The 67,725-nt window shown below is 44.1% G+C and overlaps 3 protein-coding genes across 10 annotated transcripts; 2 read left to right on the top strand and 1 right to left on the bottom strand.

Moving 5' to 3' along the window:
• Nucleotides 1–20,175: 20,175 nt before the first annotated feature.
• cry2 (cryptochrome circadian regulator 2) lies at nt 20,176–34,092 on the top strand. The gene is made up of 13 exons (XM_069724353.1): nt 20,176–20,423; nt 23,969–24,077; nt 25,887–26,029; nt 29,898–30,082; nt 30,448–30,536; nt 31,085–31,225; nt 31,552–31,677; nt 31,775–31,960; nt 32,048–32,199; nt 32,310–32,512; nt 32,609–32,689; nt 33,389–33,783; nt 33,930–34,092. Exons 1-12 carry the CDS (start codon nt 20,266–20,268, stop codon nt 33,775–33,777), a joined length of 1,962 nt encoding a protein of 653 aa, XP_069580454.1. The 5' UTR covers nt 20,176–20,265; the 3' UTR covers nt 33,778–33,783; nt 33,930–34,092.
• Nucleotides 34,093–38,261: 4,169 nt separating this feature from the next.
• Nucleotides 38,262–54,635, top strand: LOC138636377 (C-Jun-amino-terminal kinase-interacting protein 1-like). Of its 5 annotated transcripts, none has more exons than XM_069724366.1 (13): nt 38,263–38,668; nt 44,771–44,846; nt 45,969–46,110; nt 46,156–46,643; nt 46,993–47,544; nt 48,242–48,499; nt 49,204–49,279; nt 49,421–49,587; nt 49,672–49,775; nt 50,110–50,220; nt 50,456–50,526; nt 50,603–50,701; nt 50,782–54,635. In XM_069724366.1, the coding sequence occupies exons 1-13, from the start codon at nt 38,597–38,599 to the stop codon at nt 50,852–50,854; spliced, it is 2,289 nt and encodes a 762-aa protein (XP_069580467.1). In that variant the 5' UTR covers nt 38,263–38,596; the 3' UTR covers nt 50,855–54,635. The 5 variants fall into 5 exon arrangements, with proteins under 5 accessions (XP_069580466.1, XP_069580467.1, XP_069580468.1 ...); XM_069724367.1 differs by having other exon boundaries at nt 45,969–46,101; nt 46,147–46,643; XM_069724368.1 differs by having other exon boundaries at nt 45,969–46,101.
• Nucleotides 54,636–56,250: 1,615 nt separating this feature from the next.
• On the bottom strand, nt 56,251–60,238 carry cstpp1 (centriolar satellite-associated tubulin polyglutamylase complex regulator 1). 4 transcript variants are annotated; one of them, XM_069724361.1, is made up of 9 exons: nt 60,026–60,237; nt 59,808–59,910; nt 59,042–59,172; nt 58,486–58,570; nt 58,280–58,365; nt 57,475–57,682; nt 57,200–57,309; nt 56,985–57,048; nt 56,251–56,774 (listed from the first exon to the last, which is right to left on the bottom strand). In XM_069724361.1, the coding sequence occupies exons 1-9, from the start codon at nt 60,066–60,068 to the stop codon at nt 56,606–56,608; spliced, it is 999 nt and encodes a 332-aa protein (XP_069580462.1). In that variant the 5' UTR covers nt 60,069–60,237; the 3' UTR covers nt 56,251–56,605. The 4 variants fall into 4 exon arrangements, with proteins under 4 accessions (XP_069580462.1, XP_069580464.1, XP_069580465.1 ...); XM_069724363.1 differs by lacking the exon at nt 59,808–59,910 and having other exon boundaries at nt 59,974–60,235; XM_069724362.1 differs by lacking the exon at nt 56,251–56,774 and having other exon boundaries at nt 56,981–57,048; nt 60,026–60,238.
• Between the last annotated feature and the right edge of the window lie 7,487 nt (nt 60,239–67,725).

Genomic DNA, 67,725 nt, shown 5'->3' on the forward strand with positions numbered 1-67,725 from the left:
GGATTGAATGCCGGCCACGGTATTTATGTCACTTCTCGTCTTGTCAATCCCATAACAGGCATGGCAACGGCGTGGGGATCTCCCATGGTGACGGGACTTTGCCTCATTCAGACGGAGCGGAGAGAAAAGAGCCAAGCCTCATTTAATTCACGTTTAATTCTCACTCAAACCGTTTTAAGGGCTGATGTTATTTGCATAACAGGGGAAAAAAAGGACTCTGCCTTTTCAGCGTCTCTGTGAGTGAGTGTGTGTGAGAGAGGGAGAACAGGAACAGTGTTGTAATTGAAAGTGTATAGTAGGCTTATATATGCATACGCTGAGGGACAAGCGTTCTCACACGGATCAGCACACAGAGAGATTCTGTTGCAGGACACTCATGCGTACCGCGGTTTATCTTCATGTGATGGCATTTCTACGCAGCGGGCTGCAGTTACATCTCCAAGAAACACAAACTCTCACCAGAGACTCTTTCAATCAATAATTCAGGCTTTAAAAGGTGGAATCTGTTTTGAACCTCAGACAAGAAGAATCTCTTACAGGTTGCAAAATAGCATCAAACTGAAATATAACTAACAAATAGAGTTGACGACAATATCGAGGCCGAGTTTGACGTAAAACGTTAAAACGATTCAGATAAATGTGAAAAATCACAGTAAAAATAGATATAAAATGCATGTTGTATGTAAAACAATCAGCAGAAATATTTTGAATCTCTGACCAGAGAAATAATCTTCAGAGAAACATTGACCAAGACCCTGAAACTCCCGCTGGGGGGTTGGGGGATTAGGCCGGGGAGGGTTGGGGTTCAAATCTCCAACAGAGACGAAATCAAAGACTCCGAAAGAAGTAACCTTAAAAAAACTCCCAGCAGAAAAGTCTCAGAGAAACTCAGTCGCCGGTAAACAGAAGCACCAAAAAAACAAAATCAGAAATGCCACAAAATCAAACAGATGTTTCTTTGATTGATTCTTTGATTTGGTGTATTAATGCAAAAAACTAATAAGGTGCATTATTCGAGTTAGAAAAATGTACAAACAAAGTAAAATAAATCAATTTACAGACCAATTTCATCAACACAAACTGTAATTTAATTGTTTATTTACACTGAAAAATATTCAACTTTGGATCAACTTTTCGCAACAATCTGTTAGTTTTTCTCATCGACACACATCATTTTTGATTTAGTGAAATGTTTATATTTAATTCATATTCAACATTTTTGATTTTCCACAATGAAAAGATTCAATTTATTTCACTGCTTTCTGACTTTTTAATAGTTTAACATGGTAAAACTAAAAGTGTTAAGTTACACTTAAGATTTTCACTTTGGATTCAATTACTCAGATCTTTTATCACCAATTTATTTATTCCCTGTCACTCACATTCAATGTCATTTCAGATTTTCATCAAACTTTGTATTTTATTCATTGTTAACATTTTGTTTTCCACATTAAAATATTTACTCACACAAAACCAAAAAGACAGTTTATTTTAAAGTCAGCGGTTAAACTTAAAAAAAAAAAAAAAAAAAAAAAAAAGGTAATTGGTAATAAAATATATGAATCTATTCTAAAAACTTTGTGATACTTTAGGGAAAATAAATCTGTGACATTCAAGGATATTTTTTACAAAACAAAAGAAAGATCTCTAAAATTAGTTGCAGGTAATTGCATTTTTCTTTTTTGTAAAAATATGACTCAATAGGAATTTAATAAAATTTTCCAGTTGAACCTTTATCAGTGTTTTTATCCAAATAAATAACAAAACCAAAATTCTATTCATATAGGTCGATCAAATTTACTTTACTGTTTTTGAACAACTTAATTTTTTAGCAATAGAAAAAGGCAACATTAATTATTATATTAAAGTCATGTTTTAGCTTTGAATTAAACAAATAAAATGAGTTTAACTTTATAAATAAATATAAGCGAGGTATTGGTGGCAGTTCTTATATAGACCAGTCTACTGTTAGCATTTAGCTAACTACATTCAAGGGAATTGTAGAGAAGCTACCGTTCGCTGAACTTCAGGACGGTGAGGCAGTTAACGAGTCGTACGTTTCACCAAAGCAGCAAATTCAATTTCAACACTGACGTGTTTTCTGTTTTAACATGAAAAATATTGTTTTAAAAAGCTTCTGTTGAAACATAAATCCCACCCGTGTGCGTAAAGTCTAACAACGGATGTTTTAGGAAAATATTTCAATGATAGCATCTAACGGAAGCACTGCATACAATTTAGTGGCATCTAGTGGTGAGATGGCAGATTGCAACCAACCGTACTCCCCTCACAACACACAGACGATTATTTGACTAAAAACTCACATGATTTTTTTATTATTTTCATTATTACGACAACATTTATTAAAAACTGCACTGTGCCTTAAAAACAATCATCAAACACGTAAAACCCAATTTATAGAGAAGCTTCAAAAAGATTTCTGTGAACCTGTTCAACAAACAAACTCATTTTCTGTCTAATTAAGAGTTTTTCTCTTCGTCCTACGAAGAAACTCACTTTCCAAATACGTAACTTCCTGGTTTATTAATTTAATTGATGTTCGACTTTCATGGAAATTTACAGCTGATTATTTGTAGAAAACGATGAGGAAAATTTCTGGGAAATTAGCTGGAAATCCTGTGAAAATAAGGACTCGGTGTGGAGCAGAAATCAGACAATCTAATCTGAGCATTGAAAATCATCGCCTCCCTTTAAACCTGAACCAGCCCCCCCACGCCTCCGTCCCTCAGGACTAATCCTGAGCTCCAACCTTTGATTTCAACTTCATCTTTCTCTCTTGATCCCGCCGTCTGCGGCGCAGAGCGAGCGAGGGGATAAAGTGACTAGTCAGCTTCCTGCTGCTTCTCCCTCCTTGTTCTTTGTTGGCTTTCGGCCCTTCAGCCTGCCTCTTTGCTCCCTGCACACATGCACATGCCACGATATGCACATGGATACGCGTGTGTGGTTTGATCTGGTTTCCCCGGTGCAGTCCATTGTGTCTGGGCAGGAAACGGCTAATCCGGCGAGCTCGGACCCCGTCGGGGATCTGCTGCTCGTAATAGAGCGAGAGGCCGGAGCTCTGCGATGGGAAATAAAACGATCACGACGGCTTCGTCTGCGTTCAAACCGGACGGTGGGCCTTTCGTTCTCCTGACTGGAGGTCAGGTGAGTAAAGCCGAGTCAAACGCTGTTACAGCCAACGTTCAGGAGGTGACTGAAGGTTACGGATTAGCAGTTACGCTTTTAAAACCTGAAGTATGTCACTGTTCCAATTAGTCACGTTTTCATTACTTTTCTGATAAATGTTTAATAAATAAACCTGAACAGTCCTCAAAGATCAATTTAAATAAATCAGTGTAAACCTGCAGGATGAGCAGCAACTGTCGAGCTAAATTATGTCATGAATACACAAAAATGACATGATGGGGGCGGAGCAAGCAGCAACCAGCCGTGACATCACCCGTTGGTTTGCGAACGGATGTTCTGACGCCTCAAATTCCGATTTTTGGCCTTCACCATCTCGATTTTTTTGGAGCCAGAAGTTACCATATATGGACGAGCTGAGGAGGAGCGAGGGGTGGACCTGACACGATGCCCCGCCCACCTATAATCACAAACCCTACGGCACCCCAGGCCTGTCAATCAACCAGCCCCTCCCCCAAACATATCAGTGTTAGAGTCCTAATATGTAATGAATGAATTATTTCCAGAAGGAAACACTGATCAGAAGGAGGAAGTTAATCTAACAACACCATCATGGAAATATTTACTGACTTTTTAATGGGAGTCTATGGAGACAGCTCCTAGTGGTCCTCAGTGGTACTACAGATGGAGCCTATGGAGACAGCTCCTAGTGGTCCTCAGTGGTACTACAGATGGAGCCTATGGAGACAGCTCCTAGTGGTCCTCAGTGGTACTACAGATGGAGCCTATGGAGACAGCTCCTAGTGGTCCTCAGTGGTACTACAGATGGAGTCTATGGAGACAGCCCCTAGTGGTCCTCAGTGGTACTACAGATGGAGTACTACAGGTGGAGTCTATGGAGACAGCTCCTAGTGGTCCTCAGTGGTACTACAGATGGAGTCTATGGAGACAGCTCCTAGTGGTCCTCAGTGGTACTACAGATGGAGTCTATGGAGACAGCTCCTAGTGGTCCTCAGTGGTACTACAGATGGAGTCTATGGAGACAGCTCCTAGTGGTCCTCAGTGGTACTACAGATGGAGCCTATGGAGACAGCTCCTAGTGGTCCTCAGTGGTACTACAGGTGGAGTCTATGGAGACAGCTCCTAGTGGTCCTCAGTGGTACTACAGATGGAGTCTATGGAGACAGCTCCTAGTGGTCCTCAGCGGTACTACAGGTGGAGTCTATGGAGACAGCTCCTAGTGGTCCTCAGTGGTACTACAGGTGGAGTCTATGGAGACAGCTCCTAGTGGTCCTCAGTGGTACTACAGGTGGAGTCTATGGAGACAGCCCCTAGTGGTCCTCAGTGTTACTACAGATGGAGTCTATGGAGACAGCCCCTAGTGGTCCTCAGTGGTATTACACTTTCAGGTACTTCTGCATTGGCTTCACTTTTCAAACTATGTCCACTTTGATTTGAAGTTTATGATCCAGCAGTAACATTTTTGTAACGATAATTGTTTGTATGGAGTCTGGATGTTTCATTGAGGTTGGTTTTCTTTCCACTTTATTATTCAAAACAGTTTATTTTTAATTTGTTTTTTCCTTCCATGAATATATGTTACATTCAGATTGTTCAGAAACTAATTCCTGTTTTATTGTCATTTTTATTACAAACACTGTTATTGTAGTTCTGGTCTTCATCAGTGAGCCGAAGAACACGATGTGGCTATAAACACATCATTCATTAGTACAACAGTATTCAGATAAAGCAGTGGGCGTGGCCTCTGCAGTGTGTCATGTTGTGTGCAGGACAAAAAGTGTGAAAACATTCAAACGACTCATTTAAATTTGCCTTTCTGAGAAAAAACAAACACTTTTCATATTACAAGCAGAAAATCTCCTTTAACGGAACGAGTCGAGCGTCGCGTCCATTATCACAGAGGAGACGCTCAAAAGGCCGAATTCAAATAAATAAAAAAAAAAAAACATTTTCATTTCCTGTTTGAAAAGTGTCGAGCAGCCGTCCGCTCTCAAACAGCGAGCGAGCACGCAGACGGCAGATTATGGTCACGGTGCCCAGCGGGGGGCCCATTCAGGCTACTTCCTATTTCTGTATTGGCCGATAATTTCACATGAACTAAAGTCAGCAGCGCAGCACGCACACACACACACACACACACACACACACACACACACACACACACACACACACACACACACACACACACACACACACACACACACACACACACACACACACACACACACACACACACACACACACACACACACACACACACACACACACACACACACACACACACACACACACACACACACACACACACACACACACACACACACACACACACACACACACACACACACACACACACACACACACACACACACACACACACACACACACACACATACACACGGCTGAATAAAGGAGCAGTCAGGAGGATATCCCCATTTCTTCCATATCAGGACTCCTTTGAAAGCTTCAACTTGGAGCTGAATGAGAGGTTCCACTGAAGCCATTCACCTCAATGATCTGCTCTGATCTACTCACAATCAACCATATCTGTCATACATGGCTAGGTCCGAGACCCGGGAGAGGAGGATGGAGGGGTTGGAGGGCGTGGAGGGGGTGGAGGAGGTGGAGGGGGGCAAACAGGAGAGCAAACAGGGTGCAGGGTGCCGAAGACATTAAAGATTAAATATAAAAGAAAGAAGATTAGAAATAAAGTCGACTACATCTGCACTGGGATTTGAACCCTCAACCAAAGGACTGAGACAAAAGGAAACGTTAACACCCAGACTTAAGAACAAATTGGAGGTATTTGTAAAACCCCATTTCTGAAAAAAGACGCTTTGAAAAATGAATTTTTTTTTAGCATCTTGAACCAAAAAATACGACAAAGGAAACCCTGAACTGTTGAGCAGCTGAAATTCTGTATCAGGCAAGAATGGGACCACATTTCACTTTCAAAACTCCAGAAACAGGTCTTCTCTTCTTTTAGGTTTTTCTTTGTCACTTTGCATGGTTAATTATTTCTATTTTTTCTTATTTTTTTAAGGGATTTGTTTCTCTTTGCTGTAAAAATACATTAATAAAATTTTAAGTATAAAAAAAAAAAAGAAATTGGTCTCCTCAGTCCCCAAACTTTTACAGTGTTGTTAAAAGAAGAGGTGATGCAACACGGTGGTAAACAAGTCTGACTCTGGGGGACTAATTCACGGTGACACAAAGAAAACCCACCTGGTGTCTCCTGACCTGACACCTTCTTCGGTCTTGGACGGTGAAGCTCCGCCCCTCTTGAAACGTGATGTCATGAGAACACATCGCCCGGCTGGTCGCTACATCGCCGTAGACTTTCTGAAGACTTTCAAGGGTCTCTGTTGACTGTTTACAGAATTTGACCAACAACAAAAAAGGAGCCCTGATTCTGTAGTGGAAATCATTGCATGGGCTCAGAAACACCCCAAAAATTTGATACAAAACCTGATGTTTCTGCTCCAGTTTCAGGTCCACGGTGAACAAAAACATGTGGAACGACACTCTGAATACTTCCTTGTGAACGTTGTTGCTTCTCTGTGTGCTGAACTCCGTTTGCACTAAACGAGAGACGTCTCTGAACTTTTTGATCCACCCTCGTAAAAATGTTCGCCAGAGAGCACATCGTCCAAAAATATGTCGTAGGATGTGTCAAACTCTGCAGGTAAAGAATCACAAAATTCTGAAAATGCTCGACTTTTCGTCATGCGGCGTCCCAGATGGCGAGTATTTCACATTTCTGTGTCCTTTATTTGTCACAAACCGTTCGAAGTCATTTACAGTCACAGAGATCATTTACTTTTAATATTAATACTTTAAGTATGTTTTGTTAATTTTACTTTTAACAAATATTTCTACTGCAGGTCTTTTACTTGTAATGCAGCAGTTTTATTGCAGTACAGGAGACACACACACACACACACACACACACACACACACACACACACACACACACACACACACACACACACACACACACACACACACACACACACACACACACACACACACACACACACACACACAGCTGTTCTGTTAGAAAGTGGTGGGACACAGGATGGTCTTTAGTTCTGCCTTTTCACAACCAGACAGTAATGGTATCAATTTACCATGGGCATTACCAGCCTGAACGACTGAACACACACACACACACACACACACACACACACACACACACACACACACACACACACACACACACACACACACACACACACACACACACACACACACACACACACACAGTAAGTGATCCCTCAGTTAAAGGGTGATTTCATGGGGGTCTGTCCGGAGAAAGGAGGAGAGCTGATGTGTAAATCCTTGCCTCCGTCCCGGGTCCAGGTGCTTCTCGCTCTGCTGCTCGTCAAAGTCAAACTTTCATTTTGTTTCTGTGCTTCCACCTGACGGTCTGTTTATGATGTTTCATGTTTCCTGCTTAACTCGAATAGGAGATAAACTAAATAATTGACACGTGAAGCTCGCGCAGCAAACGATGTATCAGGAGAACAGTTCAAAATCGATGAGGTGAATAAAAAGCAACTTCTCTCAGTCAGAGCCGGCAGCTCGTACTCACAGATTGTTTCTAAAAGACTTCGTAGCTTCAGCTCTGTAAAATTGTTCTGATCCAGAAGTGTCTTCAGCTGCAATACCAGCGAGTGCCACTAGAGGTCGGCTCCAAAAAGCCTCCGTCTCCATAGACTCCCATTCAACTTCTCTCATCAAATCCAAAGTGAATAAAATGTGTCCATCAGTTATCTCGGTGTTGTTAGCTAAAGTCACTCCTTCTTCTTAGTTTTCTGGAGGTCCATCTGAAAATAATCCCTCATTCATTAGAAAAGAAGATTCAAGAAGACCTGTTTTTGGGGGCGTGTCTGTTTGATTGACAGGCCTGTGGTGCAGTCAGGTTACAGCTATCGGTGGGCGGGACGTAGTATCGTCAGGTTTCCGATCAGATCGGTCAGATCCACCGCTGGCTCCTCCCCCAGCTCGTCCAAATATGGTCACTTCCTGCTCCGAACCGCTCCGAACTAGCAAAGATGGTGGCGGACAGAATCTGAACTGGAGGATTCATAACGTTCACAAACAAACGATGACATCACTGATGGTTGATGACATCACTGATGGTCGTATCTGCCTGCAGCAGAACCTCCAGACCTTCACCGAGGTCCAGTTCACCTGCCTCATGGTCTGAACTCAGATGGTCCAGAACATCCAGGATCGATCCAAACACCAACTAGAAGAGCTTCGACACTGGTCACGATCCCAGAAACACTTCAAGAAATTAATACAAATGTTCAAATAAAACTTCTTAGTAATGGAAAGATTTATGAAAGAATATTATTAGGTGAACACCAGAATCTTTGTGAAAACTGCAGAAGTGGGTTTTAAGAAGAAATTTCTTCTTCGGTTGGTGAATGAAGCTCAATGTTTCTTATTTTGTCCGATAACTTCAGCATGAAGACCACGAGGAACGATGACCATCTCACCAAGCTGCTGAGAACGAAGAGTGTGTGTGTGTGTGTGTGTGTGTGTGTGTTTGAGAGTGTGTGTGTGTGTGTGTGTGTGTGTGTGTGTGTGTGTGTGTGTGTGTGTGTGTGTGTGTGTGTGTGTTTGAGAGTGTGTGTGTGTGTGTGTGTGTGTGTGTGTGTGTGTGTGTGTGTGTGTGTGTCCCTCCCCACATCTCTAATCCCTGTAATAGAGTGAAGATCATGAAAAGCCCTCCAGCCTGCTCCACTCGGCCATATGTCCCATAGAGCTGCTTTCTCCTCAAATTATCATTCACATCATTTACTTAACGACCACCTCCACCTCCCCCACCCCCCGCCTCCATCCACCCATTCACCCGACCTTTCATCACTTCACGTCTTTTTGTGTTGTGATAATTGCTGCTTTTCTCATGAAGAAGACGGAGAGCGATGGAGGGCAATCCGACGTGACCAATTACATTCTGACATCCTCATCTCCATTTCAGAGTCGCAGCACGTGAAGTGAGTTTTGTTAAATGTCTGATCACGTTCGGGCGGTTTGATCGGCCTCCTTCTTTAGCCGAGGTGACGGATCGCGGAGGCTTCACACATCTTCAACCAGACAGAACATCTATACAATCACTCAAGATCAGTGTCAGTGTTGTTAGCCCATATTTCATGTTCTTGAGTTATGATCACCTGTTTTGTGAGGTCACAGTGACCTTTGACCACCAAATCCAATCAGTCATCTTTGAGTTGAAGTGAATGTTTGTGCCAAATTTGGAGAAATTCCCTCCAGTTGTTCCTGAGTTACAACCTCCAGAGGAACGGACGGACGAGCTGGAAACATAAATGCTTCAGTCATCAGGGAGGCAAAATAAACGCTGAGCTGTCGTTAATTAATTTGTGTAAAACTGATTTAAACTGCAGATTGTGTTTTCAGTTTTGTCGATATCAAAATCTCATTAAATTTTCAGCTCGGTGAAGTTTTGGAAACTGTAAATTAAAGGTCTGAAATTCAATCATTTCAATAAAATAAATCAGATACCTGAATATTTTCACACTAACTTCAAACAACCGGTATGAAAAAAGTTGGTAATTCAAAAAACAATACCTGTGTAAAACAACAATTACGGACTCCTCCAACCAGTTGTATTCGTTCTCTCAGTCTGTCCAGATTCGTATTACATATGTAGTGAGGACTTGTGTGTGTTCACATGTTTGGCCAATAAAACCTCTGACCACCAAAATCTAACCAGTTCATCATTTTGACCAAATGAACGTTGGTGCCAAGTTTGAAGAAATTCCTTCATTCCGTTCCTGAGATGCGACGGGACGGATGGACAGACGCTCAACACCAAAACATCCCGCCTCTGGCATCGCAGTCAATCAGTGTCTGAAAAAATAGAATATTTTTGGGGGAAAATACAAAATAATTTGCTGTGAATTAAAACCAGTAATTAGCTATACAAATGAATAAAACATAAAGTACAGCTCTATCATTCATAGTTGTTTTTGCTTGACTGATGTGAAGTTTCAGGTGACGTCGACAGATGTTTCTGAGTGACTTCTCTGGTTTCGCAGGTCGTCTGAAGCAGCAGGTGAAATGTCTCCGATGAGCTGAAGACTTCTTCTTCTGCTGTAACCTGAGAACGAATCAGACTCAACACAACTACAGTGGAAAATATTTTGGTCCAAAATAAAGTGTATATTTCCACATTAACAGCTGTTTTAACTGCAATACTAAACAGTTCAGATGTGTTTGAGAGATTTTTGAGAAGGTATCGTTGAGATAAGCAGAATTATTCAAACTCAAATCAATATTTGGTTCAGCACTTTTTGACCTCCAGTAAATGGTTCTGGTCTCGTGTTGGTTTCTGTGCTGCTGCTTTCTTTAAATCTCTAGGGTTTGAATCCAGGACTGGGATTCTTGAGATGACAGTTTTCCAGGAAGTCTAATAATCACCGAGCTTCAGTTTAGATTTCAGTTTACTGACGATGTCTCATTCTGCTTCAGCGTATGTCTGGTGTTTCAGAGGATTCAACATGTCAGTCAGATGGTCCGGTTTGTTCCTGCAGCTGCTAAAACCACCTCCCGACATCTGAGGCCACCTGCTGGACAGGTGGAGAAGGTGACAGGTATCGATCACTGCAAGGTAGGAAACCAAAATCCTGACACCATTTCTTCTTTGATCCGTATTAAACTTTTCTAATTGATACGTTGTGAAATACAAAATGTCCCCGTTGTTTTGGAGGGTGCTGTAGTTTCCTTTTTCTCCTGGTCCCACTTTCCCATAATAATCAGCACCAAACTGTGAAGGAGTTTCTTGGAAATATCCAGCAAATGTTTGGGAAACTATAACAAAACCTTTGAGGGAATACGAGACTTGTCAAATAAAGCAGTGCTGTTACATCTGAATTAAATCTTAAATTGATCAAATTCTAATTTATTAGTGCTGTAAAGGAGAAATAAGTTTACCAGGTAAGTAAGACATTTCAAAAACAAGATTTCAACAGAATAAAGTTGGAGGATTTTTTTTTATGTCGAACACTAAAACCCAGATCTTAATTTGTTTCTCTCTTTCTGTTCAATGGAGGTTTTCATATGAAGCCGGCTGATTATTCCCCTGAAGGGCCGCCGCACTTTGAAGTCTCACATTCATCCACTTCTTTCTCCTCCATCAGCGTCCCTCACGATGAACACCGTGATGATGTGAAGAGGCCGAGGAGGAGGAGGAGGAGGAAGAGGGGTGGGGGGTCTGAATTAGAGCGCCGGCTTTCTACCTCTTTGTATTTAATGGCTCTTATTGTGAGTGCAGTCAGGACACAAGGGAGCTGTGAAGGAGGGACGGAGCCAAATCCTGCTGCCCCTCCGCAGAGGAGATGAAGGCCCGAGTGGCCGAGGAGGAGGAGGAGGAGGAGCGCGGCCGAGAGAGGCCGAAGACCAAAGCAGATAGATGTGAGAGGAGGCGACTCTCCACTTTTAATTAAAACGGACTTCTGAACAAGCCTCTTCTCTCTTTTCTCCAAGCTGAACACAACCTGAGACGAAGAGTCGAAGACGAGGAGAGAAACGAGAGGCTGTTTACACATAAAGCCGTTACCATTTCTCGTTAATCAATTAGCTCATTCAGGGATAATGAAAGGACTAATTAACTCCTGGTTAAAAGGCCATGGGAGCCTCGAGGCAGAGAGGAGGCTGCAGGCCGGGAGGAGGGAGACTCCGAAAAGTTTCGTTTTCTGTGTTTCTTGAGTGGAAACGAGATGTTTTATCTGATTATCTAATTAACGAGTGACACAGTGACGTCCAAAGAGAGCCAGTTCATTATTTAAATTCTTATAGACTTCATGGTTTTTGATGCAAACACAGAAAACACCCTGAAAGAGGCTCGATCAGCGTTTGGTACAATACTCACCTTCTGTTCACTACAGAGGAAAACTAAAGACAGAAAAACACAAAGGGACTGAAACGAAATATAAAAGTAGAGAGCCGTCTCCGCTCACAATCACTGACGGGAGCTGAGATGATTGACAGGTAATCGAGGAGGAGATGATTGTGGGAATAAAACAATTTAAAGTGTCGACACTGAAAGCAAAGAAGACGAACACGAACAAGTCCTGACGACGTTTACGGAGGTTAATTCTCATCAGAGATGAAGTCAAGTCACCCTGAATCAGTTCTACTCAACCATCAACCATCAGTGATGTCATCAACCATCAGTGATGTCATCAACCATCAGTGACATCATCGTTGGTTTGTGAACGTTATGAATCCTCCAGTTCAGATTCTGTCCGTCACCATCTTTGCTAGTTCGGAGCAGTTTGGAGCAGGAAGTGACCATATTTGGACGAGCTGGGGGAGGAGCCAGCGGTGGATCTGACCGATCTGATTGGAAACCTGACGATACTACGTCCCGCCCACCGATTTTATATTCTGAAGAGAAGCTGAAACTGTAGATTTTAGATCAGCAGCATCTCTGTTGAAAACCAACGTTTGGTGAGTGGAGACGACATTAATTTATAAAGATTATAACGATCATCAAACTTAGAAACCAATTAAAGAAAATCGTAGCTGAACATGTGTCGAGCCTCCTGATGCTTCCTGACCTGTTGTTCTGTTGAACACTTTAAATTATAAGATAAAGTCTCTAAATCTTTTCTGTTCCACCTGAGAACAATTTGATCTTCATCATGTCTCTGTTTCACTCCACAAACACTGATTTATTCATCTTCTGTGGTTTTTATTTGTTTTTCTTTCAGCTGTAGTTTCATTTCACTCTTTTCTCCTCTGTGGTGGTTTTGCTGCTCACTTCCTCGGAAAAAACACGGCGAGGGGAAGTTAGTGGGAGTTAGTGGCAGTCGGGTTTAAATATCTCGGCTCCTTTCAGTCACAAACAGAGAGTCTATAAAAGAGGCAGTGAGGCATACGGGAGGGCAGGGAGGGATCTTCTACCTGAGAGGAAACACACACACACACACACACACACACACACACACACACACACACACACACACACACACACACACACACACACACACACACACACACACACACACACACACACACACACACACACACACACACACACACACACACACACACACACACACACACACACACACACACACACACACACACACACACACACACACACACACACACAGACACACACACACACACACACACACACACACACACACACACACACACACACACACACACACACACACACACACACACACACACACACACACACACACACACACACACACACACACACACACACACACACACACACACACACACACACACACACACACACACACACACACACACACACACACACACACACACACACACACACACACACACACACACACACACACACACACACACACACACACACACACACACACACACACACACACACACACACACACACACACACACACACACACACACACACACACACACACACACACACACACACACACACACACACACACACACACACACACACACACACACACACACACACACACACACACACACACACACACACACACACACACACACACACACACACACACACACACACACACACACACACACACACACACACACACACACACACACACACACACACACACACACACACACACACACACACACACACACACACACACACACACACACACACACACACACACACACACACACACACACACACACACACACACACACACACACACACACACACACACACACACACACACACACACACACACACACACACACACACACACACACACACACACACACACACACACACACACACTCACACTCACACACACACACACACACACACACACACACACACACACACACACACACACACACACACACACACACACACACACACACACACACACACACACACACACACACACACACACACACACACACACACACACACACACACACACACTCACACAGACACACACACTCACACACACACACACACACACACACACACACACACACACACACACACACACACACACACACACACACACACACACACACACACACTCACACACACACATACACACACACTCACACAGACACAGACACACACACACACTCACACACTCACACAGACATACTCACACACACACACACACACACACACACACTAGCATCATACCAATGGGCTGTCAAGTGCAGCTGAGGGGCTGAGAGAGGGGCTCCAACAATGGGCCCCCGGGGCTGCAGGCTGACCCCGAGGAGTCGATGATTCAGAGAGGGTTAGTCCATCATTCACACCCTCTCTGAACAGACTCACAGGGACAAGACAGGCAGTTCATTATCAGCAGGGGGGGAGGGGAGGGGAGGAGGGGGGGGAGGAGCGGGGGAGGAGAAGGTGTAAACAGACTTCCAGAGAATTAGAAGAGGAGCAGAGGGCAGGTCGGAGGGCACCGCCGGTCCGGAGCTTCGGCACCGAACTCTTACCTGCATGTTCCCCTGAAGACGTCCGGTCCTGTTTCCTTGTATTGTTCTTCTAAACGTTGTCAAACGGCTTCTTTTTCGTCCGTTGTGTGTTTCCTACTTCGTGCTGCAGCCGACAGACGCAGTTAAAACAGCTGCTGAGTTTCAGTCATTAAAAACAGGAATCTTCCTGTTTACTGTGGACACACGGTGTCTGCAGCAGGAGGAGGACGTATTTATTTTACAATATAAAAGACCGCGAGGGTCGACGGCGATGTGACGTTTTTTTACGCACATCTGTGTTTTATTTTGTAAATGTACCAATTTTGTTTTATCGACCAACTTCCTGCTGATCCGATCTGCTCTGTTCGAGATTACCGCGGTCTCACTGCCTATCTTTAGATGGAACTGGCGGAAAACAGCTGAGGTTGACTCCTCAGACCGTGACACCGGTTCTACAAACCGACCACCGGGGGCAGCGCTGGACGCGAGGACGTGTCGGTGTTACGGCAACTTCCACCATCATCATGTTACGCTTTCTGGCCCAGAAAGCATTTTTCTAGTCTTCACAATCATCACAATCTTTCTGTTATGTTGCCATAAAAAAAAGTAAGTGGAGGCAGCATCTGGTGGCTGCTGGTGGTATTGCACTTTAAACCACTGCAGCTTTGGCTTCAACACTCAAGCCGTTACTGAGCTGCTGATGGATGCAAACCCGACTCCCAATGAATGTTTGTGTCGCTCAAAGACTTTAGAAGGAAGATATGGAGGTAGTTCTGCCCCCTGGTGGACAAAACAGTTCAGGCTGATATCTTTAAGGATATTAAAACAGTGGAAAGGTTCAAATGCAGAGTTGGTCATGATAGTTTCAACCCTCAGTGTGTGTGTGTGTATGTGTGTGTGAGCGTGTGTGTGTGCGTGCCTGTGTGTGTATGTGTGTGTGTGTTAGTGTGTGTGTGTGTGTGCGTGCCTGTGTGAGCGTGTGTGTGTGTGTGCGTGCGAGTGTGTGTATGCGTGTGTGTGTGTGTGTGTGCGTGTGAGCGTGTGTGCGTGCCTGTGTGTGTATGTGTGTGCGTGCCTGTGTGTGTATGTGTGTGTGTGTGTGTGTGTGTGTGCCTGTGTGTGTGCCTGTGAGTGTGTGTGTGTGTGTGTGTGTGTGTGTGTGTGTGTGTGTGTATGTGTGTGTGTGCGTGCCTGTGTGTGTGTGTGTGTGTGTGTGTGTGTGTGTGTGTGTGTGTGTGTGCGTGCCTGTGTGTGCGTGCCTGTGTGCGTGCGTGCCTGTGTGTGTGTGTGTGTGTGTGTGTGTGTGTGTGTGTGTGTGTGTGTGTGTGTGTGTGTGTGTGTGTGTGTGTGTGTGTGTGTGTGTTGTAAGATGCCACACAGAGCTGTGACGAAAGGAGCAAAATACAGACATTTCACACACACAGACATTCACTCACTCAGGCAGCAGTTTCTCAGCTCATTAAACAGAGGGTAGCGTGTCTGATCAGGTTTGTATGGATGGTGCAGGGTCATTATGATCTAATTTACCTTTAGTGGTTATTCAGCTGGGCAGAAAGGGAGGGAAGAAGAGGAAGAGGAGGAGGAGGGAGGAAGGTCCACATCTGAGTGCAACTTCTGCTGCTTGTTCCTGAGAAAACATCATGTCTGTGCAACATAGAAAAACGTATCTAACCTGTGTTCATCTGTGATTGATGTCTTCTTATTGAGGCTCATTTATCGCAGCAGGTTTCATCTGCAGGAGAGACTACATGTCCCAGGGTGCACTGCATGCAAAGTTCTGACCATAGAGTGCAAATAAATACGTTTGAAGTTTCTGTGTCTGAGAAGTGAAGCCAAAACAGAAGTGCTGAAGTGTAAAACCACCGAAGGCCACTAGAGGTCGACTCTAAAAAAACTCCCATTCAAAAAGCATCAACTTCACAGTGTCTTCAGGTTCTTAGGGACCATCAACCATCTGTGATGTCATCAACCATCAGTGATGTCATTACCCATCAGTGATGTCATCATCTATCAGTGATGTCATCGTTGGTTTGTGAACGTTATGAAGCCTCCAGTTCAGATTCTGTCCGTCACCATCTTTGCTGGTTGTTAATTGAATGGTTTCATTTTTTACTGGCGGAGTTGTGAAGGTTAAACAGACGTAAACTATGTGATGTTTCAGTATGACGAGGTAAATATCGGTTATTTCAGTGGACAACATGAATTAAATCCCATATCTGTCTCTTTAAAAAGGAGCAATGCGTTTACAGGGAGGCAGGCGGCTCTGACTCCGGACCCCAGGACCTGGTTGAAGCCCTCTGCTCCGTGGTGCATGTGTACATGGGGGTCCGCTGCCTTTGTTGGAGTGTGTTGAACGGGTTAAAGATGGTGTCCTGGTCAGCGTGCAGAGATAAAGGCCTCCATATGGTACTGGTCAGTCGGCAACAGCTCCCGTGGAGGAGGGCCGACCTCCTGCCAATCAAACACAGAGCCCGCAACAATAGTGAGGAGGCAGCCTCAGCCTGCCCACACACACACACACACACACACACACACACACACACACACACACACACACACACACACACACACTCACACACACACACACACACACTCACACACACACACACACAGACACAGACACACAGATACACATGTACACACATATATTTACACACACATATACACATGAACATATATATACACACGTCTGTACAGATCACAGAGTGAATATAACAAAATTTCAGGAGTGTAAAACCACTGAGGACCACTAGGGGCTGGCAAAGGAAGAAGTCAGGGGTCCGGTAGAGGTGGGCGGGGCATAGTGTCCTCGCTGTCACTCTGGGCAACACGAAGGAATCAGTAAATACAATATTTTGTTTCAGGAGAGGCGGGGCTCTTGTTGTCAAGGAAACGCTGACAGGAAGTGAGTTGATGACTCTTCTTTCTCATTATGTTCCGCGTTCGGTCCGGTCGTGTTTCCAGGGGGAGGAGTCTGATGATGAAAACTTTGATGAAGAAAATAGCAGGCGACCCCCACAAGTTCACCTCTGGCCCCCCCTCCCCACCCTCAGCTCCACCCCTGTGTTGGCCTCCATTTGCTCCATTTGCTCCATTTCCAAGCACTTGCATTAATCTTTTGTAAAAACACTGGAGCTCTCCGGCTCATCGACGCTCGCTGGGATTGTGTTTGTCTTTTCAAACGCTCCGAGAAGTCGTTGAAGACTGCGGCTCCTCCAACAATCAAAGCCTCTTAATGACTCCTTTCTTCGGCGTCTCGGCCGTTCGAGGTCCATTTGATTAGGAGATTAGAAAAAACTGAAAATTGGTGGAACAGAAATTAGAAAAGCGGCTTTGCGGGGTGTTTAGAGGGCAGGGTGTGTGGTCGAGGTCTTCAAGTGCTACTTCACAAACGCACTCGCATGTTGGGCGGATTGCAGCTCTGATCCGCTGCCTCGACTCAAAGCTTTTCTATGGAGCTGCAGACGAACCTGCTTTGAGGTGTGAATCTGCATTACGTCACCTGAAAGGAACACGGAGCTGCAGGGCGACGACACGACACGACACGACACAACACGACACGACACGACACGACACGACACGACACAACACGACACGACACGACACGACACGACACGACACGACACGACACGACACGACACGACACGACACGACACGACACGACACGAGGTCCGCCCGGTTCTTCCCATGACCCGGCTGCGCTGTGTCCTGACCTGCTGTGTGGTCCACTCAGCTGACCTCAATTTACACTTCAGATTCAAAGCAACAAAAACAGGCCTTCAGAGTTGGTGATCAAACGAGTGGCTTCACTCTGGAACCAGGACGTCCTGCAGAGGTGATCCCAATGAGGACGTTTGTGTGGGACACGGTACCGACACTCAGAGGTCGTCTGATGTTTTGCATAATTCCTAATTCAGATTTTTCTGGAAAAGCAATCATGAACAGAAACTCTGTTGAAAGTATTACGACCTCAGACTGTTTCTAAAAGAGTTTGTAGCTTCAGGTCTGTAAAATGGTTCTGATGCAGAAGTGTCTTCAGCTGCAATACCAGCGAGTGCCACTAGAGGTCGGCTCCAAAAAGCCTCCGGCTCCATAGACTCCCATTCAACTTCTCTCATCAAATCCAAAGTGAATAAAATGTGTCCATCAGTTATCTCGGTGTTGTTAGCTAAAGTCACTCCTTCTTCTTAGTTTTCTGGAGGTCCATCTGAAAATAATCCCTCATTCATTAGAAAAGAAGATTCAAGAAGACCTGTTTTTGGGGGCGTGTCTGTTTGATTGACAGGCCTGTGGTGCAGTCAGGTTACAGCTATCGGTGGGCGGGACGTAGTATCGTCAGGTTTCCAACCAGGGGACCGGTCAGTACGCGGTTCAAGGAAGCAGCTCTGACGGGGTTAGGGTCGACAACGAGCCGGTCTTCAGCGACGTGTCCGATCTGGACCCGGTCTACTCCTTCGGCTCTCGTTCTCGCTACCAGCGAGGAAATGCCAGGTTTTACCAAACCCGCTACACCCCAACTGAGGTTCTGTTCCAACCGGTGCCAGTGTTCCAGCACACCAGCAAGACCTCCATGCGAAGGTCCTGAAGGTCCTAATCCAGAGGTTTCACTGCTGCTTTTATCTGTCTGTGAATCAATAAACAACCTTCATGACAAACTTTTGTTTAATTCTCGATTGCATTTACCAAATAAATATCTTCAGTATTGAAATAGCTTTTGAGCTCTTTGCATAAATTGACTCATTAGACAATCTTGACTGACTGTTCAAAAGAAACCCATAATCTCTGTTTTCCCGTTTGGTTCTGGTACCCTGAGGTTTTTCGTAGTTCATGCTGAATCCACTTCAACCTCTGGACAGTTACTTGGTCAATACTTTAGCACAAAGCGGAAGCATAGAATTTTCCCGCTCTGCATTTCCAACCTCGGTTGAGCCCGGTCCATCTTGGTATTAGACTCCAGTTGGCCTGAAGACCAGGATCCTGCTGAGATGTGGTCTCGACCCTCGATTTGTGAGTACTGAAGCTAAAATTCAACTTGAGGAACATTTGCTGGGAAATGCAAACTGTTTGATCTGAGGCTAAAAGCTGCTCCTGGGTTGACCTGAATTTATCACTGAACTTCAGAAAGGCTTTTACCGTCTGGTTCAATGTGCCGAGATATCTTGTAGCAACTTTTTTTTTTTTATCATAAAATGGTCAAAAGTATGTTGACTATATCTGTCTGGAGGATCAACATTGTTCTTCCATCAATAGTCGATGGTAAAGTTTGTTTTTTTTCTTCGTCTTTATTTTGCAGCTTCTTTTTCCAGGACCTCAGTCTTCGTCATCATAAACCAAAGACTCGTATCTGCACCGCTGACCTGCACCAGGTGAAACGTGACACGGCTCTCCACCACTGCTCCCTGCCGTTCACCAAATCAACCAATCACAGCTCTCCTGTTTTGTAATTCACGTTGACGTGCTCCCCTTCTGACCAATCAGCAAACAGATGCCGCTATCCTGACGTTTAGCCGCGACCACGTGCACTCGGCCACGCCCCCCGACTGAAGTCGGACCGGTTCTCAGAACCAGCTGCGCTTCGTCCCTCCGGTCGGTTCTTCGCTCTCTGATGGAACAAGAACCATCATGGTGGTGAATTCAGTGCACTGGTTCCGCAAAGGTCTGCGGCTCCACGACAACGCGGCGCTGCAGGAGGCCGCGGACGGAGCCGACACGCTGCGCTGCGTCTATATCCTCGACCCCTGGTTTGCCGGCGCCGCTAACGTCGGGATCAACCGATGGAGGTTTGTGACTTCACGCTTTTTGATCCTTTAGACGTCACATGATGCGAAGAACACGTTCAGGTGTCCGTTTGATGGACAGGTTGTCACCGTTTGATGGACAGGTTGTCACGAACCGTTCAGGCTGCGGCCTCCGCGGCAGGTCAGCTAACGCTAGCTCAAAATGGAGCGCTGCATGCCGAGGACCGTCGGCGAAACCCGCAAATTGATCTTCTCTTTATGGATCAGCGAAAAAAATCCCACCTAGAAAAAGACAGCCGTCATGTCGGAGTCTGGACTGTCCACTGGATTATTCGGCATACGTGTAAACTGTTCAGCAGCTGTTCAACGGAGTTAAAATACATTTAGCTAACATTTGAGTTAGCATAACAGCTTTCCTTGTTCAGTTTTTGGTGGAAGACAGTGAGAAGACAGAGAGAAGACAGAGAGAAGACAGAGAGAAGACTGTGAGAAGACAGTGAGAAGACTGTGAGAAGACTGTGAGAAGACAGAGAGAAGACAGTGAGAAGACAGTGAGAAGACAGAGAGAAGACAGTGAGAAGACAGAGAGAAGACAGTGAGAAGACAGTGAGAAGACAGAGAGAAGACAGTGAGAAGACAGTGAGAAGACAGAGAGAAGACAGAGAGAAGACAGAGAGAAGACTGTGAGAAGACAGAGAGAAGACAGAGAGAAGACAGTGAGAAGACAGTGAGAAGTGAGAAGACTGTGAGAAGACAGTGAGAAGACTGTGAGAAGTGAGAAGACAGAGAGAAGACAGTGAGAAGATAGTGAGAAGACTGTGAGAAGACAGTGAGAAGACAGTGAGAAGTGAGAAGACTGTGAGAAGACAGTGAGAAGACAGTGAGAAGTGAGAAGACAGAGAGAAGACAGTGAGAAGATAGTGAGAAGACTGTGAGAAGACAGAGAGAAGACTGTGAGAAGACAGAGAGAAGACAGTGAGAAGACTGTGAGAAGACAGTGAGAAGACAGTGAGAAGACTGAGAAGACAGTGAGAAGACAGTGAGAAGACAGAGAGAAGACTGTGAGAAGACTGTGAGAAGACAGTGAGAAGACAGTGAGAAGACAGAGAGAAGACAGAGAGAAGACTGTGAGAAGACAGTGAGAAGACAGTGAGAAGACAGTGAGAAGACTGAGAAGACAGTGAGAAGTGAGAAGACTGTGAGAAGACAGAGAGAAGACTGTGAGAAGACAGTGAGAAGACAGTGAGAAGACTGAGAAGACAGTGAGAAGTGAGAAGACAGTGAGAAGACAGTGAGAAGACTGAGAAGACAGTGAGAAGTGAGAAGACAGTGAGAAGATAGTGAGAAGACTGTGAGAAGACAGAGAGAAGACTGTGAGAAGACAGAGAGAAGACAGTGAGAAGACTGTGAGAAGACAGTGAGAAGACAGTGAGAAGACTGAGAAGACAGTGAGAAGACAGTGAGAAGACAGTGAGAAGACAGAGAGAAGACTGTGAGAAGACTGTGAGAAGACAGTGAGAAGACTGTGAGAAGACAGTGAGAAGACAGTGAGAAGACTGAGAAGACAGTGAGAAGACAGTGAGAAGACAGAGAGAAGACTGTGAGAAGACAGTGAGAAGACAGTGAGAAGACTGAGAAGACAGTGAGAAGTGAGAAGACTGTGAGAAGACAGAGAGAAGACTGTGAGAAGACAGTGAGAAGACAGTGAGAAGACTGAGAAGACAGTGAGAAGTGAGAAGACAGTGAGAAGACAGTGAGAAGACTGAGAAGACAGTGAGAAGTGAGAAGACAGTGAGAAGTGAGAAGACAGTGAGAAGACGGTGAGAAGTGAGAAGACAGTGAGAAGTGAGAAGACAGTGAGAAGTGAGAAGACAGTGAGAAGACGGTGAGAAGTGAGAAGACAGTGAGAAACACTGAAATCAGAGCTTTTCATTTTATTCATAAGTTCTTATTGCTGGTTCCCGCATAATAAATGTGATGACGCTGTTTCCGGTTTGGTGACAGCTCACTTCTGTAAACACGGAATAACAACAAGTAGTTCAATACAAACAAGGTACTTGTACTTTACTACATTATTTTATTTTCATTCAACTAAACAGCAGAAAATATTTTACTACTTTTTACAAAATTCAGATTTTTCTTTTGCACATTAATTTAAAGAGATTTTAATCAAAATACCCAACAGCAGATACAAAGATAGCTGAAAAATCGCAATAGTCAATGCAGCAGTTAATTGATAAACATATCAATGATTGGAAAATGTCATTTTTCAAGCAAAAATGTCCCAAATTTCAGGATATTCCAGCTTTTCCTTTTTAAATGCATAAATATTTTAAATTTATTGGTGATATATTTAAGGTCTTTGACTTGTTTGGTTGATGATGTGATCACTGGTACGTGGACATCTGTGATGTCACCGCGGACCTGAAACAGGAGCAGAGAAACAGCAGGTTTTGGGTCAAACTCTGTAACTGGTCAACAGAGACCGTTGAGATGCTTCAAAAAGTCAACGGCAATGAAGCGATGAGGTGGGAGACATGTTCAAAAGGGACAGAACAACTCTGAGGGTCTCTGGAGGACGGAGCGGGTCTCTGAGGGTCTCTGGAGGACGGAGCGGGTCTCTGGAGGATGGAGCGGGTCTCTGAGGGTTTCTGGAGGACGGAGCGGGTCTCTGGAGGACGGAGCGGGTCTCTGGAGGATGGAGCGGGTCTCTGAGGGTTTCTGGAGGACGGAGCGGGTCTCTGGAGGACGGAGCGGGTCTCTGGAGGATGGAGCGGGTCTCTGAGGGTCTCTGGAGGACAGCGGTTCTCTGAGGGTCTCTGGAGGATGGAGTGGGTCTCTGAGGGTCTTTGGAGGACAGAGCGGGTCTCTGAGGGTCTCTGGAGGACGGAGTGGGTCTCTGAGGGTCTTTGGAGGACAGAGCGGGTCTCTGAGGGTCTCTGGAGGACGGAGCGGGTCTCTGAGGGTCTCAGCGATCAAAGCTTTGTTGTATTGATCTCCTGGCGGTCTGATTTTAGAGCTCCAGGCTCCGCCCCCTTCAGAAACCTGCAGTCCTCGATGTGATGCTGAGAAACAATCTGACACCATCGCAGAGCTGCTAACGGGATCAATGCAGCTGATCTGCTGCAGTTTGATTGATGATGGACACAGAACCTGAAATAGGTTTTCTGTCAGAATTTTAGAAACATCTCAGATTATTTCCAGGTTTACATGAAATTAAGCTCTCGTGTGTTTGGACCTCACAGAATCTACAGGAAGTCGTGATGCAGCTCTTTCTTCAGAGAAAAGTGTCACAGAGGATTTTAAATCAACCACCTGCAGACTGTTCATGTCAAACTAACAACGTAAAACACTCCATTTACAACAATGTAGCTCAGAACCAGCAGAAAACGAATCAGGAACTAAAACTCGAGATGTTCGTCTCAACTTCTGAATCTTCTGGGCTTTAAAAGCAGTCTTGAAGACACTGTTTGGATGATTTGTAGTCCAGCTGCTCAGTTTTAAAATGGCAGGGTGGGGAAGTAACGACGGCTGCAGGTACAGCTCCCTTCACACCTTGTTTTCTGACTGACCTCGTGTCTCTGCAGGTTTCTGCTGGAGGCTCTGGAGGACCTGGACAGCAGCCTGAAGAAGCTCAACTCCCGGGTGTTCGTGGTGCGAGGGCAGCCCACCGACGTCCTCCCCCGGCTGTTTAAGGTCTGTCCTCCTGCATGGGTGTCCCCTGTCCTCTGTTACTGCGGTTCCACCGGGAACGTTCTGGTTCCAGATCCAGTTCTGGAGCTGATAGAACCAGACACATCTCCACCAATTAAACTTTTTTAGTGGAACCGTTGCTTCACCATAAAACAGATTTAAGTTTAACAGTTTTTCAGGGAAGAAATAAGCAAGATGGCGGATAGTTCGGGTTCTGCAGCGTTCATCACCTGGTTGTAAATATTTATTTCAGTCCAACAGACTCACAGGAGACATTTCTGGATATTTATGGATTTGAGATGTAGAAGGTGCAACACAAATGGTTTAAATATGGTCTAATTCAGGTGAACTTCAGGTCCACGTCACTGTGACATCATCATGTTTCAGTTGCATCATTCAGCTCCGTCACTGAGGGAGAAATTCTGATCCAAATCTAAACTCTGCTGATTGTCGAGATCTTCTGTGTGTGAAGCATCTTTTATAATCTGGAGCTTCTCTGTAGCAACATCCAGATTTGAAGCATCGTCTGTTGTCATGGCAACGACCCTGTGTTCCATCAGAATCGGATGTATTGGCCTTGCAGAACAAGACGGATCAGTTTTATTTATATGTCTCTAACAACCACGAGGTGCTAATTCTAGTTTTCTACTTGGTGTTGTTGTCCAGTCTGCGCTGCCTTCGCTGCCGACAGAAAAACATGGCCCAACAGGGTTTTATAGATTTGAGACCAACATGTGGGTTCTATTGAAGTCCTAAAGGAGGTGAATACTCAAGACAGCTGTCCAACGACCACATCACTGTGGATTGAAACACATCTGCCATGTTAATGGATTTTTTCATTAAAAAAAATAAGTTTATTTCCAGTAGATCATCTTCACATCACACAGATGGAAAACATGGTTCACCATCCAAAAGCAACTCTCCACCTCTACTGCTCAAACAAAGACAAACACATGCAAACAAATACTAACACGGAGAAATAATTACATCAAACCTAAACACGCAAATTCAAGCATATAAATCCAAATGACCAACAAAATGGATCCTCTGTTACACATAAAGATGATATACGATCTGCTCGCTTCTTTAGATCTGCAAACACAAACATTAGTTTGATGAAAACATGAACAGATTTCCTTTCATCTGGAGTATTTCCAACAGGGATGAACGTTTTAAGCAAAACTACCGTTCGAGATTAGCTGCAACTGTTTGATGAAAAGGCTTCTTCTCTATGTTGTTTAATGTTAGCTGGCAGACAGCTTTCAGGTTCATTACCGCCACCTTCTGACGGGAGTAACACATTACAACCAGTTGAAAGTAAAGATGGGAAATGAGGAAAAACGATAGTTGCTTATCACGGATATTTTTATTTGAATGACTGATCAGATTTCTTTTGTACGTCAGTGCTGTTTATTGTGGTTTATCTTTTACTTGATCTTACTATTTGACTCATTCATTTATTACCCTCAGCTAGCTTTAACCATTTCATGAACTTTACCATTTATTATTATTTTGTATTTGTTTGAACCATTTCTCCTCTGTAGTTGCTGATGCACTCTGACTCTCCAAACTTACAGCTGACTCAGCTCTTTTTTTTTGGATTCAATCATAAATTCTGTTTTTTGGAATTAGTTGCAGTAATCTTTGGAAACAGAGAATCATTGAAGATATTCTGGAATAATTTGACTTCATGTTCTCTGTTCACGGTTTATCAACATCGGTGTGAACAGAGACAGAGTCCAAACACCTGAACCGTACCGAGATGAGATGTTCTTGTTGTTCACTTCCTGTTTTTATCGGGCCTCGCTGCAGGAGTGGAACGTGACCCGGCTGACGTTCGAGTTCGACTCGGAGCCGTACGGGAAGGAGCGGGACGGCGCCATCATCAAGATGGCCCAAGAGTTCGGAGTGGAGACCGTCGTCAGAAACTCGCACACCCTCTACAACCTGGACAGGTGAGCGCTACCTCACTCATGATGACCTCATCAGTCGCTAACTCTCCGAACTCTGAGCGGTTTCTGATCGTCTTTGTTCACTGGGTTGAATTTCTTTGATCATTTATTTTACGGAAAGAAAAAAAAAAGATGGAATCTGTACATACAAAATTTTTCGAAGTGTTGCCAGTATTGAAAAATAAAAGTGGGCGGGGCTCCTGCTGCAGTCCATATGGAAGTACAGTGACCCCTCGCTATAACGCGGTTCACCTTTCACGGTCTCGCTGCTTCACGGATTTGCATCGTGCATTGTGTTCTGCATTCTGATTGGCTAAACAGTCTCTCCGCTTCTTCTCTACCTGTTTGTCAATAACGTTGCGGTTTAATATGTACACGTACGTAAAACAGCTTGCCAAATTAAAAATAATCGATGGTGGCATGTCGGTTTATAAGAATCTTTTTGCCCAGAAGAAAAAAGAGCGACAACAACTACCGATAACTATGTTCTTCTCTCGAAAAACCACACCTGCACCGCCGGCTTTAGAAGAAAGAACCGCTGCAGAGCGGAGTCAGGATGCAGCGGCTCAGTCAGAAGAGCAGTGAAATACACGAGTCACTATTTGTCCTACTGTACTTTGTATTTGTTTTCATAATCATTTTTCATTTCCTCCCGTTCTAATCCAATGACTCGGGTCGCAGTGGGCCGGTGCCGATCTCAGCAATTTGAAGCCTTCAGTTCGTATTGATGATTAAAATTATTATTTTACAGTACAGTAGTTATTTGTAAAAAAAAACATTTATACAGTACTTTTATTTGTTAAACAAATGCTTGGGCCTGTAAAAAGGTTTTGTTCTTTGGTTTCAATGTATTATGGAGTATTTCATTGTATAATAATTGTAAAAAAAATAAAGGTTACTACTTCACGGATTTCGCCTATCACGGTTTCTATTTGGAACGTAACCCCCGCGGAAAACGAGGGTTCACTGTACTTCCATGTTTCCCACCTCTAAAAACCTCTCTTACCATCAAATATCACTATTTTAAGATCAGATTTCATGACTTTTTTCCTGACAGAAGCATTCGGTGCACGTGATTAATTCAAGGGCCGTCGGAAAAAATCTGATGATAATATCTATTTTCACAGTTTCTGCCTCTGATAAATGGTGTAACTTTCAACCCCTCTGACAGGCTGTTGGGTTCAGAGGGTTAAACAGAACATAGGATGTAGGTCATGGGTCATAGAATCGGTTTTTCAGTGCAGAAGGAGACGTAGATGTTAATTTAGCGATTTTTAACGAGACAATAGAAAATTTTTAATTACGGTTCAAAGAAGAATAATTACAAATATCGTCAAAAGTTTGGAGATGATTTTTAAGACGAAGAACTGTTGATGTAATTGTTTCCCGTCCATTCATTATATTTCTTTTGATCCATTTATTAGTTATTCTCGTGCAGAAATCCTTCCTCGGTTTAACTTCACTTTGGCTCTCTTGGTGTTGTCCTGTGGTTGTCTTGGTGTTGTCCTGTGGTTGTCTTGGTGTTGTCCTGTGGTTGTCTTGGTGTTGTCCTGTGGTTGTCTTGGTGTTGTCTTGTGGTTGTCCTGTGGTTGTCTTGGTGTTGTCCTGTGGTTGTCTTGGTGTTGTCTTGCTGTTGTCCTGTGGTTGTCCTGTGGTTGTCTTGGTGTTGTCTTGCTGTTGTCCTGTGGTTGTCCTGTGGTTGTCTTGGTGTTGTCTTGCTGTTGTCTTGTGGTTGTCCTGGTGTTGTCCTGTGGTTGTCTTGGTGTTGTCTTGTGGTTGTCCTGTGGTTGTCTTGGTGTTGTCTTGCTGTTGTCTTGGTGTTGTCCTGTGGTTGTCTTGGTGTTGTCTTGGTGTTGTCCTGTGGTTGTCTTGGTGTTGTCTTGTGGTTGTCCTGTGGTTGTCTTGGTGTTGTCCTGTGGTTGTCCTGTGGTTGTCTTGGTGTTGTCTTGTGGTTGTCCTGTGGTTGTCTTGGTGTTGTTTTGCTGTTGTCTTGGTGTTGTCCTGTGGTTGTCTTGGTGTTGTCTTGGCATCCTGTGGTTGTCCTGGTGCTCTTCTTGTGGGGGCTTGTGGTTGTTTTCCATTGGTTGAGTCTCTGGGATTGTCTCGTGTTGCTTTGTGGTTGTTTTCTGGGTCTTTTTGTAGTCGTCTTCCGTCCTTTTTGTGGTTGTTTTGTGCCGGTTTGACTTCACTTTGTGCCTTTAGTGGTTATTTTGGCTTGTTTTTGTGGTCTTTGAGGTTTTCCTGATTGTATTGCATCAGTTGAGTCTGTTTCAGATTTCCTTTTGTCTCTTTGTGGCCGTCTTGTGTGGCTGTGCGTTCTTTTGTGGTTGTTTTTCTCTGTTGGTTTTGTTTGTAGTCTAAACTGAAATGAAACAGTCACGGTTCAGGGGCCCCTCGGCCCCTCGGCCTGTACCCTGAAGGTGTCATCAGTAGATCATTGTGGATCTTTTCTGTGTTTTCATGTTCTTTGACTGTATTAAACTGCACTCTGCGTTGTATGAAACAGATGGAAGGTTGAATTCAGTGAACCGAATAGCGATCCTGCATGAGGAGGACGGGTGTCATGTTTCCTGTAAATTCAGTGGAAATAGTCAGCTCATTTTAAAAATGACCAGCACTGAACAGCGTCCAGGAAAACCCCTCCTACAGCATGATGTGCAGCGGAGCCCCCCGGTGGCCTCCCCCTGTCACTGCAGGTCACACCCCTGCCCATGTGCTGCTTTAATGAGTGAGAGCTGGGCTTTCTCCACATCCTGGCCTCTCTGTGTCTTCCTCTCTCCACAGAGAGCGTTCAGTCCAGCGTTGCCTTACATAATGATGGAATATCAGCGGCTGTGTGAGCAGACGAGGCAGCAGCGGCTTAGCTTTGTGTGAGCGCGCTCAGCTGCAGGCTTTAAACTGCTCGCTGTGGACATGTGCGCGGCTTAGTGCGCTCCTTCGTAGTGGTCACGGCGACTCGGCCAATCGGAAGCCGTCCCTGCTGCAAATCAGCCAACCAGTGACGGAGAGCGTCTCCGATATAGACGGGTTGTATAAGAAACTATAAATATAAATACAGCTGCATCGATTCAACAACCTGAAAGCAGCTGCTCAAGTTCACAAACAAACAAACGTGCCTGAACATTTCCATCAGATCCATCTGAAGGTTCATGAGCACCTGAACGTCAGTGTGTTCATATGAAGCTTTCACCAACACCGTCGGCTGTTTACAGACTGATTCTATATTATTGACTTGTTGTGGAATAAAAAATAGGATTGCAGCTGCAACAGTTAGTTGATCAGTTAAGTCGTCCAACAGGAAATTAATTAGCAACTATTTTGATAATTTAATAATAATTTCAGGCATTTTCCAGATTCTCATTTGAAATGCTCAAATCTGACAAAAATGTAATTTTCCACAATTTTTGCTTTGAAAATCTGAAGTTTTTTTTTTGCTATGATCTATTAATTGATTAATCACTGAAGCTTCATATAAAATTATGTTCTCCAAATGCAGGACCTCATGCAAACTGTTATAACAAATTTACAATGATATTAATGCATTTCTTTTACAAGTATTATATTACATATGTGCATATGGTATGTTATTTGTTTACTTTAGATTAAATGTTAATATTTTAGATGTAAATATTTTAACTAAAGACTCCCTAAAGAACACAATGAAGCCATTGAAATTTCTGAACCTTTGGGAACCATGAAAGCATGTGAAAAAATATTGGTTTCAAGTTCCCATTTCGTCTTAATCTGGTTGGCTAAAGGTCTTCTTGTGTTTAATAGTGTGGAAGTGGAAGCATCACATTGAAGGTGAAGTCAGCTGACGAGCTGTTACTGATTTCTTTCTTCCGTCCGTTGCTCAACTCTTCTGTCGTAGGATCATCGAGATGAACAACAACAGTCCTCCTCTGACCTTTAAGCGCTTTCAGACCATTGTGAGCCGGCTGGAGTTGCCACGGCGACCTCTGCCTCCCATCACCCAGCAACAGATGGACAAATGTCACACTAAGATATCCGACAACCACGATCAGCTGTACAGTATACCTTCACTGGAAGAACTCGGTGTGTTACTGTTCTGAATTGTAATAAAAAGAAAGGGGGCCTAAAGTTGAAGCCTGTGGAACGCTTTAGTTATTTCTAACTTCAACAATGTGATCTCTATTTTATAAATGGGTGTGAAAGCAACACAATGTGAGCCTCTGTATCAAGTTTTCTCTTCTGTATGTTGATAACTTCAAGCTAGATTTCATTTAAAAGTACCTTATTTATCTGTAAATAAGAACAGAACTGCTAAAACCTAATTGTCAGTTACAGTAAATACAGCACATTTTTAAATGGACTTTGGCTTCGTATTTCCTCCATCCAGTGTGTTTAAGGAAACATCTGCCTTGTGTTTGAGCTCATTTCCATGTAAACGTGTGTTTTAGGTTTCAGGACGCAAGGCTTACCTACAGCTGTGTGGCGGGGGGGCGAGTCAGAGGCCTTGAAAAGACTCAACCAACATCTGGACAAAAAGGTAAACCACAAACCGGCGTTTCAGTTCTTTACTGTGAAGTTTATAATGGCAGCCCATCACCCTGATGTCCCTGATTACTGCAGTAAACGTCTCATTCATGTTATCCTTGTTACATAACGTTAGGAGCATTAACGGCTTCATGGAAATATTATTTTTGGAAAACCAGAACCAGAATGATGACGATATGTAAAGTAATCACGATGTTTAAAAAAACACGCCTGAACAAACATCATTTTATTCACTGTTTTCCAGTTCATATTTAATAACCTTATAAATTCAAGACTCTTTATTTTGCATTGTTAATGATCAAATACAAATTTTTCTCATCGATCTGCACTTAAAAACCCGCAACAACAAAGTTAAAACGTGTTTTTGAAAGTTCTGCAAAACGAAAGTGTTGAGAGATTTACCGTGAAGTCGGAGTACTCGGTGAATGTAGACGATCGGCATCAATCTTTCTGGCTTCAAATGATCTTTTTCGCTCGTATTTTCCGACTACATTTCTTGACGTGCTGCAGACTGAGTAACGCTCGATGTGCTCTCTGCAGGTGTGGGTGGCCAACCTGGAGCACCCTCGGGTCAACACCTGCTCGCTGTACGCCAGTCCGACGGGCCTCAGCCCCTACCTGCGCTTCGGCTGCCTGTCCTGTCGGGTTTGGTACTACAACCTCCGAGAGCTCTACATGAAGGTACGCCGGACACCTTTAAACTACAAACACACTGCTGCCTGCTGATCTCTGCAGAACCTCCCCGACACATGCAGCAGAATATGTTCTGGTCAAGAAACGAGGGACATTTCAAACACTAAATATCTCAAATGACTCCAAACCAGCATAAAAACGAGAAAATAAGTTGAGCTACTAGAGGTAAAATGTGGACTATTAGTGTTTAACATCAGCTCCGGTGAGTTTCCTTTCATTCAAGGTTTATGTTGACGACATTTTAACCAACAGAGTTTGCTTCTTCTAAAAGTTGAGTCTCAACAGATTTCCCTCCTCTGGTTTCCCTCCGGCAGCTCCGTAAGCGCTGCAGTCCTCCTCTGTCCCTGTTCGGACAGCTTTTATGGAGGGAGTTCTTCTACACCGCCGCCACCAACAACCCAAACTTCGACCGCATGGATGGAAACCCCATCTGCGTCCAGGTGAGTCCGAACCTCCAGGTGGCGGCGAGACGTCTGCGTCATTCGTCTGTTCTGTAACCAGGAATCCTAGTTACATGGACACGCTGTTTGTCTCCAGATCCCGTGGGACCAGAACCCCGAGGCTCTGGCCAAGTGGGCCGAGGGCCGGACCGGTTTCCCCTGGATCGACGCCATCATGACGCAGCTGCGGCAGGAGGGCTGGATCCACCACCTGGCCCGGCACGCCGTGGCCTGCTTCCTCACCAGGGGCGACCTGTGGATCAGCTGGGAGAGCGGCATGAAGGTGGGCCGGCCGGGTCGGGTCGGACCCCGTGTCTCTCCCGGGTGAAGCGAAGTGGACGGGCTGACCGAGGTTCTGTGTCTCCTGCAGGTGTTCGAGGAGCTGCTGCTGGACGCCGACTGGAGCGTGAACGCCGGCAGCTGGATGTGGTTGTCCTGCAGCGCCTTCTTCCAGCAGTTCTTCCACTGCTACTGTCCGGTGGGCTTCGGGAGGAGGACCGACCCGTCGGGAGACTACATCAGGTACCTCAGCTGGTCCACACTTTCCGCCGGCGTGCATCCTGGGTCGTAGAATCGTCCTGGCTGTAATGTGACCTGAATAATGCTGAGACCTTTCTCTGGACCCCCTGCAGGCGCTACATCCCCATCCTGAAGGACTACCCCAACCGGTACATCTACGAGCCCTGGAACGCCCCCGGGTCGGTCCAGAAGGCGGCCGGCTGCGTGGTGGGCGTGGACTACCCCAAACCCATGATCAACCATGCCGAGGGCAGCCGGCTGAACATCGAGAGGATGAAGCAGGTCTACCAGCAGCTGTCCCATTACAGAGGACTTAGTGAGTCACCACGGCAACCAGCATCGTCTTCAGTTTTCTGGTCCTCGTCTTTACATCACCGTGAGCTTACACACTGTCTGTCTGTCTGTGCGTCAGGTCTGCTTGCATCAGTACCGACCATCCAGGAGGAGGCGGAGCCACCGATGACAGACGAGTCTCAGACCAGCAGCGGTCCCGGTACGAATGAACAGTCTGGGGGGTCTACCGATGATTGGAGCATCTTTATGATAAACTGTTGAAAAATTCACTGCTTTTTTGCTCTGATGCAGCATCTCTGTCTGCAGTCACTGAGCAATGTCCCGCCCACAGCTTTATCTGATTGGTTAACACCTTGCCAGTAACAGCCAATCAACCAGCAGCCTTCAGCAGCTCAGAGGACTGAAACTATTACAACCAAAGACTGTTTCTAAAAGAGTTTGTAGCTTCAGTTCTGTAAAATGGTTCCGATCCAGAAGTGTCTTCAGCTGCAATACCAGCGAGTGCCACTAGAGGTCGGCTCCAAAAAGCCTCCGGCTCCATAGACTCCCATCCAACTTCTCTCATCAAATCCAAAGTGAATCAAATGTGTCCATCAGTTATCTCGGTGTTGTTGGGATGCTAATGTGAGCAACCTAGAAATCCTAAAGAGCTGCAGCCCCCCAGAAAATCACATCATAGTAATAATGTCTCAAACCTTCTGCTTTCATCTTGTTATGAAGGAACATTACACTCATTTATTTAGGGTTTTTTATTCAAAATGTTGACATAAATATTAGTTATCGATCTCCTTAATGACCAATAATCTGTATCGGCCCTGATGCACTCCCCCCCCCCCTCCCCCGACACTAGACTCCTCCCCTGTGTGTGCAGCTCTGATGACCTCCTGCTGTTTTCCAGACTCTCCTCCCAGAGATCCTGCTGATGACGAAGCAGCCGGCTGCTCCACAGCTCCTGACTCCTCCACCCCTCATCCAGACCCCACCCATAGCCCCCTGTGCAGGTCCAAACCCTCCTCTTCCTCCTGCTTCACCTCGTCCCCGGCCCCCAGCCCCTCCGCCGCCCCCCCTCACACCTCCTCTCTGGGGCCGACTAGGAAGAGTCTTACCCGCAAGGTGCGCCGCAGCCAGAGGCAGCGAGGGTGGCAGACCTGTGCTGCGGCAGCCGAGGAGGGGGCGGGGGGGGAGGAGAGGATGGAGGAGAGGATGGAGGAGGACGACGTGGAGCAGGAGCAGGAGGAGAGGATGGAGGAGGAGACGTGTGCAGCGACGGCGGGACAGCAACAGTGAGACGAGGTGAAGTTGGTAAAGAAACGTACCGTGGATGTTTGAATTGCTGCTGTTCAATGTGAATCCAGCAGAGGGCGCTCTGATGCAGGTGGAGCAGCGCTGCAGCATATCTCTGCACCGTCACCTCACCGTGTCTCCTGCTCTGTCTTCAGGTGGAGTCTGGACACCCGGACAGCCAACGACACACGGGGGACAGAGCCGCGGACATGAACACGTATCGAAGCATGCTAACAACAGAACCAGAAAATACTGGAACACAGACGAGCTTTCAAACCGGATCCACGACAGTAAAAGTCTGAAGTGTTGAGGTGATCGTCTGCTGCAGCGTCCGTCTCGTCCCTGCTCGTCGTCCCGGAGACGCCACACGATGTGACGTGCACTCAGAAAACCAAAACACGTCTAAGAAGCTGAAACCTGCAAAAAACTTTAAAAAAAAATTGTTTTACAGAAACTTTTCTGATCTGATGAAGTCTTTAAATTTATTGATTTGTTTGACCAAATGTTTAAAAAACAACAAAATATTCTGTTTACAACCATGTTTGACAGAAAACCAGAACATCTTTTATTTTTAAACTTAAATGCAAAAATAAATATAATTTTTTTTATATATATTTTTGCTTGAAAAATTAAAAATAGTTGCAGGTTGTTTATCCGTTGGAGTAAGCTCCTCCTTCCTGATGACATCACTCAGGTCTTATAAGACGACGAGTTCTGATTGGTCGGGAGTGTTTCTGACTGATTGGCTGGAGTGAAACCTGCTGAGCTTCAGGTGGACGTCGTCGTCACCTGTCGGCTCGGCTCCTCACGTTAAACACTACGGCGTGTTCGTATGTAACAACATGAATGTTTTCAAGATGGCTGATATTTTTGCTAGCAGCAACGTTAATTAGGGAACATAACGGTTTTTTTTTAGTCCACGAGTTCCCCGTCTGTTTGCACAGACTGCCAACGGAAAAACGAAGACGGTTTGAATGATTACGCGCAAAGCCTGTAGGTGTGGCGCAAGAGACGATGGGTAATGAAGGTGAGCCATGTTTTTTTATGGCGACTGAAAATGCTGCTTGTGTGATTTGAATGTAGAGAGGGGAAAAAAAGAGCCGCTGTGTTGTTCTCCCGACATATTTATCAGAGTTTGTATATAAAATATGTAAAAGTGTAACCTGTCTGTTTCTGTAGAGGTCTGAGTGAGTGAGGGGTCACAAAGACTCGTTACCGAGCGCGACCACCGGGGGGCAGCACATTCTGCACCAGGTCGTCAGCTGCAGAGATTCTGGTCATCTCTGAAGCTGCAGGTGAATTATTGGAGTATTAAATCAGTGAAATGTGCACATCAGTTCACCGTCAGATAAACCAACACGGGCTCGTTAAATCTGTTATTTCAATGCATTTATTATTTCAGCAGGGACATTTAATTTCTTAAAATCAGGTCGAAAGCTCCACAGGTTCTCTCGACACAATTATTATTTTCATTATCCATTTATCTGCTCACCATTTTTCCGTCGATAAATTGACAAAATAAAGCGACATCTACAAACATCTGGTTTTGTCTAAAATAAATCATTAGATATTCATTTTCTGACTTAACAAAATAAAAGCATCAAATCTTCATATTTGAGAAGCTGGAAATAGAAGTTATTTTTGCTCCTAAAAAAATAAAACAATTATTACTATCAGTAGAGTTTTCTCTGGTAACATTAGTTTATATTTTGTAAATATATAAAACAATATTTTGGAATATTGTTATTTTGTTTTTATTTTTTTTACACACACTAATAAATAGTTTCAAACTTTGAGGCGGCGTACGTGCAGGCAGGTCGTCTCTGCAGGAAAACGTTTTTTAATCATCCTTCTCTTTGTTTTAACTTCAAACCAAAACTCGATGCCAAGAAACGAGAGAAGTGTTTTTAAACCGTAAACCGTCGTTGCAGAATAAGAAAGCCGTCGTAGCAGCCACACTTTGAAACTCCCCCGGTGTCGCCAGTGGGGTCCTGAGCTGTGTGGGCGGAGCCTCAGGCCCCCGGAGGAGTCGCGCTGTAGGAGTTCGAGTCGAGTGGGAACGAACGAGTCGGTGGAACCACAGTTCAAACTGTGGACCGGAGAAACTCACAGTTCCCACCGAGCCTGAACACAACACGAGCTGGTGTTTGTGTACATCCTACCTGCCGACGGCGCGGCGCGGCGCTCCGCCGGCTGGCAGCGAACGCTACCGGGATATTTATTTGTTTTGTATTGTACAAAAAGAGTTTATTTTCATTAAAACTGCTGAAGGACTTGTGATTCAACTGAGAGTTTCTGGTGTTTCATTTTGAGACGATGACACGGTGACTCCACCTGGTGCCTGGAGGGGTCACTGAGGGCCAGTCGGGCACAGGACCGGGGGCCCGAAGGGCGGCCAGAGACTAGGTTTGAAATGACTGTTGAGATTTTTTTTATGAAGTTAAATGACTATTGAGAAGCGACTGCAAAACAACCTTAAAGACACAAAACAATCTTAACAATCGACTTCATTAACACAGAAAAGTCTGAATTGAGACATGAAAATTGAGAGTGCGTAAAGAGTTTGACTAAAAAGTCTCAACAGTTTGATATATTGAAGAAATGGTGGAAACAGGCAGATAATAATATAATAGTTACTGAAATAATGATTTCTACATCACTGATTTTAGACCTTGAGATGAAGCAGCTCGCTGACACAAGAACATTTAGAAAAAATTAACTTAAAATTACAATCACATTTACAAAAAAGTTGGGACGCTGTGTAAAATTGTAAAAATTTTAAAAGATATATTTTTGTTTTATGAAAAATATCTGCTCATTTTGAATTTGATGGCAGCAACACGTCTCTAAAAAGTTGGGACAGGATCAACAAAAAACTGAAAAAATTGTGTAATGCTTAAAAAAAAAAATCCTGGTCAAACATTTGACAACTAATGAGGTTACCATGGCAACAAATCAGTAACATGATTGGGTATAAAAAGATGATTTCAGAGAGGCAGAATCTCTCAGCAGTGAAGATGGGGAGAGGTTCACCACTCTGAAAGACTGTGTTGGAAAATAGTTCAACAATCTAAGAATAATGTTCCTCAACGTAAAACTACAAAGAATTAGTGGATTTCATCGTCTGCGGTTCATAATATCATTAAAAGATTCAGAGAATCTGGAGAAATCTCTGAACACAAGGGACAAGGCTGGAAACCAATATTGGATGGTGGTGATCTTCGGGCCCTCAGGCAGCACTGCATTAAAAACACACTATTCTGGAGTGGAAATCACTGCATGGGCTCAGGAACACTTGTGAAAACCATCTTCTGTGAACACAGTTCATCGCTGCGTCCACAAATGATGTTAAAACTCTCCAAAGAAGAAACCAGATAGAAACATGATCCAGAAACACCGCCGCCTTCTCTGGACCGAGATCATTGAAGATGGACTGAGGTGAAGTGGACAACTGTCCTGAGGTCTGATGGATCACAATCTGAGATTCTGTTTGGAAATCATGGACGCTGCATCCTCCAGGTTAAAGAGGAGAGGGACCATCCAGCTTGTTATCAGCTCAGTTCTACAGCCAGCATCTGTGATGGTACAGGATGCATTAGTGCACATGGCATGGGTAGCTTGAACATCTGGAAGGAAGCATTAGTGCTGAATGATATATATTCCACTTTCTAAACTCCAGAAACTGGTCTCCTCAGTTCCCAAAGGTTTCCAGAGTGTTGTTAAAAGAAGAGTTGATGCAGCTCAGTGGTGAACATGATCCTGGAACAACTTATAGAGACGTGTTGCTGACATCAAAATGAGCAGATAATTTACATAAAACAATACAATTGATCAGTTTCAACATTTTAAATGTCTATTTTCAATGAATTATGGGTTTATGTGATTTACAAATCATCGCATTCTGTTTTTATTCACATTTTACACAACGTCCCATCGTTTTTGGAAACGGGGTGGTAATGATAAACAGTGGAAGTAAAAGATAAACCGACTATCTGGTTAATTTGGTGTTTTTTTGCTGGCTGAGCTGGTTAGTTGTTGGATAAATGAATGATTGACGGGTTTATTGATCCACTAGATGACGGTTTGTCTGACTAGTTTACCGGCTGAATGATGGATTAACTCACTAACCAGCTGCTTTGTTCATTATTCATGTTAAAGATTTGTTAGTTTACCAGGTGATCACTGACTGGTCGGCTGTCTTTGTCTCTCCGTGTTATTGACTAATCTTGTTTCACTGGGTTACACACACACACACACACACACACACACACACACACACACACAGACAGACAGACAGACAGACACACACACACACACACACAGGCAGTGTTTATTAGCTTTGACTCTGAAAACACAGGCAGATCAGCTGATGATGTCATGGTCTGCTCTGATTGGTTGGCCCTGACTTCCTCCTCCCCCTCCCTCCTGCCCTCCCTCTCCTCTCCCTCAGTCCTCTTTCCCTCCATCACTGCTCAGCACCTCCCGCCTCTCCTCCTTCTGTCTCCTCTCCTCTGCGCTCCTGCCAGGAATATGAGGATGATGATGACGGGGATGATGCTGATGTGAACACCGTGGCCAGCCAATGATCGCGCCAGCAGCGGGAGGAAGGGGCGTGTCCAGAGGCCAATCTCCGGGCTGATCGATGCTGAGGAGACCGAAGAGGAAGAAGGGGAAGAGAGGGAGGTAGAGGAGGGCGGGGGAGGCCTTGTCCGTGCCGAGGAGCGCCGACACTGGCTGCATAAAGGAGGAGAAGAGGAGGAGGAGGAGGAGGAGGAGGAGGGAGGAAGCTGTCGCCTGTCAGAGGGGATCAACCTGCGCTGTCATGGACAAGTATCGACCGAAGAGGCCGACCACCCTGGCTCTGTTCCCCCAGCTGCCACAAGCTGGCACCCAGGTAGGGGGGGGGGGGGGGTCCTGGGTGGGTCTGGATAACTGGGTTAGTGTGTGTGTGTGTGTGTGTGTGTGTGTGTGTGTGTGTGTGTGTGTGTGTGTGTGTGTGTGTGTGTGTTTCCTGGGAGGATCCGCTCTTCAGGATGAGACAGCATTGGCTTGTTGTGTACCAGTGTATAAGTGTGTGTGTGTGTGTGTGTGCGTGTGTGTGCGTGTGCGTCTGTGCGTGTGCGTGTGCGCGTGTGCGTGTGCGTGCGTGTGTGTGTGTCCTGTGTCTTGCTCAAGGACACTGGGGCAGGTGGTTGCCGTGGGAACGACCCTGATTGTGCTGCTCTGCCATCTTGTGAAATATATCCCAGAATATTTGGTGTCTGAAGGCAGCAGCTCAACGTCCTCCAGCTCACTTCAGACAAGAAACGGGTTTCTCCATTTTTTAGACAGAAAGAGTTCAAATATACAAAAAATAGAAAACAGAGGTTGAATCCAGCAAATTTGTTCCTGTTATTGTTTCTTCTTCCGCTCTGTTTTCCATTTAGGAGCTAATTTAATCATCAAATCATGAATTAAACATGTTAGAATATGTGATTTAAAGGCACTGGAAGCACATAAATGACTGTTTAGCTCAGCAAGCTCATTAGAATTAGGCAGTTTGTCACTTTTCTTTTCACAGTAACATCAAATTCAGAATTTGTCACATTCATGTTGTTTATTAAAACAGATATTACAGCATGTTTACATTCTACAAAACAGTCGGTTTAATTAATCTCTTTTTAGCGAGTGTCTCATCAGACTAAACAGGCTGGAGCGCAGTCATGCTACAAGCTACGCTAGTTAGCTTCCAGAAAGGCGAGGTTTGTGTCTTTCCGCAGGATAATTCATTATTTTTTGTTTTTGTTAGTTTGTCACATTTTGTTGACTTCCATGTAAAAAAGATCAAAGCTAAATTTTAAATTACACTTTAAATTTAGTCATTCGAAAGACTAACGAGCTAAAAGCTAACTAGCCCAGCCACAAAAAAATGTAGTTAAGAGAATTGGACTTTTTGTTGTCTTACGATTATGAATATTAAACTGTAGAAAAGTGTAATTTTTGAGAATTTAAATTTACAAAAATCTAAAAAAGATTAAAAAAAAACCAAGGAAACAAGTTAGGGAAAAAAAGACAAAACAACAACAAAGAGCAAAAAGCAGGAAAGAAAAATTATAATGATAACATGTGATAATAGATGTGATAACAGATATAACAGATGTGATAACAGATGTGATAATAGATATAATAGTAGATGTGATAATAGATATAATAGTAGATGTGATAATAGATACAATAATAGATGTGATAATAGATATAATAGTAGATGTGATAATAGATACAATAATAGATGTGATAATAGATATAATAGTAGATGTGATAATAGATACAATAATAGATGTGATAATAGATGTGATAATAGATATAATAGTAGATGTGATAATAGATATAATAGTAGATGTGATAATAGATACAATAATAGATGTGATAATAGATGTGATAATAGATATAATAGTAGATGTGATAATAGATACAATAATAGATGTGATAATAGATGTGATAATAGATATAATAATAGATGTGATAATAGATATAATAGTAGATGTGATAATAGATACAATAATAGATGTGATAATAGATGTGATAATAGATATAATAGTAGATGTGATAATAGATACAATAATAGATGTGATAACAGATGTGATAATAGATATAATAGTAGATGTGATAATAGATATAATAGTAGATGTGATAATAGATACAATAATAGATGTGATAATAGATATAATAGTAGATGTGATAATAGATACAATAATAGATGTGATAATAGATGTGATAATAGATATAATAGTAGATGTGATAATAGATATAATAGTAGATGTGATAATAGATATGATAATAGATGTGATAATAGATATGATAGTAGATGTGATAATAGATACAATAGTAGATGTGATAATAGATATGATAACAGATGTGATAATAGATATGATAATAGGTGTGATAATAGATATAATAGTAGATGTGATAATAGATACAATAATAGATGTGATAATAGATATGATAATAGATATAATAGTAGATGTGATAATAGATACAATAATAGATGTGATAATAGATGTGATAATAGATATAATAGTAGATGTGATAATAGAGGTGATAATAGATGTGAAAATAGATGTGATAATAGATGTGATAATAGATGTGATAATAGATGTGAAAATAGATGTGATAATAGATGTGATAATAGATATGATAATAGATGTGAAAATAGATATTATAATAGATATAATAGTAGATGTGATAATAGATGTGATAATAGATGTGATAATAGATATAATCGTAGATGTGATAATAGATATGATAATAGATGTGATAATAGATGTGATAATAGATATAATAGTAGATGTGATAATAGATACAATAGTAGATGTGATAATAGATGTGATAATAGATGTGATAATAGATATGATAATAGATATAATCGTAGATGTGATAATAGATGTGATAATAGATGTGATAATAGATGTGATAATAGATACAATAGTAGATGTGATAATAGATGTGATAATAGATATGATAATAGATATAATCGTAGATGTGATAATAGATGTGAAAATAGATGTGAAAATAGATGTGATAATAGATATAATAGTAAATGTGATAATAGATGTGATAATAGATATGATAATAGATATAATAGTAGATGTGATAATAGATACAATAGTAAATGTGATAATAGATGTGATAATAGATATAATAGTAGATGTGATAATAGATGTGATAATAGATATGATAATAGATATAATAGTAGATGTGATAATAGATACAATAGTAAATGTGATAATAGATGTGATAATAGATATAATAGTAGATGTGATAATAGATGTGATAATAGATGTGATAATAGATATGATAATAGATATAATCGTAGATGTGATAATAGATGTGATAATAGATGTGATAATAGATGTGATAATAGATATGATAGTAGATGTGATAATAGATGTGATAATAGATGTGATAATAGATATGATAACAGATGTGATAATAGATGTGATAATAGATATGATAATAGATATAATAGTAGATGTGATAATAGATGTGATAATAGATGTGATAATAGATGTGATAATAGATGTGATAATAGATGTGATAATAGATGTGATAATAGATATGATAATAGATATAATAGTAGATGTGATAATAGATATGATAATAGATATAATAGTAGATGTGATAATAGATATAATAGTAGATGTGATAATAGATATGATAATAGATATGATAATAGATGTGATAATAGATATGATAATAGATATAACAGTAGATATGATAATAGATATAACAGTAGATGTGATAATAGATATAATAGTAGATGTGATAATAGATGTGATAATAGATACAATAGTAGATGTGATAATAGATATTATAATAGATATAATAGTAGATGTGATAATAAATACAATAATAGATGTGATAATAGATGTGATAATAGATATGATAATAGATACAATAATAGATGTCATAATAGATGTGATAATAGTGATGCTGTACCTTTAAATCAGCTGCTTCCTGTTTACTGGGTCAGTTCAGATCAGCAGAGTCATTTCAGCCTCACCTGCATCAACATCCAGAGATCTGTGTGTGTTTTACAGTGAACGCGTCCTCAGTACAGATGTGACAGATGTGTGCTGATAACAGGCCACATGGGTCTCGTAGGAACCTGCTGCCTGTAACACACTGATCACTGCATGAACACAAACAGACGCACCGTCACGCTGAGGAACACAACACATCCTCACATGTGATCGACTGGCCGTCATACGACGCGTCAAACACTCACCTGCAAATAAAATACACAAAATATTCAGTGAACTGGTCCAGATTTGAAGTTGTTTTGTGGCTATAGTTTTTTCATGCGTATTGTTTTTGTTTTTTGCATTTTGTGTCTTTATGTGTTCGTTTTGTGTCGTTTGGTGTCTGTTGTGTCTTTCACAGATGTTTTGTGGACGTTTTGTGTCTTTATGTGGTCATTTTGTGTCTTTTAGTGTTAGTTTTGTGTCTAAATGGCGGTGAGGTTTGTGTTGTTCTTGGTACATCAGGTGTCACTAGTTTACACGCTGCTCCAGTTGGAGTTTCTGTTTTAACAGAATTTTGATGTGATCTTTAATATTTTTGAGTTACATCCACCTGCTGCTGATGAAACGTTGTCGTGTTTATATTTAATATTTATATCACATATTGACATATTGATTTCTATGGATGCAGTTCATGCTGAATAGAAGGAGATCATGCCCAAACTGTAATTTGATATCCTGTAAATGAATATAGACGTGATCCAGTAATCACATGTTCATGTATTGATGTTAAACACAGACACACCCGGCTCGTATCGATCACAAACATGGATCAGTCCGACTGCTGTGATGATCAGCAGTGTGACTCCGAGCTGCTCTGCTGTCCAGCTGGATTCACCACAGGAGCCGGATTAGACGCACAACACGGCAACACAACTTACCGACTGTAAGCTGTGACACGGACCAGCGTCCGCTCTCAGCTCAGACATAATCAGCCAGTTGTTACTTCTAAAGTTGGTGTGTGTCTGGGAGGCGACAACGAGACGTTCTGCTGTTTGTTTTTTTCATAAGGAATACACGTGTACTACAAGAGACTACACAAAACAACCACAGAGACACAAAACTACACAAAACAACCACAAAGAGACACGAAACTACACAAAACAACCACAAAGAGACACGAAACTACACAAAACAACCACAAAGAGACACGAAACTACACAAAACAACCACAGAGACACAAAACTACACAAAACAGAAGGAGGAAGATGAGGAAGAGGTAGAGAAGGAGGAGGAAGAAGATGAGGAAGAGGAGGAGGAGGAAGAATATGAGGAGGAGGAGTAGGAGGAGCAGGAAGAGGAAGGGAACCACTTTGGAATAATTCATCCACCAATAAATAAATAATACAGCAGCTCTTTGGCTCCTCTGATGTTAACAGAGCGTTGACTCAGCATTACAGGCGGCCACATTGATCTGTTGGTCTGTCCCAAACTCATTAAAGGTTCACTGTGAGTGGGCGGAGTCTGCTGTGTGGGCGGGACTAATGACAGACTGCTGGTAAACCCATGCGGATTAGTCACCGACCTGTCGGCCAATAGAAAGTCAGTGAGGAGGTCGTAGGTGCAGTGACACAGTAACTTAAAATAACCTTTAATGTTTCAGATAAACTTTAATATTTTAGATATATAGATATCCGCTACTATCAAAACATGTCTTGTCATTTGGTACCAACGTTCGATACTGACGCAGATAAACTCACTCAATTTCAACTTGAATAAATTTGACGGGAGAACGACTTATTTCATTTTTTTCAAACTACTGTTTCAGTCGCGCTGCAGTAACAGAAAACAACCAGAGTCTCACTCTCCCCCTCTAAACTGCATGAACACTAAAGATTTGTAGCGTAATGTGTCATTTTAACTTTCTTAACACAGATTTTCAAAAATTGATGATGAAAAAAGTCACGTTCATGAACCGGTATCAAAACGAAGATATTGACGCGCCAGCAGATATAAAACATGTGAACAGTCGTCGGCCCGCGTCACTCAGAGTTTATAAAAACGAGTCGAGGAGAGACGAAACATCTGAAGTCTGTTTTAACCCTGTTATCAGAGACGGGGATGCTCTGATTCTCACACACACACACATACTGTGTAACCATAGCAACAGGATGGGGTGTGCGAGAGAGAAAGCCGATGCATGATGGGATGCCAGCGTGAGTCAGCGCTCTGCGTGGCCGGACCGTCACACACTCAGGTCGATGCTGCTACCGCTTCCTGGCAGTGATGTCATCAGAGAGAGACAGGATTGGACGGGACGATGACATCATTACAAACGGCAGTGTGTGTGTGTGTGTGTGTGTGTGTGTGTGTGTGTGTGTGTGTGTGTGTGTGTGTGTGTGTGTGTGTGTGTGTGTGTGTGTGTGTGTGTGTGATAATCCAGTCATGTGTCGGTTGTTGTTCTCACGCTGCTGCTTCGTCTCATTTATTCTGTCCAGGACTCCATCAACAACAACTCTTTAGGCAAGAAGGACAGCTGGAAGGACTCCCGCTCTTCCTCCCCACACATCACAGGTACAGACACACATCACAGGTACAGACACACAACACAGGTACAGACACACATCACAGGTACAGACACACAACACAGGTACAGACACACAACACAGGTGTGGACCACAAACTGTATGTAAATAACAAAGTCAAAGCTAAAATCGTGGCTGTCATTCTGGAGTGGAAATCACTGCATAGGCTCAGGAACACTTCTGAAAACTTTCGTCTGTGAACACAGCTGATCGCTCCATTCAACTTTCTTTTCTTAGATTACTGAAGAGAAGTTTGCAGCTGCCTCCATCACTACTGTATTCAGAGCAGCTGTCAATCACATCTGTCAATCATGTCCACATACACACTTTTTATAGCATCAAATAACTGGTCAATGGCAAACTTATCAGAAAAAAATGAACACTTCATCAGACATCAACATGATAATAAAATGATTTTGGAAACATTTAATGAAGGTGTACTTTGAATTTATAGTTTGATGCTTGTCCCATCTGCTTACATGGAGGGGGCGGGGCTTATGACCAAAACTCCAATCGGCCACAAGGGGGACATTTAGGCTTCTCTGGAGGAGAACTGTGATGTGGTTCTTTAGATCCAGTCTGTGGACACTAATCACATCACCGACAAGAAATGGGTCCAAAAGCTTTAAGATGCTGCTCTCAGCTGGGATGAAGATAAGATCACCTCACTTATCCTCAGTTATAGTTATAGTTATTAAAGTCTTACAATGACTCAGAAAACTCCTCATATCCAACATGTTTTTCTTCCTGCTGCTGTTTAAATAATTCTGAAATCGTTTTTTTGTACAAAATCACCTTTTAATTCATCTCAGAACTTGTTTTTGTTTTTGTGACGCCATTAATGTTTTCATTTGTTCATTGTGGTTGTTTTTAAACTATTTCCTATTTTAATAACCTCAGTGGGTTTTGGATTAACGTTGATGTGGGATTCATGATATAACAGGACCACAGATCTTCAAGAAGGAATTGAAAGCAGTCATGTGTTTTTCCTCCTGCTGTAACTCTTATCCAGGATAAAGTGCTTACTGCCGGCTCCTGTGATAATCCGTCTGTACACCGTACATCTGGTTGCCCAACACATAATCTGAAGCCTTTGTTTGTGCGTCTTAAGGCGATCTAACACCACCCGATGTCCAACCAAAAGCAGAGGACAAAGTCCGGCACGGCACGCAGCGTCGGCCGGCACCGAAGCCGCCCACGGCCAACGGCTCCAACGGCTCCAACGGCTCCAACGGCTCCAACGGCTCCAACGGCTCCAACGCCTCCAACGGCTCCAACGCCTCCAACGCCTCCAACGCCTCCAACGCCTCCAACGCCAGAGCCAACAGTCAGGCCGCCGCCGCCGCACGAGCTCGACCACGAGAACGACCGGCGTCCGGGGCCACGCAAACACAGACCTTCAGCACCCCGAAGAGCCAACGGAGAGCAGGAGCAGGAGGACGAGGAGGAGGACGAGGAGGAGGACGAGGAGCCACAGCGATGAAAGAGAGGAACCTGGGGGACCTCAGAGGGAAGGACGGAGTCACGGACAGGAGAGGAGGTCGACTGTGTGAAGAGTCCAAGACGAAGGACAAAGACAAGAATGGACATCAGAGGCCGAGAGAAGCCAACGGACCGAAAGGCCGGCCGGCCGATGGGAGAGGAAAAGTGGTCGCTAAAGGAGGCAACAAAGGAGGGGGCATCAAAACAAACAATATACTGTCCAACCAGGAGGTTTACCTGCCCGCCATGGTGGTCCCACGCACACCTGTAGCACCAAGGAACCAGGACAAGACCGAAGACCAAGGTAAGGAAGTATCTTAAACATATTATTTACCGCAGACTGACGTCACCACGGAGACTGACATCCCTCATATTCCTGGAGTCCACTGCAAGATAAAGTACAATAATTCAAAACATCAACAAGACAAGAAAAATCTATTTCAAAATGATGACTTTAAGAAGTGTTTTCAACAGGCAGCCAGTCAAACCCCAGGAAAAAAAAGGATTACTGAATTGAATTGAAGGTGCAGAAATGTTTGTGTGGACTTCATCCATCTTTGTTTGAGCAGCTTTGAGATCAGTAATCTGTTTTATCAGTTTCAAGACAGTTTGGAAACAGTTGGATAATTACGCTTCATATTTTGTGTTCTTAGGCCAGAACCACGACAGGACCCAGGACAACCCGCCGATCCTGTCCCGGTCCAGCAGCGAGGGAGGGTCCAACAGGATGTCCCTCAGCTCAGACACGGAGGGGCCTCCTCCGGGGCCTCCTCCGGGGCCCCTGCATCCCTCCCTGTCCCACCGAAGCAACCCTGACATCAGCGAGGAAGACGGGGAGGGCGACCCGACGCCCTGCCACAACCTGCAGAACGGTTCGACCCACTGCCTCACAGGTGAGGACCGAACAGAGTCGGACCGTACCAAGTCAGAGGCGGAGGAAGGGAACCGTGCGGTGGACTCTGTGGCTGCTCGGACGGTACCGAAGAGCGAATCCGCCGCGGGGTTGAGTTACGACTCGGTTAAATACACTCTGGTGGTGGACGAACACGCTCAGCTGGAGCTGGTCAACCTCAAGGACTGCCTGCACGGCTACAACGAGCACAACGAGGACAGCGACGCAGAGACCGTCTATCAGTCCGCCAACGAGGACGAAGACCCCGAGTACGAGGAGGAGAGGAAGAAGAGCGATGAAGCAAAGAAGCAGGGTAACGACCGAACGTGAACACACGAAAAATGAAACAACCATTATACTTTTAGATAATCGATCCATAGTTTGATTCAGTTATGTTAAATTTATGTCGGATTTAATGTTTTTCTTTGTCAAATATGATACTAAACTGCTGGTTGGACAAAATAAGACATCTGAAGACTTCCTGTTTGGATGTTGGAAACTATATCAGACATTTCTCTATTTTATGACACATTTCAGACAAACTGATTAATTGTGAAAATAAATTGGAGTTTAATCAAAATTGAAAATATGTTTTTGTTACAACCCTAACAGGAATATTTTAATGGTTTATTGAACCATTAAATGGAAAATAAAAAATACTTAATCATCATATTTTGTCCAGGACAAAAGAAACTAATCTACTTTTGGCTTTGAATTTTAAGCACAAAGAAAGTTGTTTATAAAACATTCTCAGGTTTAAATGATCTTAAGAAAGGTTTTTCTCTTTGTATATAGAGCTGAGTGTTATCTGCATATAAACAGATAAAGGTATGAAGCCTCTGTATCGTGTGATTAAGTTGGAGAATAAAGAGGAACAAATAGAGGACCCAATACTCCGCCTTGTGGAACCCCTCAGACCAGATAAAACTGTGAAGCTCAAATTAAACTGATACTTCCTGTTTGTTTCTGTCTTCTCTCAGTTTGACCTTTTTCTTTGTTTTCTGCCTAAGAGAGGAGAAAAGAGGAGGAAAAGAGAAGGAAGGAGGAGGAGGAAGCCAAGAAGAAGAGGGAGGAGGACATGAAGAGGAGGAGGGAGGAGGAGGTGAAGAGGAGAAGGGAAGTGGTGGCAAGGACCTGCAAGCAGTCCAAGGTGACGTCAACCACAACTTCAGAGGAGGAGGAGTCCAACGGAGGAAGGGGCGGGGCTCCCAGAAGCAGGAAGTTCCTCAATCTGTTCGCCAACAGCAGCAGCCCATACAGCGCCACCGGTGAATATGTTCTCTAAATATTCAGTTTAAATCAAATCAAATAGTCCAAGCAGGTTAATATTCAGACTCCTGGGACACGTCTCAGACTATCAGACAGGAAATATGATATGGTAATGCTGTCGTAATTTTGTCGGTCACAACCTCAGACTGTTTATAAAAGAGTTCGTAGCTTCAGGTCTGTAAAATGGTTCCGATCCAGAAGTGTCTTCAGCTGCAATACCAGCGAGTGCCACTAGAGGTCGGCTCCAAAAAGCCTCCGGCTCCATAGACTCCCATTCAACTTCTCTCATCAAATCCAAAGTGAATAAAATGTGTCCATCAGTTATCTCGGTGTTGTTAGCTAAAGTCACTCCTTCTTCTTAGTTTTCTGGAGGTCCATCTGAAAATAATCCCTCATTCATTAGAAAAGAAGATTCAAGAAGACCTGGTTTTGGGGCGTGTCTGTTTGATTGACAGGCCTGTGGTGCAGTCAGGTTACAGCTATCGGTGGGCGGGACGTCGTATCGTCAGGTTTCCAATCAGATCGGTCAGTTCCACTGCAGGCTCCTCCCCCAGCTCGTCCAAATATGGTCACTTCCTGCTCCAAACTGCTCCGAATTAGTAAAATGGTGACGGACAGAATCTGAACTGGAGGATTCATAACGTTCACAAACCAACGATGACGAACTTTGAGCTGTTGATTGTGACATCGTTTGTGTCTTCAGGTGCCGGCTCGTTCGGCATGTTCTCCTGTGTTCTGGATGGTGTGGAGCGGCAGCAGAGCCACAGAGCTGTGTACAGGTCAACACACACACACACACACACACACACACACACACACACACACACACACACACACACACACACACACACACACACACACACACACACACACTGACCTGTGTCATAAACATGTGATTCTGACGTGGTGTCTTCTCTCAGGTTTGTGCCTCGTCATGCCGATGAGTTGTACCTGGAGACGGACGACCCGGTGCTGCTGCTGAACCAGTCCGAGGACCTGTGGTGTCACGGCTACAACATGAGGACCGGAGCCACCGGCATCTTCCCCGCCTTCTACGCCGTCAAGGTGCCCAAAGACGCCAGCCAAGGTACACCGCCGCAGACCAGAGGGTCAAAAACAGACGTCCAGCGTCAGGACAGGAAGTTAACGAGTCTCTGTCGGTTCATCTCAGTCCAGAAAGACGGCTGCATGGAGCAGTTCCTGGTCCGGTTTCTGGGCTCGGTTCAGGTGCCCATGCACAGAGGCAACGACGTGCTGTGTGCCGCGATGCAGAAGGTACAGAAACCAAGACGCTGCTCAGCCAGTGGTTTTTGTCTGGTCCGGTTCTGAAGCTGAAACATCTGGACCCTTTATTATCTTAAAAAATGTGTTTAAATTAAGAATTATTTACAAATCTTTAGTGTGTTTCACTTCTTACTGATCTCAAGTCTTTTATTCTGAAAAGTTCACTGATTTCTGGTAAATCAAAGGTGAGTTGACTGACTTCCTGTTTGGTTGTTGTGTGTGTGTGTGTGTGTGTGTGTGTGTGTGTGTGTGTGTGTGTGTGTGTGTGTGTGTGTGTGTGTGTGTGTGTGTGTGTGTGTGTGTGTGTGTGTGTGTGTATCCACAGGTAGCGTGTAACAGGCGTGCGGCCGCTCAGCCTCCGTCCGCCTGCCTGCTGGAGGTCAGCGTGAAAGGTGTGAAGATCCGCGTGCAGGACGAGTGTCACTCCGCTCACCGGGTACGTCTCCAGCGCCTCACGGTGGCAGTCAGCGGTCACTGCAGGCTGCTCAGAGGAAGCGATGGTGAACTTCTCTGTGGAGGATTTCTCCCAGAGTTCAAATTAAAAAGGGATTATTTACTTTTAGATTTTTTTTTTCTTCCTTTTAATATTTGATCATGAGCTGATTTTCCTGAATCAAAGATGTTTAATTGCTTGTTTGGTTCACGTCTCCTCGTCTGCGTGTCTCCGACAGGGCGAGCAGTGTTTCCACTTCTTCCAGCTGAAGAACATCTCGTTCTGCGGCTGTCATCCTAAACACAGCAAGTGAGTTCATCACAGAGGATCCTATGAATAAAATTCTCTGTCTAGTGTTTCTTCCTAAACTGTCGTTGCTCTGCAGGTATTTCGGTTTCATCACCAAACACCCCGACCAGCAGCGCTTCGCCTGCCACGTGCTGATGTCGGAGACGACGTTACATCCTCTGGCCGAGTCTGTGGGGTAAGACCTGGAGGAGAGGGGTCGGCACTAAATCTAAACCTCCGCTCCGGTTCATGTATTTATTCTCTGCCCGTCCACAGGAGGGCGTTCCAGCAGTATTACAAGGAGCACATCGGCTACTCCTGTCCCACCGAAGACATCTTCATCGAGTAACGCCTCCCCTCGTCCTCCTCACGATGACCCCAACACTCACTATGTAAGCCTGGTCTTACACACACACTGGACCACCGATATATCTTCTTCGTCAGAGTACCTGCATGAGCTGCAGCCGGTGATTCAGCGAACTTCTCCTTCCTCCGTCACAATATCAACACCTGAGGACGAAAACGGTCACCTGACGTGTTCCAGACAACACGAACGCCCACACAAATATACGAGAAATATACAATATCGACGCAGAAAATAACTTTCATGTCACGAGACGTAGATCCAGCCTTCAGTTCAAAAACACTTTAAATGCTTCCAGTTTCTAAAATTAGAGGATTTGCTGCCTTTTTATTGAGAGTTTGAAGACATCCCCTGCAGGTGGGGAACAGGAAGTTAGTTTAAAAGTTTATAAAATACCTGGTTAGCCAATAAAATAAGTAAAAACTGTTTATATTGCAGATCTTGTATTTTACAGCAAATTTCCTGTAAACTTTCCTCTAAATTTCTTAAAGATGATCTGATATTAAGCTGTAAATTAAAAGGGAATTACTTATTTAATAACTGCAACTCTTTTCGGTAATTCCCTCATAATTAGCACCGAACTCTGCGGGATTTTCTTGAAAATATCCTTTAATTTACAGCTAATTTTTATTACATTATGAAGAGAGTTTGCAGGAAATTACCAGGAAAATAAAGGAATCTGTGAAATACTGAAGTTTATCTGCAGCTTGAGTTCCAGTTTACACACTTGTGTTTTTACCTCGTGTCTTTTTTAAGCCCTCCACAGTCAGTGCATTTATAAAAAATTCTGAATCTTTAACCACGAACTTCAGTGTAAAAGTGTGACGGCTGAAAGGAAACTTGCACATTTTGAAATGAAACTGCATGAATTTAAAGTTGGAAGAGCAGCAAGACGGAGATGCAGATTTATTTATCGATGAAGAGCGTCTCCAAACTGCATTCAACCTTTTTAACCAAAATGAATTTGTTTCAGTCCCAGATAGTTCAAAGAGACGTGCAGCCTGAGCTTCAGTTCTCTCGCAGGTTGAAGGACGTATAACAGAAAAAGTAAAGCTGCATGTTTATGAAAAGGATCTTCTGGTTTTAACGGAGCTTCGAACTCGACAGTAACGAAGTTTAACTTCTCGTGAAGTTTGAAGGCAGTAAAACGAACCGGACCTGCTTGTTTCTTTGCACAGACAAGGACAGATTAATGTTTAAAAAAAACACAAAAAAAACACATATATATAGTATAATTGTGTATTTTCAAACCCCCAGACTTGACAATCTACACATGTTGACCTTTGGAGTTGCTGTGAAGCCGCCTCATTTCTCTTTTTGCTGCTTTCCTTTTTTCTTCCAAACATGGCTGCGACCGAGAACCCGTCGGTCGGAGAGTTTCCTCCGGTCGGGCAGCGACCGACTTTTACTTTTAACTCTGTGGTCAATAACGAGGCCCGGACGACGCCGTGCAATTCGAGTGTGTGTGTGTGTGTGTGTGTGTGTGTGTGTGTGTGTGTGTGTGTGTGTGTGTGTGTGTGTGTGTGTGTGTGTGTGTGTGTGTGTGCACGACGGAGCGGGGGGGCGGTTCACTGTGCAGTCGTGTCCCACCGTGTCCACGTCACCTTCAGCCGAGGCTTCTTCTCCATCGCCTGCTCAAATCTACGAACCAAAGTTGGAGTCAGTAAAGAGAAGCTTCTTCGATGAGCTGCAGTTATTTAGACGGAGACAGAAACACTTATTACACTTCAAAGTTTTCCAAAGTGTCTCTGATCTGTAGGAGCTTCACAGCTTCACAGTTGTGGAGCCGCTGACTCAATCTGGTCCAAAGGATTTAACTCCAGGATGCATCTCCCCAAAGAGGCCGTCTGCTTCTCCACCTCCAGCAGTGTGTTGTGTTGTGCTCACACCACTGAAGTCCTGAGGAGAGAGATGAAGCCCACTCTGAACTTTATTAGCAGGGTTTTTTTTTCTGTGAAAATGGTCTATTAAAGACGTAAAAGGTAATTTAGAAAATTCCGTGAAGACGGTTTCATGTGGCATCGCTATAGTAACGCCGCCGCCTATCTTTAGTAGAAAACGATCCCAGAAGCGAGTCGAGTTGAGTCGAGCTCGTGGCACACAGGGCAGATACATACTTTGTTATTTACTACTTGTTTACTTCATTTACTTTGCAAGGTTTCCGCTCTGGAACGACCGGATTCATACATCGTTGACGGGAACCGGAGTGTTTGGTTATAGTTCTTTGTTTTTGCGGTTCTACCAGGACAGTTCTGGTTCTGAAAGCGGAACCAGGAACCAGGTGGCACCCAGTGAACCGACCCACATTTCCACCAATTCATAATGTAGAAATTAGTAGATTTATCCAGAACTGTCACGTGAAACTTTGATCCGCTACAGTAAAATAGAAAAGTTGAAACAGTTGATGCCGTCCATCGGTGGAAATGTGGGTTCGTTTGTCAAATAGAACCCAGAATGGAGAATTAAGACCAAACAGTACCGCTACCTCTGAGAGGACCTCCCTGCATGCAAACGACACCAACAGCAGGCAGACTCAGTGGATATCGAGCGTTTAGCAGCTGACCAGTGAGGATTTTCTCCGGAGATGGTGGAGACCAAACCAGACCTAAAAACACATTTACGTGACTGCTTGTTCTGCTGCCCCCATGTGGCCAAATAAACGTTACTGCAGCTTTAAGATCCAGAATGTGTTAATCTCTATTAATTGAACAGATTTGAGCAGAATGGAAGAGAAGCCCGACATGTTTTGTGTTTGAGAATCAGTGCCTACTTTTTATTTGACTCGTTTTCTGGTGTCGTGATGATGACTGTCCTCCGTACTAACTGTTGACTCAGATGTCTCCGATCACAGAATCGAAGTAGAAACGAGAGCCGGTCTCATTCAGGCGAGCAGTCTGGTCGTTGGATTACGACTCTGTGCGCCTACGATGGTTGCCATGGAGACAGCCTGTGTCAGCTGGTGTGTGTGGTCGGTACTGAAGAGAATCCTCGTACTGTCGACCGCATCGTGTTTCATGAACTAAACTCTGTCTCAGAATTCATGACACGAAGTAAATTATTGATGTCTTTATTATTCCAGTCGAAGATGATGTAACATGCGTTTAATAAACTGTCGGACAGAGTCGGGTTTAACAAACCTTTTGGTAGTGATCAATCATTTCTGTGTCCGATCAGCTGATTCTAGAGCCATAAATTCTTAGAGACAAACTTCAGTGTCATCCGAAGGCAGCTGGAATCACTTGAGGTTCTTGAAAGCAAACTACAAATTGGTCTCCAACCAATCACAGCTTTAAGAACCTCAAGCGAGTCCAGTTGCGTCCGGACAACACCGAAGGTCGTCTCCAAGAGCTGATGACTCTACGACCACCCGATCAAACACGGACACCATCGATGACACCAACCATGCTCGTTGAACCCGACTGCGTCCGACGCTTTATTGACGATGTCATGCGATATCGATCTTGTTCCTGTCCTCCATGTCCCTCGGCACCCATCGTAGGCGCTCCTCGGCGAGTCGCTCCACCAGAAAGTGTCCTTTCTATGTACTCCACTTCTGTGATTCTACCACCGCGGGGATCTGCTGTACATAACTCATCCATATAGATATATCCTGTATAGATACTGTATGTATGTTTGTATAGGAGTTATTATTGTATGAAACCTGGGTGTAACACCGCATGATATCAATGTTGTAAAATGAAGAGAAGATGCACAGACTGATACTGATGGTGGTCGTTCTTGTCAATAAATCACGTTTATAACTGCATCTGGAAAACATGTTCTTCAGTAAAAAATAAACTTCTCAGCTGCTGTCGTGTCGGTGAAACACGAATCACGGCGGGTGTAACGATCTTTTGTTCCCAGTTTTAAAGGTTTATTTATCAGTTATATTTTTGATGTCCACAACCGTTTCAGTGTGATGGAGCGACTGGTTAAATCAGTGAACACCAAATTACCATTTTACAACATCCAACATGTGAATCGATATCATATTGATATGATGTCCTGCTCTTCTGTATTCATTTTAAATTGGATCTGATTTAATTTTACAATATATAATTCAGAGCATCTCTGACTGTATGTACACATTTGTTTGTTTGTTTGTTGCTCGCACATCTCGACAGCCGTCGGTCCGGTCTGCTTCAAACTCGGTGGGTGTCTTGTTGGGCACCTGAAGGTGTGCACTGGTGAATATGGTGCGATTTGGACGTGTGGCCTGTTTAATATTAATAAACTTTTAATAGGTAGGTCCTCTGATCAGCAGCGGGGGGCGGAGTCAAGCATGGTAGTAGTCAAGCATCTCTTTAACTACGTCTGCAGCGAGCTACACGAGAACTATTACTGATGTAGACGTGGATAATAAAACATTTTCTTCAGGCTGTTGAACTGGAAATATTCAGGTCAGTTTGATCCAGTTTGCTGGAAACACAAAACCTTTTTATTCATAAGCTTTTAACAAAATATGACAATTTATGTTTTTCACTGTGGTTAAACTGACATAGTTACCATGGTGACAGACAAATGAAGTCTGATCCGGGCTTTAGAGTCACCTGAGCAAGCCGTCACAATAATCTTTATGAAAAAAAGGAAAGCTTGAAGATTGATTTTGATTGGCCACAATTTGACCAATCACGGTGGTGAGCGGTCACCTCTCAGGAGGTTCATGGAGATCAGGTGTGTCCTGTGATCGTTTCCTCCTCCGGGAGCCAAACAAACTCTTTGTTTGAATGAGAATGATGTGGTTGTCATGGTGATGGAGAGCTGCAGGTTGGCGGGTTTTATGTTTACAGTGAACCCTGGTTTTTCGCGGGGGTTACGTTCCAAATAGAAACCGTGATAGGCGAAATCCGTCAAGTAGTAACCTTTATTTTACAATTGAAATAGATAGAACTGGACATTAAATATATCTACGTTACATATAGTCGTAATGTGATTTCAATGCACGATGCAAATCCGTGAAGCAGCGAGACCGTGAAAGGTGAACCGCGTTATAGCGAGGGGTCACTGTACATTGAATTTGTTGGATGTTTTACTGACGACCGGGTGTTTGAGCATAAAATGTGGGTCATTTCTTCAGTTAACGTGTCATGGCGGTCGCAGATTGACGTGTGCCGTGAAACAGATCAGTTCTGGAGATGATTGACAGTTTGATGGTCTTCACCCTCTTTATAATAAATCAACCTGTCATTTGTTAATAAGGTTCACCTGTATTTATTTATTTTGCCAGTAGAGGCTACAAAACTCTCAGTTTAAAAACCAAGTATTTGTTTCGCCCACTTTTTATTTCAACTGTTGATTTCTACTTTAGAATGTATAAATCGAATCTTTAACATTTGTCGACGCGCCTTTAAAAAAAACAATAAAACATCTAAACTACAATAAACGGAGAGAAATCACATTTTTATTGATCACAGTTTGAGAAGGCTCAACTCATATTACGTCATAAAAGGTCATAAACATAATAAATACATGAGCACAAAACATCAGGGCGCTAATACTCAGTGTTAATGTTCTTTAGACAGCAGCAGCACATCCACCACAGGGAGGTCACAAGGTCAGAGTTCACTAAAGGTCAGGTAGCTTGAACAAACTGACATTAGCTTAGATACGCTTACATTAGCCTAAAAAAGCTAACATTAGGAATAAGGAATAATTACAGCAAGTCGCCGACCAGACGTGACAAACGGTCCTTTAAGATGGACGGAGACACGTCAGCGGGCGGTTGGAGGTCAGAGGTCAGTTCTCAGAGGAGTCGGTCTCCTCGGTGGAGCCGTCACTCTCCACCTCCATCCTCCTCCGGTGGTGGATGTTCCTCCTGGGGGAGGCCTTCCTCTGCACCTCCTTCAGCCCCCCCACCGCGCTGCCGCTGCTGTTGCTGCTCGGACTCACCGAGATCTGAGCGATCCTGAAGGAACAGTTCAGCACCAACATACCGACGTCACAGCCATGAATCATGGTAGATGGTGTGTGTGTGTGTGTGTGTGTGTGTGTGTGTGTGTGTGTGTGTGTGTGTGTGTGTGTGTGTGTGTGTGTGTGTGTGTGTGTGTGTGTGTGTGTGTGTGTGTGTGTGTGTGTGTGTGTGTGTGTGTGTGTGTGTGTGTGTGTGTGTCCTCACAGTTTGTCCAGTTCTTGGTCCATCTCAGGGTCAATGAGCAGCTCAGCTTTACTGGGTAACGCTCCTGCAGCAACAAACAAGGTTCAGGGTTTTACAGCTGTGATAGAAAACCAATAGAAATACTAGTAGCAGTACTAGTACTAGTAGTCGTAGAAGTAGTACTAGGAGTAGTAGTACTAGTAGTAGTAGTAGTAGTAGAAGGACGTGGAACCCACCAACAGTCTGGTTGATGCTCTCGTCTTTAGACAAACTCATGAGGAAACTGTAGTAAGAAACCTTGTCAGTCTGTTCCAGGATCTCCCTCATACACAACCTGGAGGGATGGCTGCACACACACACACACACACACACACACACACACACACACACACACACACACACACACACACACACACACACACACACACACACACACACACACACACACACACATATATATAAACACACTGTGAGGACTGTCTACCTGTGTTTGAACCTGAGGACTGTCTACCTGTGTTTGAACCGGTCACACAGGGCGTCGATACACTCAGCCAGAGTGGACGGCTCCACCCCGTCCTGCTGGTTCTCCTCCTTGTCGTTCTCCTCTGTGGCCACAGAGGGGAGCTGTTCTATGGAGGTGGACGTGGGGACGATGACCGTGTTGGGACTCTTTCCTGCCAACAGATCCTGGTAGATCACCAGCACGCTGTCCAGGAACTCTGCAGACACAGTGGACAGGAAGTACCTGTTAAAACATTCTGTTTATGAATCGGTTCCTTCGGTTCATGAATCGGTTCCCTCGGTTCATGAATCGGTTCCCTCGGTTCATGAATCGGTTCCTTCGGTTCATGAATCGGTTCTCTCAGTTCATGAATCGGTTCCTTCGGTTCATGAATCGCTTCTCTCAGTTCATGAATCGGTTCTCTCGGTTCATGAATCGGTTCCCTCGGTTCATGAATCGGTTCCCTCGGTTCATGAATCGGTTCCTTCGGTTCATGAATCGGTTCTCTCAGTTCATGAATCGGTTCCCTCGGTTCATGAATCGGTTCCTTCGGTTCATGAATCGGTTCTCTCAGTTCATGAATCGGTTCCTTCGGTTCATGAATCGGTTCCCTCGGTTCATGAATCGGTTCCTTCGGTTTATGAATCAGTTCTGTGTGTCCATGAAAGTTAAATCGCAACACATGAGCAGTTTCTGAAATACTCAAACCAGCACTAACGAGTCAACCATGTTTCTGACCTGTGATTGGCTGATTGGATATTTTCTTTCAGGAGCAGATGGACCTAACGAAGTGTCCTGTGAGAGTTTATGGTACCTTGGTAGTAGAACTGCAGCTGGAAGGCATACAGGAAGTCGGAGAAAGACAGGAGACAATCGATAGCGTCGTCCATTAGAACAATTCTACAGGACGAGACAAGAGAAGAAGTTCAAACTGGATTTCTTTCAACCAATCAGGGCAGAGCGTAGGTGATCTGGAGACCAGCAGCTCCAGTCTGAGGCGGTGAGGAGATGACGTCTCACCTGAACGCACTCTGCACCGTCTCCACCGGGAAGTCTGGACACAGCAGCTGCAGCAGAGACCTGAACTCCAGCATGGACAGCAAGTCTGCAACACACAACACAACACAACACAACACAACACAACACAACACAACACAACACAACACAACACAACACAACACAACACAACACAACACACAACCATCAGAGCAGCGAGCTGCAGCACAACGCTCAACATCTCATCCCACTTCCTGTTTTTAAAGACAGTAAACGGTCTGCAGGGACTAACGTTGACACGTGAGCCTCCTTTTAAAACATATAAATGTGGTTTTATGGAGACATGCCAGTTATTTACTGCTGGGATTGATCAGTTCATTGATTCGTCGATTAAAGAATCATTTAATCCTTTTGAGTTCTGTAATAATAAACTTTATATCTTTGGTTTTGGGACGGTTGGTCGTACAAAACAACACATTTCAAGATATTAGCTTTTCCCTATTTCCACATATTTGATTGAGTGATTGATTGATTGAGTGATTGAGTGATCGATCGGCTGCAGCGGTGGTCCCCGCCTCACCTCCACTCTTGCCGATCTGTCTGTAGCACCTCCAGAAGACTCTGATGAAGGAGGCTCTGTTGTGAGGAGTTGCCCTGATGTAGTTAAACTCCCTGAAGAGGACGTGGTTACTGTTCTTCACACTGCTGAAGCTGCACACACACACGCACGCACACACACACACACACACACACACACACACACACACACACACACACACACACACACACACACACACACACGCACACGCACACGCACGCACACACACGCACGCGCACACGCACGCACACACACACGCACGCACGCACAGAGATTTAAAATCTTCGTCAGTGATATTTCAGAGCTCTGAGGTTTTAGTCTGGAGGTTTTTGGCCTCCTTCAGAACCTGCTTAAGAATTCTGGAGTTTTAAAGATTTCTTCAGCATCAAACTAATCCGGTGCTAAACGTGAGGACATCCTGGTTCACACCCAAACGGAACTTTTAATAGTGAATTCGTCGCATTGAATTTTCCAAAATGTAAACAAAATAAATAGGAAACAGGCTCATGTTGCAGCACAGTGCAACTCACTGTATCCATGGCAACATTATACTTCCTGTTTTAATGCTAAAGTTTTAATCTGATCACACAAATAAGACTTTTAACATTTAACGTGACATTTTCCAAAAATACCAGAAAATTAAACGTCGTGTTTGTGACGTTAAATCATCACATTTAGGAGAAAACACCTGTGAACGTAATGAACACAATCATCTGTTTCCGGGTCCGTCGGACGGAGACGAACTTACTACTCAGAGAAGAAGCGGGTCACCCCGAACTGGGCGAACTCCTCCCGGTGCTCCAGCAGCTGGGTCACCGCGTCGCTCAGGTAGAACAACACGGTACTGTCAGCTGGCGGGAAACACACACGCACACACGCACACACACACACACAGATTAAACTGTTAGCTTCACCTTCCGTTAGCTTCCCGGAGCTAGCTGACGCAGCTCGGCCCACCGGACCTACCGAGGTACTCCTCAGCGGGGACGGCGGGGTTCAGGCGGCTCATCCTGCGTCCTGTCGTCAAAAATAACCCGCTGGAAATATCTTTAATAAACCTGATATATATACGCAGCTATAACGGGCGAGATCAGTGTGAGCACCGTTTCATCAATTCATTTCTGTCCGTTGGACATTTTGCCAGCTGACCGTCCTGACGTGGTGGGTTTCCATGGAAACAGCCGGATGTTGTGAGTCACAGTCATAAAGCCCCGAAATACACTGCTCACAAGTGTTCCGCTTTTTAAAACTAATAATAATAATAATAATAATAACACAACTTGAATTACTGTGTTATAATAATGCCATGTCTATCTAGAGTCATATTACATGAAAATATAATGTCTCCTGTTGTCACTGTGGGGACAGCAGAGACTTCAGAGTCCTGATACTTGTCTTCTTTGAAATCATAAAGGAATATGTTATTACCACTGTAAGAGTTGCAGCAGTGGCCTTAAGTTTAAGGGTGCAGAGTAGCTGTAACATTAACTTTAATTGGAAATTCATTAACTTTAATTGGAAGCTGAGCAGCACAGCGGTGTAGTGGTTAGCATTGTTGCCTCACAGCAAAAAGGTTCTGGGTTCAAATCCGGCCTTCCTGTGTGAGTCTGCAGGTTCTCCGTGTGCCTGCGTGGGTTCTCTCAGTTCTCCGGCTTCCTCCCACCATCCAGAAACATGCTATCAGGTTCATTAGTGGTTCTACAAATGTCCCGTAGACGTGAATGAGAGCGTGAACAGTCGTGGTTCCATCTGTCCAGGTGAACTTCTCCCAAAGTGAGCTGGTGGACCGTGACCCTGCTCAGGATAAAGCAGGTATAGATAATGGATGGATGGATAATTGGAAGTTAACACATGCAATTACTTTTGTTGCAGTGGTGGAATGTAACTACTTTATTACATTACATTACTAAGTACTGTACTTAGCTAAAAATTGAAGGTACTTGTACTTTACCTGAATATTTCCATTTCATGCAGCTTCATAATTTTACATCTCAGAAGCACATGTGGTCCTTTTTACACCTACTTTGATGATTACAATTGTTCATCCTCTTCCTATCCAATGAAAACCATGCATCTCCAACTGTGATGATTTTAAATGTGATATATATATATACACATAACCGTAAGGATTTACAGCAGTAAGATTCAACATAGACATTAATACATCAGTTATATTCATTAAAAAATATCTTGTATAAAAGTGAAACACTGACAGGGAGTATTTTGCTGTATTTTATATACTTTTACGACTAATAATCCCCAAATGTTAGTGAGTCTGGATTTCATTAGAAAATAATGTGCACGCTTGCAGATTTGTATTATCAAAAAAGAATAATAATTAAAACTGCCATCAGTGATATGCGTCCCTCTCAGGCTGCACGTCGGGGGTCGGGTGGAGGGGGGGGGGGTGCAGCATGGGGTCCGCATATTCCCGCGGAGCCGTGAGATGCCTGCACCAACTTTCATGAGGTTTGAATATGATAAAGTCTCCAAAAATACAGTTGTTTACGGAGAATAATAATAATCGCTTGAACAACAACAGGACTTTCGGTGCTCGGGTCCTAATTAATTGATATAAAATAAATGAATAACCTGCAGCCAGTCAAAACACGAAGGTGTAAAGGTAAAATATGAAATGAACCAATGGTGGATGACCTTTCATAGCTGCAGGGAGGGATTCATTTCAGACCAGCCAATCAAATCACTTGAAAGAATGGGCAAGTCACGTCCTGGTCCAATCAGTAAGGAGCTTCATATCCGAGGGGCGGACCACTGTTCAAATGCAACCAATCAACGTCTTTGTCTCGTGACAAACGAGGAAGCCGTTTCCAGTGGTCGCTAAAGAGCGAAACATGGACGTCTGCTGTTTCCGGGTCTCTGAGGCTCCACGAGCCGTCAGACTGAGTATGAAGCCCCACGCAGGGTGGTGGACAGGGTGGTGGACAGGGTGGTGGACAAGGTGGTGGACAGGGTGGTGGACAGGGTGGTGGACAGGGTGGTGCCCCGGGCTCCGCCCATCCTCCGTCTCTCCGCCCTTAGAGTCGTTTCAAAAAGCTGCAACAAGCCAGACATATTTAAGCGAAACAATACCGGAAGTTGGTGTTCATTTGTATTCAAAATAAGAGCGCAACACGAACAGACAGACAGACAGAAGGACAGACAGAAGGACAGACAGACAGACAGAAGGACAGACAGACAGAAGGACAGACAGAAGGACGGACAGACAGACAGACAGAAGGACGGACAGACAGAAGTACGGACGGACAGACAGAAGGACGGACAGACAGACAGAAGGACAGACAGAAGGATGGACGGACAGATAGAAGGACAGACAGACAGAAGGACGGACAGACAGAAGGACAGACAGAAGGACAGACAGAAGGACGGACAGACAGAAGGACGGACAGAAGGACGGACAGAAGGACGGACAGACAGAAGGACAGACAGAAGGACGGACAGACAGAAGGACAGAAGGACGGACAGAAGGACAGACAGAAGGACAGAAGGACAGACAGAGAAGAGGCTGAAGCTCAGCTCCAGTGGTTATTATGACTCCAACATGTCCACTGAGCTGGATTCATTACGTGTTGGATTAGAAGGAACTTGTGTCGCTGTTGGTTTTATTTTGTACCGGAAGTTGGATCGAACCTTCCGCGCGGCTGCTCCTGCATAAAGATCGGCTCGGCTCCGCGAGGATTCATTATCACCCTCATCGAACCGGGCCAGCACCGGACCGTCTCCCGGAGAAGCGAACAGGTACCCGGTGGACCGCGAAGCGCTTTCAGGTGGAGTTTGCGCGCGACGAGCAGCGCGAGGCCGCCGTGAACTGCGCTGCTCGGCCCGGTTGGACGGTTAGCCCGGTTAGCCCGGTTGGACGGTTAGCCCGGTTAGCCCGGTTGGACGGTTAGCCCGGTTGGACGGTTACCCCGGTTGGACGGTTACCCCGGTTAGCCCGGTTAGCTCGGTTGGACGGTTAGCTCGGTTGGACGGTTAGCCCGGTTGGACGGTTAGCCCGGTTACCCCGGTTAGCTCGGTTGGACGGTTAGCCCGGTTAGCTCGGTTGGACGGTTAGCTCGGTTAGCCCGGTTGGACGGTTAGCTCGGTTAGCCCGGTTGGACGGTTAGCCCGGTTGCTAAGCAGCTAACGGCGGTTACCGACCCTGTCAAACAATGAGAGCTCTCTGTGGATGCTTTTCTCATCATAACACGTCTTTATGACGCATTTTTCAGGAGCTGCACATCTGGCTGCACATCTGGCTGCACATATGGCTGCACATCTGGCTGCACATCTGGCCACAGCTGCTCCAACCAGAATCAGCAGGTTTACGTAGCAACGGTCTCTGTTGTTGCTAAGTTAGCTTGTTTAATGGCGCTCATCTGACGACAGCTGGTTGATGTTGACCAGTGACATTAAACTGGTTTCTACCTTCCTGCTCCCAGTGACATTAAACTGGTTTCTACCTTCCTGCTCCCAGTGACATTAAACTGGTTTCTACCGTCCTGCTCCCAGTGACATTAAACTGGTTTCTACCTTCCTGCTCCCAGTTACATTAAACTGGTTTCTACCTTCCTGCTCCCAGTTACATTAAACTGGTTTCTACCTTCCTGCTCCCAGTTACATTAAACTGGTTTCTACCTTCCTGCTCCCAGTTACATTAAACTGGTTTCTACCTTCCTGCTCCCAGTTACATTAAACTGGTTTCTACCTTCCTGCTCCCAGTGACATTAAACTGGTTTCTACCTTCCTGCTCCCAGTGACATTAAACTGGTTTCTACCTTCCTGCTCCCAGTTACATTAAACTGGTTTCTACCTTCCTGCTCCCAGTGACATTAAACTGGTTTCTACCTTCCTGCTCCCAGTGACATTAAACTGGTTTCTACCTTCCTGCTCCCAGTGACATTAAACTGGTTTCTACCTTCCTGCTCCCAGTTACATTAAACTGGTTTCTACCTTCCTGCTCCCAGTTACATTAAACTGGTTTCTACCTTCCTGCTCCCAGTGACATTAAACTGGTTTCTACCTTCCTGCTCCCAGTTACATTAAACTGGTTTCTACCTTCCTGCTCCCAGTGACATTAAACTGGTTTCTACCTTCCTGCTCCCAGTGACATTAAACTGGTTTCTACCTTCCTGCTCCCAGTGACATTAAACTGGTTTCTACCTTCCTGCTCCCAGTGACATTAAACTGGTTTCTACCTTCCTGCTCCCAGTGACATTAAACTGGTTTCTACCTTCCTGCTCCCAGTGACATTAAACTGGTTTCTACCTTCCTGCTCCCAGTGACATTAAACTGGTTTCTACCTTCCTGCTCCCAGTGACATTAAACTGGTTTCTACCTTCCTGCTCCCAGTTACATTAAACTGGTTTCTACCTTCCTGCTCCCAGTGACATTAAACTGGTTTCTACCTTCCTGCTCCCAGTGACATTAAACTGGTTTCTACCGTCCTGCTCCCAGTGACATTAAACTGGTTTCTACCTTCCTGCTCCCAGTGACATTAAACTGGTTTCTACCTTCCTGCTCCCAGTTACATTAAACTGGTTTCTACCTTCCTGCTCCCAGTGACATTAAACTGGTTTCTACCTTCCTGCTCCCAGTTACATTAAACTGGTTTCTACCTTCCTGCTGACCCAGTCCCAGTGACATTAAACTGGTTTCTACCTTCCTGCTCCCAGTGACATTAAACTGGTTTCTACCTTCCTGCTCCCAGTTACATTAAACTGGTTTCTACCTTCCTGCTCCCAGTGACATTAAACTGGTTTCTACCTTCCTGCTCCCAGTGACATTAAACTGGTTGCTCTACATTAAACTTCCTGCTCCCAGTGACATTAAACTGGTTTCTACCTTCCTGCTCCCAGTGACATTAAACTGGTTTCTACCTTCCTGCTCCCAGTTACATTAAACTGGTTTCTACCTTCCTGCTCCCAGTGACATTAAACTGGTTTCTACCTTCCTGCTCCCAGTTACATTAAACTGGTTTCTACATTAAACTGGTTTCTACCTTCCTGCTCCCAGTGACATTACCTTCCTGCTCCCAGTGACATTAAACTGGTTTCTACCTTCCTGCTCCCAGTGACATTAAACTGGTTTCTACCTTCCTGCTCCCAGTGACATTAAACTGGTTTCTACCTTCCTGACATTAAACTGGTTTCTACCTTCCTGCTCCCAGTTACATTAAACTGGTTTCTACCTTCCTGCTCCCAGTGACATTAAACTGGTTTCTACCTTCCTGCTCCCAGTGACATTAAACTGGTTTCTACCTTCCTGCTCCCAGTGACATTAAACTGGTTTCTACCTTCCTGCTCCCAGTGACATTAAACTGGTTTCTACCTTCCTGCTCCCAGTGACATTAAACTGGTTTCTACCTTCCTGCTCCCAGTGACATTAAACTGGTTTCTACCTTCCTGCTCCCAGTGACATTAAACTGGTTTCTACCTTCCTGCTCCCAGTGACATTAAACTGGTTTCTACCTTCCTGCTCCCAGTGACATTAAACTGGTTCCTCTCCCACCTTCCTGCTCCCAGTGACATTAAACTGGTTTCTACCTTCCTGCTCCCAGTGACATTAAACTGGTTTCTACCTTCCTGCTCCCAGTGACATTAAACTGGTTTCTACCTTCCTGCTCCCAGTGACATTAAACTGGTTTCTACCTTCCTGCTCCCAGTGACATTAAACTGGTTTCTACCTTGACATTAAACTGGCTCCCAGTGACATTAAACTGGTTTCTACCTTCCTGCTCCCAGTTACATTAAACTGGTTTCTACCTTCCTGCTCCCAGTTACATTAAACTGGTTCCCAGTGACATTAAACTGGTTTCTACCGTCCTGCTCCCAGTGACATTAAACTGGTTTCTACCTTCCTGCTCCCAGTGACATTAAACTGGTTTCTACCTTCCTGCTCCCAGTGACATTAAACTGGTTTCTACCTTCCTGCTCCCAGTTACATTAAACTGGTTTCTACCTTCCTGCTCCCAGTGACATTAAACTGGTTTCACATTAAACTGGTTTCTACCTTCCTGCTCCCAGTGACATTAAACTGGTTTCTACCTTCCTGCTCCCAGTTACATTAAACTGGTTTCTACCTTCCTGCTCCCAGTTACATTAAACTGGTTTCTACCTTCCTGCTCCCAGTTACATTAAACTGGTTTCTACCTTCCTGCTCCCAGTTACATTAAACTGGTTTCTACCTTCCTGCTCCCAGTTACATTAAACTGGTTTCTACCTTCCTGCTCCCAGTGACATTAAACTGGTTTCTACCTTCCTGCTCCCAGTGACATTAAACTGGTTTCTACCTTCCTGCTCCCAGTGACATTAAACTGGTTTCTACCTTCCTGCTCCCAGTGACATTAAACTGGTTTCTACCTTCCTGCTCCCAGTGACATTAAACTGGTTTCTACCTTCCTGCTCCCAGTGACATTAAACTGGTTTCTACCTTCCTGCTCCCAGTGACATTAAACTGGTTTCTACCTTCCTGCTCCCAGTGACATTAAACTGGTTTCTACCTTCCTGCTCCCAGTGACATTAAACTGGTTTCTACCTTCCTGCTCCCAGTGACATTAAACTGGTGCTCCCAGTGACATTAAACTGGTTTCTACCTTCCTGCTCCCAGTGACATTAAACTGGTTTCTACCTTCCTGGCTCCCAGTGACATTAAACTGGTTTCTACCTTCCTGCTCCCAGTGTGTGTAGTAAAGCTACCCTTTAGTTGGTGTTGATAACACGGTGCTGACCTCTGTGTGCACACGTTAAAGCATTCCGCCTCAAATCGGTGTGTTTATTTTCAAAGTTGAATATTACAGACTTGTTGTTGTTGTTGTTGTTATTGACTACCTGCTGCACATGCTCACACCTGGAAGAACAGCTGGATGATGTGTTTGAGATGTCAGTCCAGAGATATGTGTTAAGACATCAGCTGTGGTTTTATTTATGTTGAAGTAATGTATTGTAAACAAAGGGTTCAGTAGTCTAATAGTAGTTTTATATCTGGATGAAGTCCAAATATGAAAATAGCAGTGACATGTCCCTTATTGTAATCTGACACTGTTTTAAAGAGTGTTTTAGTCTCTGTATGATCATGTTTGACCTGTTAGAATAAAGCGGTTTTTAGATCTGGGTCTAATGTGGTCTTGAGGGGAAAGAAGCAGTGAAATGTCTCTATTTTATATCCTCACGAATAGAATAAAGGTTTCACGAACCAGAAGCTGTGTTCCAGACAAAGTTCAGGCTGTATCGAAGACGACTAGCACACTAACAGCATTAAGAGGGGCCATAAATGGCGGATCAATAGCAAAGAGCTGGAGGTCAGGTTTCCCTTAACAGCTGCAAATAGGACGTCTGTGTCGTGGTGAACATCAGTTTTGTTAGATTTCATCCTCCACTCATAGTTTAGTGTGTTTAAGAAACTTCAGCTGGTTTCTTGAGAAGAGCGTCACCACGTTGTCAATAACAAACTGGATGTGGCTCCAGTTTATCCTGGTTGTGGTCCGTCCAGATGAGATTTGTGGGACCAACCATCCATGAGGGAGCTGGAGTTACTGTACAAGAAGATATTGTGTTAAAAAGTAGTGAAATACACGTCTTTGGTGAGTTGCTCAGCGTTTTGTTCCTGTACGGAGCAGCAGGGACTCAGTGAGGAGGAGCTGCAGCAGAAGAAGCGTTTCTTAATGTGTT

This window comes from Brachyistius frenatus, unplaced genomic scaffold, assembly GCF_029030835.1.
Source record: "Brachyistius frenatus isolate BFR_SWC_R1_liver_20210118 unplaced genomic scaffold, ASM2903083v1 Contig_373, whole genome shotgun sequence".
In the NCBI taxonomy this organism is placed as follows: Eukaryota; Metazoa; Chordata; class Actinopteri; family Embiotocidae; genus Brachyistius; species Brachyistius frenatus.

Excerpts from the sequence above, each read along its gene's own strand:
- cry2 (XM_069724353.1), top strand. The coding sequence starts at position 20,266 with ATGGTGGTGAATTCAGTGCACTGGTTCCGCAAAGGTCTGCGGCTCCAC. Across the intron at positions 24,078-25,886 it reads TCCTCCCCCGGCTGTTTAAG|GAGTGGAACGTGACCCGGCT; the intron begins GTCTGTCCTCCT and ends GCCTCGCTGCAG. Across the intron at positions 31,678-31,774 it reads GAAACCCCATCTGCGTCCAG|ATCCCGTGGGACCAGAACCC; the intron begins GTGAGTCCGAAC and ends GTTTGTCTCCAG.
- LOC138636377 (XM_069724365.1), top strand. The coding sequence starts at position 38,597 with ATGGACAAGTATCGACCGAAGAGGCCGACCACCCTGGCTCTGTTCCCC. Across the intron at positions 49,280-49,420 it reads AGCCACAGAGCTGTGTACAG|GTTTGTGCCTCGTCATGCCG; the intron begins GTCAACACACAC and ends GTCTTCTCTCAG. Across the intron at positions 50,221-50,455 it reads AGTGTCACTCCGCTCACCGG|GGCGAGCAGTGTTTCCACTT; the intron begins GTACGTCTCCAG and ends TGTCTCCGACAG.
- cstpp1 (XM_069724361.1), bottom strand. The coding sequence starts at position 60,068 with ATGAGCCGCCTGAACCCCGCCGTCCCCGCTGAGGAGTACCTCG. Across the intron at positions 59,911-60,025 it reads CCCCGCTGAGGAGTACCTCG|CTGACAGTACCGTGTTGTTC; the intron begins GTAGGTCCGGTG and ends GTTTCCCGCCAG. Across the intron at positions 57,310-57,474 it reads TGTGACCGGTTCAAACACAG|CCATCCCTCCAGGTTGTGTA; the intron begins GTAGACAGTCCT and ends GTGTGTGTGCAG.